We start from the raw sequence: 60948 nt of genomic DNA, 5'->3' as shown, positions 1-60948 counted from the left end.
AAAGTGTTCAAAACCTACATCATAATGAGTGACCCAGCTAAAAAAGAAAAGACAGCTTTATTCAGATTATTTGAGTGTGGCGCCCTCTAGTGCTTCAATTAAGTAATGACATCTAGAGGAACTAGAAATAAAAGGATAGACTGTCAAATGAAAACTATATTCATAAGTCACAATAAAACCCGCAAACATGACTTTTAGAGGTCAAGAAAGATCAACACAGTCAAGTGTAATTTATATGTCTTTAAATAGAGAGGCTCCACTGTTTCCTGACATTTTAAGGTACTTGCTTAGTGCAGCTTTAACCTGTGGGCTATGAGCCATAATGGGTCTCAAGCCTACTTCTAGCTGTTCCCTGGATGCTGACATGCCGCAATAGGGTCATGGAGCAAGAGACTTCCTGTCTAATTTAGATCCTGCACTGAAAAGGTTTCCAGCTCCCAATGAAAGACGTCATTATATCACAGATGGACTGTGTAAAAACATGCATTAAATAATATAGTATATACACCAAAAAATATATTAATAGTAGAGTGAGGATTACGGGGTTTTTTTCTACTTTGAGATCAAAACATTGCTGTAAGGCAAAAAAGATATACTGCAGATATCCAGAAATTCTGTTAAAAAATTGTTAATGTAGTTTTTGGATATTTTCCAAATAGCAGAAAGAACTCCCTAGAAGAAAGAGATCCATGGACGGCAGCCATCTGTCTCAAACAGTTACTCTGAGTGAGTGGAGGGAGCATTGAGGGAAACCACAAGGAAAAGCACTGGATATGTTGGTGAGGCCAGCAACTGCAGACCAAAAATGTGTGGTTACAAAGATACCTGTAGAAAGGTAGCAGGGAGACGTTTGGTTCAAAGCACAGCTGTTCATCCTCATAGTGCAGCTAACATCATTGTATTCTTTGTCTCGTTTCACTATTACATCTTCATTTTATATGTGAGCCTCATTAGACTCCCTGCTTCACCTTTATGAAACCAGACCTTCACAGCTGCTTCAGGCACATATTCTGCCTCTAATCTCCATGTTGAATTACCACTGTGCCTCCCTTTCATCTATTCCAATTTATTGCTATAACGTTCAGCAGGAGGCAATCACCAAATATCTTCTGGCTGAATAATTGGATTCTATCAAAACTTTTTTTTCCTCCATCATCCTCCCCTCTGATCAAGAATGGGAGCAAATCAGCACAGCAGAATGTAAAGTTAATAAAAAACCTGGATGCTTTAGTGATGCAGCATCTGTGACACATCTTGCGGTGTTGCTCTAATTGTGGGTAATGCGCCGAGCACTGCCCGGTCACTGCTACAGGATGTCAAGGGTAACGCCAAAGGCAATGAAATGGTGCGTCGCTCTTGAAGGGTAGCCTGACTGCCATTTGCTGCAGAGTTTTGGCAATGGTCCCAGAAGGTTTAATAAGCGTAATGGTGAAACTGGCCGTCACAACAGTGTCCTGTCGTTGCTTTTCATTAACAAATGTTGTACCAGTAAATCAGCTGGATAGACTGTCTGAGCACACTTTTCATTTGCCAAAGATTTAGGCTGTTAAGGAGGAATGAGAAGTGGATACTGTTATGCGCAAACAAACACATTCCTCCTCATTTCTTTTAAACATTTACAGGTACTGTTTGGGGAAATTGGTGCCTCTGGAAATTTTGTATTTTTATGCTTCTCCCCGACCACACAGTACATGGATTTTTCTGGAGGAAACTGCAGAGGAAGGCTGTCCAGCTACCATATTTCAAATTTAGATGGCAGAATGAGATTTCATTCAGTCAGTTTCATTCTTTTAAAAGCAAGATACTAAATAGATATGTGAAAAGTAAACAAAACAAAACAAAAACAGCCGTTTTAAAGCTTATGTTATAGCACAAAACCTTAAAGAGATGGGCAGTAGACAAGTATACAGTAATATGCTGTCAAACCAAACTAGACATTTCTCTGCTGGCATCCTGCTGCATTAAAGCTCTACATATATCACCTTGACTCACTGACCTTTGCACTTTTTGTTGTTGAATACTATCTCCCATGTGAATGACACAGTTATGTGTCTCATCCTACTTTCTAAATTATTTACCAGTTACATGTTGGATGCTTCTGTAGAGTGGATGAACTACTTTGTCATTTCTGCTTCACATTAACTGCTTCAGAAAAAAACAACAAACTTCCCATCTGTGTTCTGCTTGCCTCTATACTGCAGCAAAAACAGCCCAAGTCACTCCCCCTCTCCCATCCTCTCTCTCCTTTTCACCTCCTCCCCCTTTTCCTCTATCCTCTCTGCTCACACCTCACTGCACTCAGGTCCCCATACAGTTCCTGCAGCAGGGAGGTACAACACCTTAAATCGAGCTCTGTTTTGAGAGGCACTGCAGACTGCTGGTTTCCACGATCACCCTTCTTTTCATCACTCATCAATCCCCCTGTTTTTATACTCCCTCCTGCTCCTCTCTTTGTCCCCCCCCTTCCTGGTTTTCCTCCTGCGTCTAATTCTCAAAGCTCAGCAGTCCCTGTCTGCTTGTACTGAGGGAAAAAGTGATAGAGTGAGGAAGAAAAGAGGAGGAGCACAGCTATTAGTGTGCCAAAGAAAATCTAGACCCCTCCCTATCCAACTGATGACGAGGAGAGGTTTTATTGAGTTGCTCCTTAGCCAATGAGCATGCAGTGCCGGGAAATACAGCAGTGGACCTGCACCGGCTCTGATGCTTGTGCTTATTTCAGTGTGTTAGAACAATGTTAATGAGTGTATCCTCTCCTCCCTGCCCGATCTGAGCACGCATTAGCAACAAACTGAGTCTCGTTTATGTGTGTCTTCTAGGACAGAAACCTCCCCCAGGTGACACTGGGACCTGCTACTACTTTTTTTTTTTTTTTTTTGCAATGTATTTCAAGGGTGGGATGAGTCAAAGGGCAGACTATTAAGACTTCTCTCATCTCTTTAAGAACATATCTGACCCTGTTTTCCGCTCTCCTTGGTTAGGAGGAAGCACATCTCTCTGCAAGGTAAGCTGCATTTTCCCTCTATGTCCAAGCATTCTGTTACTGGTTCTTTTGCTGTGTGGCAAGTTGTCACAGAGGCACCTAGCCTCATTACACACATCCTGGATGAATGTAGAAAAAAAAGCCCTGCACAGAGAAAAAGAGAGAATAAATGGCTCAGGGGTAATTAGAGCAGACAGTCTTAGCACTTCTCCTTTTAATGCAGGGTCTCGTATTAGAAAATCTGCTATAGTGGAACTTTTAAAGCATGCCAGTAAGTCCCTTAATGACTGGTGCGTAGCATCATGTAGCGCTGCAGTATAATGTTACATAATAAACAAAGCACGTATGAGTGAGATAGAACTTGAGAACTGAATTTTATTTCACTGTTAAACAAATATTATTTGACTTTCATTAGCTGATTATGACAAAGATGATTATAAACTGATTAACAGTGAGCGATGATTGATTTTTAGTGCGCAAACATTAAATTGTTATATGTAACAGATTTTCATTTGTTTCATTTTTTTCATTTTCTCACTGTTTTGTTTTTGTTTCTGTTATTTTATTGGTTTGTTTTGGTGTGCGAATGCTCTATAGGGATGATGGTACTCAGTTTAATGTTATACAGTAAACATACACTGGGAGTGTGTGCAAAGTCAAATTTGCTGAGCCAGCAAGAGTGAAGGGCCCACATAGAGTCTGCAGAGCTCAGTGTTTCAAATGAATCTGAGTCATCTTATTAGTACTTAGATTGGTGAATTTAAGTACTCCATTGCAGCCTTTTCTTTAAAAAAGATTAGATTTGCTTGGCTGAAGGTGATTGAAGGTAAAGCTCTCTGCATTACAGCCTCTGATGGATACTGAGTTAGGAGGCACATTCTTCATGTTAAGCCCCATATCTCATCTCCAATATCTGTTTTTTCTGTTTTCTTTTTTAGTTTCTAATAAATTAAAAGTGACTCACGTTTTGCTGCAGAAGAGGGGGAATACTCTCTTTTGCATCGTTTGTTCCTGGGCTGATTATGATGCAAAGGTGTGAACAGGTCAGGTGATGCTGTAGTCTCTTTACTCCCCAGGGATATTATGAGTACATGACAGGAACACTCCTCAGAGTGTGTGCCAAATGAGGATTTTCTTTATGCATTAGCAGAGATGAATCAGTGCATGTGCAGGTGCAATATGTTAGCAGCTGCATACATATGGCGCATTTTGTGCTGCAATAGATGCTTAACAGAGTAACATCTTGTTTTTTGGTTTTTTGTGTGGTGATTTTTTTTAAAACATGTAAACAGTATACCGAAAGCTGCATGAAACAAAATCAAGCAAAATATCACATTAACATTTGCTGATTAACTGTACATATCTTAAAAGCAGTGGAAGGCATGTACTCTTGTTTAATCCTAAGCATTCTCAATAAAATATGCATTACTTTTTATCCAGTTTCCTTAATGAAACCTCAATAACAACACTAAATATATTTCTGATTACACAGAATTTATACACCATGTAAAATAAAAAATATAATCACATATAGTTTTGGAAACTTTATGACTTTACAGCCACACATCAATGCTGATTGCAAAATCTGAATAAACCTGGAAAACTAAATCTTGTAACTTTTATTATCCCAAGAAGTCTGTTTTTAATTTACTCTTTCAATATCAACTCCATTGATTTAAATCTGCACATGCATATTTCTGCTTTCATAATCATAATAATATTATTTTAGTTTTATTCAAATTGCATGATGCTTTTAAGGTGTATTTTGTAGACCCTTTGTTATCCATGGACATTACATTTATATGCACCACTGACATCACATGTCATTTTTTTTCTATTCTCATCTTATTTCCACCCAGCTCTGTCAGTCCATTGTTTTAAAAGCATTTAGACATTTATCTCTTACACACCTGCATTGTTTTTTTTTTCTGTTCAGTTTATTAATTGTACAGTTCTTATCATAAACTATAAAAACTGGAAGATGGTCAATGATTTCATTTACCAGTTATGAAATATCAGCTATGCCAGTTAGAAGCTCTATCTTCATATATCATGGATGCATATATATATCAGTACTGTGGCCTAACAGAGTCTAGAGTTCTTCTTCTTCTTCTTTTAAATAAACACAAATGACTAAATGTTGATTTGTTTGCTTTCTCATATATTTTATACATCTCATCTGTAGGACTTTTAAGATGGTCCAGATCAAGTTGCTAAGGTGACTAATCAAAAAAGAGTGACAGATTTTGAGATTAACAACAAGACTCCAAAGTTGTACGAGACATTAAAAAATGGTTCAACTACATCAGTTGAGTCATTTCTAAAATGTCTAAAGAATCTTTGGACTATGAGAAGAAGAAGATAACATCAGTTTGTATTGTTTTGCACTGCATAGTTTTTGTTGCTGAAGTAGCAAAGAAGCTGCATACAAAGAGGACACACAAGGACTTGGTGTGTTGTGATGAAATCAGTATGGCATTTCACTGGGGGGGGGGGGGGGGGGGGGGGGCTGTAATTTGACGGACGTAACATATCTGTTAAATGGTTAAGTGTTCAGTGTGATTTCATAGTGACAGTGTTTTGATCTTTTTTTTGTTTGAATATCAAATCAGTCTTACAGAATTTATCATAATTTCACACAAAATGAGGTAGCCCACTGGCATTTGTTGTTCCCAATAACATGTATCACAACAATGCAAGTAATTTTTTTAATTTTTCCCAGAGTATCACATGGGCTCCAACTTTGCAGATTAGTATGAAATGTTTGTCCTCAGTTATTGGATTACTATGGCATTCAAGTTGGCACCATCATGAGGAAAAGATCTACACTGTCCAAAATTTACTTTGTGACTAATTACTACAAATCCACCAAATATTAGAACGCAACTATCCTACTGATGGTTTCCTTTGAGGCCTTGTCTCACTTTTTAATGCTGATAGCAAATGGGATGCTAACCATGTAATTATGAACATTTCTGATAAATTTTGTCTTTGCAGTTCGTAGACTAAGTGATTTGCAATAAATAAATGTATGATAGCTAAAAGTAATGCCATGACTTTTTCATGTCAGTATGCTGATGTTAGCATTAAGTTCCCAGCTGCTGTTAACATAGGTTTATTGGCCCATTTCCACTCTTACCCGTACACACTCTTCCTCCACCATATTAAGTGCTTTTCAGGCCAAATAGCCTCAAATCAAAGTGTGATATGAAGCTCTCCAAGAGCAGGCCTGCACCAATGGAAACTTATCAACCACACTCAGTTAAGGAGTAGCATTAATTGTCAAAATAAAATAGAAAGTTTTGACAGGTTGGTAAATGGTTTTGAAAATTGCTTCGTGCTTTATTCATTTTTAAATGTTTTTATTATATATGTTAATAATAAAGAACATGAAAGAAAAAAATAATTAAAAAGCTGCAGCATTAAAAAAATATTGCCTGTCTGAATATAACTGGAACAGAAAAAAATATTTTAGAATAGTTTAACATGATCTTAATTTTGCTGTATCCTAACTGGAGCTCCATTAGAGAAAGGTTGTGGGATCTTAAAACATGCTTCTATATTTCTGCCTTATCTCTTAATTCAGAGAACTCTTTAAAAGACGCAACTCCACATGGAATTACAATTATCATACAGTGGGAGGTTGTAGGGGAATTAAAATATCCTTAATTAAATATATTAAAATATTAAAATAATATGGTTTTAAATTTGCACGTTTTTTAATTAATTTTTTTTATTCGAATGACCCTACTGGTCTATAACCAAATAAACCAAACAAACCATATTTTGCTGCATGCCATAGCAACCTAATGACTGAGTAAAAGTGAAATTACCTAAACCAGAATATCACTAATGTTGTATTCCTGATTATAGACAGTTGTTTGTAGTCAGCTCCTGATACTCTGAGTTTCCACATTACATTTCCAGGTTTGCATGCCTGGGGCACTTCTGCTGCTTGATGGTTCATGAAATGGGAGGCTGTTCTGCAGTCTATAATCCCCCTCCTGTCAACCTATATCCTCATTCACAGCCTGTCAGGTGCATCAGTGTACATGAAGCACACTCAGAATGATGTTTTTCATTTACAGATAGCAACATTTGTGTGTGTGTGTGCACATGGACCATTTAGTGGTACAGTGAATATAAAGAGTGCCATGTCACAGCATGACATTTGATGATTTTTTTCATGTTGATAGGCAGCATTTTCACAGCATTTAAGTTAAGAGGAATGTTTTCCAGATATTGCTGTAGTTTTGCTGTGAAAGCTGCTGAATCAGTGTCTTTGCTGGTGCTGCAGTATATTTCCAGTTGAATTCCATCAGTTTAACAGATAACTGCTCAGGGATAATAGGCGAATGACTGGTCTGTAAGGATCTGTTCTGTGTGTCAATACACAGCGCCAATACTGAATCTGACTTCTTTTGCTTGAACTGCTTTCAGTCCGCTGGCAACACAGTCAAGAATACATCAGCTTCTTGTGGTCAGTTTAGGCGCTCAAATCAAGCTAAGCCAATCGATGCAGACAAGTGCAGATTGCAGTAACAATGTAGAATACTGCAAGGAATGCAAAAAAGTAGCTCACAGCAGGGCATCCTTTTGTCAAACAAGATATTTATTATTTTTACTGCATTTACTATGGTCTGCTGGTCATTCAGTCTTACACTGGCCAGATGCAAAAGTCTGCAGCATTGCTGGAGCATTACCTCTACTACATCTATTACACTAAATATCTGATCATGCGAAACAACAGAACAATAAAAATGATCCTCATGTCTTTTCACATATTGAGGCAGAGTGCAGACCTGTTTGTGAGGATTTGCTGATGAGAATTTTTTTTAATGATGCCAGTTTGTCTTATCCTCTCTCAGCATCAAACCCTTGACAGATCTGGAAATTTGGTGGAGCAGAAAATGGGGGATGTTAAGATTGATATATGATGGTCTTTAAAGATTTTCAGATCTTTTAGATTTTACCAGACTTATATATCCTGTAAATATCGTCCTGCAAAGATGGAAGCTCTGTTATGTATGTTTTTGAGGAAGAATAAGTGGGGAAATTATTGCTCTTTGTTTAATTAGCGAGAGTCTACAATGAAATCTGATGTAAAATGGTTTTGAGGCTAGAGGAAATGTATAGAAGTCAGATGGATCATATAATTAGCTGCTTACTGAACTAGTGCTCCTCCTGGCTTCTCTTTACTCAGCACTGATTTGTCTTGTTGTCCCAGATCTACACATTTGGACAACTCATCCTTCACAGGTGGTGTGGTGTATTCTCTCTCTTTTTTCTTCCTTCTTAGTCTCTAAATGGCGCGCCCCTCCTCCCTTCTACTCACAGCCTATATGTACTAGTGTAAAGTGCAGCATTTGATCCAGCTTAACAATCTTAAATCTCAAAGAGGAGCTAGAGATTGTGTGCTTGTTAGTTGTGATGTTGGTCTCAGTTTTCCTTATGTACACACTGAATCTTTGTGCATTCATGGCACTTAAGCAATGAGAACTTACAGATCCAGTCTTAGATGAGCCAGACTTCCATCTAAAACACACGAGTCCTGTCTTGTATTCAACCATGTTCATGGACTTTTATTTTTGACTTTCTGTTTCCACTCAATATTTGTTCTAGTTAAAGACACCAAAATGACCCAGTTGAGTTTAGAAAATGTTTACAATGTAGATGCTAATACAAACTTTTTTTGTAACAGTCTCCTTCATTGTTTTCTTTAACACAATGAAAAGTTTACATAAGGGCGACCACACCAACGGAAAACATTCAACTATGATTTTAATTTCTCCACAAGATTACACGCAGGCCCTCTATGGTTGGTTTCACACTAGACCAGCTGGAGGGCGGCTCAGCTGTGATCTGGTACTATGTTGTTAGCTGTACCTGACTTAAAATTCCCCAAAAAGCAGATAAAGACAGATGTGTTGAAAAGGATCTAAAACACAGACCAGAGAATATGGCCAGCAAGGCTACAGATTATGACCACTTTGTCAATATTTGTACTATACTTGATTAATACCAGTTTTTTATTGGCTTGCACAAAGAAGAGTGTTGGGATGTTGTCACTTTTAGGTGTGAGACTATTTTTTGAATTAAAAAACAAACAAGCAATTGAGTGCAAAACTTGCTGCTATGAGCTTTATAAAATTTCCAGAATATCATCAAAGACAAAAATAACTATAACAGTAGAAATACTATCCATCTGACTTATCTGATATATAAAAACTAACTTCTATATAAACCTATCAACTGAGTTGAAATATGTTCCTGAAACCCATTAAACTCTACTCTGCAATCTGTATCATGTAGCTTCCTTGTTTTCTAATTTCTTTAAAGAAAATAATCTATATTTTCTTTAAATGGCTTAAATTTACAAATGATTACATTTTATTATAACCAGGACATTAAGTGTAGATACAGCAATACTCTGTACTTTAAGTCTTCTATTTATTGTCCCCCACTGGGTATAATGGAGAGATGTTAAATTTAGATCATTTAATTTGGATCTTTACTGGGGCATTCTTTATCATTTGCCACTTAGCATTTGTCACCACCAGTTTTTCCATTATTTATTTATATTCTTACTTTTGAACTGAAAACAGCTTCCTGTTGCAGCTGTAACAATGCTGTAAAAGTGGTGAAAGAAGAGAAAAAGTTGCAGAAAGTTAAGAAAAGAAATGCTGCAGACTCTGGTGATAATTTTCAAAGTCTGTGAAATGTGAAAAGGCTTTTCAGTGACCCCTTTTATATTGTCACAGAGTTATTTTTTTAATTTAATTTAATTTTATTCATATTTACAGTTCAATATATGCTTAAAGTTCAGGTAAAACATGTCTTTATTTTTCTATGAAAAAAATGGAGATATTGGGTTTATTGACACCTTTACTGACCTTAACCATATTACTGTCTGTAAAAGTATTGTCAGTCAGAATTTCAATCATAATGCATTATCTACTCACAGTGGACACCATCAAAACAAAAGAAAGGAACTCAAAAGAACTAAAAAAAAAGTATATTACTTAAATGTTTAATAGACAAACTTCCATAACAAGGCTTTACAAATTGCCCCCCAACTGAAGATCTGCAATCCTTTTTTTGTCTATCATTTTTCTTTTATCCCCCAATAACTTCCCATCACAGAGAAATAGTCTGTGGGCGTGATAGTTGCAGTAGTTTGCCTGTAAGCTAATATACATGGATGCACACAGGGGAAATTTAGTGGAAAGATGCTTTGTGGTTAATAGCTTCTGTTAGCTTTGCCCATGTGAATAGAATTATTTTCCACTAGTAAGTGGATGGTAATATACTGCATTATAAAATGTGCCTTCTATTTATTCCGGACAGCCAAACTTGAAGTTTGATTTTGTTTGGCTGTTGCTGTTTAATCATTCAAAGGACACGTATGTCTGTGAAGGTTCTCAGTCATCCAGGTCATTGTAGTCTAAAGAGCGTGGAAAGAGAAAAGCGTCTGGACTTCTTTAACCTCCTAAGACTCTTTCATGGCATGCATTTTAATTTTTCTTTGCTATTTTGGTTGATTGAGACCTGATGAATTTAAAAACAAAGAATTACCAGATTTTATTTTTTTTTACCAAATTTTTGTTTCTGAGAAAAATGAGATCCATATATGAGGACATTCATTTAAAATTTTGATAGAACAGTGGCAGTATAATGTCCTCGTAAGCGGATATCAGGCCCTTGTAGAGGAAAAAATAAGTGTTTTGGTCCAGACATCCCAAAATGTGATGTCCACATATGTGGATGCCAGGTCCTAGGAGGTTAAACTTTAAACTTAAAGAAGTCCAGACGCTTTTCTTTTTCCAAGCTCCTTAGACTATGATGACCTGGATGACTGAGAACCTTCACAGACATATTGCCGTGCACTTTGGGAAGAATTCAAAGGACACACACATTTTTCCCAGAGATCAACTAGCTGTCCTCTCATTCAGCACCTTTATACCACACATATCCAACATTATTTGTTTTAATTGCTCCCATGCTGAGTTTACTGTGCAGACATTTCTTTCATTAGAGCAAAAATAAACATGTGGACATTTATTAATCGCTGCTGAACAAGTTGTTATCCAGTGGGTGACCAGAAAGACTCCCAAGACATTTTTAAAAGCCCCAATAGAAAAGAGATCATAATAAAATAAAATAAAAATAATAAAATGAGTCATGACTGAATTTTTCTCAGCTATATCTGTGTCCTGTTAAAGTGTATACTCACTTTATCATGAAAATTTCACTATCACAGTTTGAACATTTGAAGAAAGCGGTTATTATTAATCTTGATAGTTATGAGAACTGAAAATGCCTGCTGTGAAAATGTGCTGTTCTGATAACTTTGTACATAGATAAAAACAAAACACAGCCATTCTAGAAATTGGTACAGTCTTTGTGTTGTTTTCAGTCCTCCATTGTCAGTGTCCCCAAATCCACAAGAAACGTGTGGATCTGCCTTTGTTTGTGCCACATTTTATCGTACTGCTAGAAAATGCCAAGTACTTAGATCCTCCACAAATGTCAAATATGTATATGAAGCACAGGTGTAATTTATAATGTTTATGATGGCTGCTTTCCAGCAAATTGTGTTTGCAATCTATTGACTGCAAATAAATACTATGACTTGAACGTTCAAGCCAAAAAGGGGAAAACATGTTAAAGTATTTTGCAGACGGTCTTCTACTTGTTCTCTCTATCTGCAAAGTTTGTAAAATCAGCTCAAGTGATTTCACTGGAGTGATGGAATACACACTGATATACTCTGTGCCATCTTTGCTTGATTATCATGACCTGCATTGCCATATGTAAGAAAATCAGTAAGTAAAGTCTAGAGACTCACAGTCCACTCATTTTCTCTTACACTTCCTAATCTATTCTCACTTCTGCATTGGCATGGACAAACAGGGCTTAATCTTTATCACATTATAGTCAGGTTTTCCACATCTCTCTGTGTGTGTATCTCAAACTTTTATTATTCTTGTTAGAACATGGTGTTAGCTGGACCTGCTGCCTATATGTGAAGCAGAGGAAAAATCAGCATGAATGAATCAAGGGGACCTTAAAATGTATATGAGTTATTGTTAGACCTAGTCTTGTTCTCATGCTATATGTCAAAGTCAAAATGTCTGTCATAAACAGGGTCTGTACGAGTTGTGACGGCTGTGTTGACAGTCTAAATATATGGTGCATACCCTAATAGCAACATTCCCGTTTCAAGTCCAGCTTCTGGCCTGCTTAATTATTTGGCTTTAAGACTTTGCCCAGCAGCCCTTTTGTTTTATTAATAAAGTGACTTTTTGTAACAAATTCATTAAAGTGCCCCAGTTTTCATCATCTTTTTTCACTTGCTCATGTTGACATTGATGGAGTTGTCAAGGCTTGCCCATCTTTCACTTAGATGAATGACATCATTCCAGCTACTCGGTGTAAAGTGTACACACACACGTACACACACACACACACACACACACACACACACACACACACACACGCTGACCAACTGCTACTTCTGAGACACCCAAACACTGCAAGTGATGTACAGAGCCAACTACAAGCATATGGTCTTTTCTGTTTATTGTTGCCTGTGCTGCAGTAATGACTGGCCAGAAGATGATGAGTGTGTGTGTGTGTGTGTGTGTGTGTGTGTGTGAGTGATAGAGAGAGAGAGAGAGAGAGAGAGAGAGAGAGAGAGAGGGAGAGAGAGAGCAGGATACAGTGTATGCATGTGTGTATGAGTGGTACACAGAGACATGGCTGGAAGGAAAAATGCTACGACGACAGGCATAAAAGATGAAAGAAATTAGGAAACAAGAAACAAGGGATGGCAGGAAGTGGAGGAAGAGAGTTGCTAGCTGACTATTGGACAATCTGCCTTCTAGCTTCGTATTTCTCCATTACACCCCTGCATTGCAGCACTCCCTGCAGGAGCTGGAGAGGTGCAGTTTTTTCCACATCGTCTCTGCTGCCTCAGAGGAGATAAGTCATCTCAACAAAAATGTCCCAGCACAACTCAGCACGGGGAACACGTTGTCAGCAGCTGCCCTCTGCATATGTTTACTATGTGAGGCTTTGATAGTAGCTGTGTTGCTCTTATTGACCTCCTAATGTTGCACAGTGCTCAGGCCTGACTCATCCACTAGAGAGCAGGGATGGAGAGGGAGGGAAAAGTTTATTCATTCACAGGTGCTCATAAAAGAATGCAAGAACCAGGGAGAAGCTGAGTATCCCACAATGCAGTGAGAATTTCAGTAAACCATACTGTAAAAGCACAGTTTTTTGGGGAGGGGTTAAGGGCAGAATGAGAATTTTGCAACAATCTAGTCACACTAACTGAAAAATATACTGTAACAATTTTAATAAATCTTTAACACCTATTTTAACATATAGCTTTAAAAAAATCCATCCATGATCTTTTAATCTGACTGGTATTATTTTATTGATTGAGCATTTTGTTTTTGTTTCATTGTTTGTTTGTTTTGGTTATTTTGCGGCCATCCTGCGATTTCTATTTCTTCATATCTATGGGAACTCTAATGCTAATATGCTGCTAATATCAAAAATAAATAATTTATTAAAAATAAATTTCATAAGAATAAAAAAGCAAAACAGTCACTGACTTCTCAGAAGAGGTTTTTACAGCTTACTCATATTTTTCCTGGTTTTGTTAAATTGCTCTGCCACGAGGTGTCAGGCCATATCGGGTCACTCCAGGGAACAACCAGAAATCAAGTAAGAAAAAAAAAGAAGGACAATAGGCATATCAGTTTCATGAAGGAGCCCCATGCAATCTAGGGCAAGGCAAAAGAGTGTCTTAAATAAATAATTAAAGATGAGATAATAACACAAGATATACTTTATCATAAAGAAAAAATAGATTGTATAATATCTAACAGTCTGTTCATTTACTACAATCTCCTTTATTACAATGGCTTAACTTAATAACCTTAAAAGGTGCAGACACCACTACTTAAGCAGTAGTAACTTAAATGCCCTATATCTTAAAATATCTTACACAAATCCATGAATTGGCCATATAAACAACCTAACCTCACCCTAGCTGCTTATTTTCTTCAAAGCCAGATCATTTCTGCTCCCATGGCACAGCCATTTCACTCTACCAATCCATTAACTTCTAATTAAAGCATTAAGCTTTTAAGATGAATGCAGCATTTTTTAATTCACTCCTAGAGCGAAAATGTTAAAATAGTCTTTTGAAGGATAAGTCTTTTGATATTACGAGAAAATCACAAAAAAAAGCAGGAGAAAACATTAAGGCCTATTCAAGCATAATACTGTGGTGACGTATCCACAGTTTAATATTCTATTTAAAAAGAGGAACACTGTGTCATTTTTTTCCATAGCTATATGCATTTAGCAGATCAAAACTGACCCTGCAAAACAGAGAAGACAAATGTCTCTGGGCATAACTTTGCAGTTCTCAGAAAGAAAAAAAAATAATATGCTCTGTGATGCAGCAGTTTTATATGAGATTCCTGCCCTCCTCTGGTAGAAGCAGCTAAATGCACTGCAACCTAACATACTGCAAGAGTAGCCACATCAAGCCAGGCATCTAACAGATGACAGCTGAACTTAAGCATTTAGAAAGGCATTTCCCCAAGGAGAGCACTGAAAGAAAAAGGTTTTCAGGCAAAAGCAAGAAAAAAAAAAGGTTAAATGCCAGAATTGCAAAGAGTTCAAACATGTACAAACATAACTGCTTTAGGGATGTTGAACATTTGAAACACATTTATCACGCAAGGTCGAGCTACAGACACCTAAAGTTTAATTTTTAAACCTCATATGTTTAGTTCTGCATCTGTGTAGGTCTCTGGCTCAAACAGCACGTTTCATTATGTAATAGTTTTTGCTTAATACTGTTGGATACGTTTTGTTTGTATTGTAACTCGAGAAAATGCTTTTGTTATCTCCTCACTTCTGTTCATCACTGACAAGTCTCCTGAGGGATCAGTGAACACCGGACAAATAGGAGTAATCACTCTTTGTTTCAATTGTTCACTCTGAATGACTTAACAGAGATGGTCTATTCAGAGGGTTAAATCATACTTCTGAGATCAGTTGTTAGCAACAATTTAATTGCATGGAGTAGATCTGATTTAAAAAACAACAACAAGCAAACAAAAAAACTGCACCGCCTTAAGACTTTTTCAGCTGTCCTAGTGCATACTTTTGCTTTTTATTCCTGACATGTGCAGGCTGTGGCTTTATTAACATGAACCTCACCCTAGAGTCTGTGCATATTGATCTTTTACAACTGCCCTCCAATACTAGACCGTAGAGTGGCATGCTGCAATCAGCTGTGTGAGCAGCATCACAAATGAGGCTGGGGGAATGAGAAAGATGGAGAGAAAGAGGTAAAGAGGTTGCGTACATAAGTACATTGAACAGAGAGACAGAGAGGGTGTAGGGAAATATGTGATGGGAGGGTGGAAAATGGGGGCGATGGTGTGCATTGGACAGAGGAGGAGGAGGAGAAAGAGGAGGGGGAGGAGGAGGGGTGTAGTGCTGCAGTGGAGAGAAGTGAGAGGAGACTGCAGTCTCTGCTTATGGGAGAGATCAGACTATGTTACCACAGCTCTGAGGAACTGTAACCCAAACACTTATTGATTGGATGGGCCACCCCACGAGGGGAATACCACATTTGACTGGTGAGTTTTGTCTTGAAGATCTTTGTAGATTAAAAATGAGTTAAGATGCACAACTGGACCACAGTTATCTTAGAGGAATCTTCTCTGCATTTTAAACTGGGTAAACCATATCAAACTGCTATGGTTGCACTGTATTCTCCGGACCTGATTCTACTTATGAATGAGGATGTGTCAGAGCCTGTTTTTTGTGACTGAATGATATCGGCCAGTGGTGAGCTGCCGAAATCCTAGGGAGATAAGAACTGAGTGCTAATGGCACAGAGGTAGAAGGTAGGCTAAAATAAGAGGGGATGGTATGGGCATATTGTATTCTATTTCCATTCAGTCACTTCTCTCATCACTGCCTTTCTCAGAGGAGACAGAATTAACTTAGGGAAGTTCGGGTAGTGGAGAAAATCATATCTGACTTAATGTTAGGATTTTTTTTTAACATTGCAGTCTCAGATGTGCTTCATTTTAGGGGTGAGGATGGGTTTAGAGACAAATGAAAGATACGGGCAGGCGATGAATATAATGTTTTTGAAGAACCTTTGCTGGAGCAAAAACTTTATTCATAACCATTATACATTTCAGCTCAGTGGGAGCAGTCTGCATTCGTATCATGTCATGCCCACCACTTGGGCAGTGACTTGACACTGGCCTTGAGCCAACTGGTTATTTGATTGGTTGGTCACTTCAGCTATAGACGTTATCAGTATTGCTTAGCAACAATGATGTGCTTGCCCACAGCACATAGACCACCACTGTATGTGAACAGTGCACAGTCTACCTTACAGCAATAGAAAGTCTGTGCTAAAGTGCACATGTTGAAATGCAATACTTATCGATCTGTGGGCTTCAAATCAATTAAGATTGGGTTTTATCATCATTATGTTTGCCATATTCTGACAGTTCACTTTTACTTTGAGGTACTGATATCCTTAGCTGCGGACCACTTCCTTCGATAATGACACATAAACTCGCTGTAGCAAATCTCTGTATGACCAGAGGAACTTTTGTGGATACAGTTGAATACTGTAAATGGTGATATCTATAGAAAAAAACATTAACATCTAGCTACTGTGCATTTATTTTGTGTTTTTAGACTATGATAGATCTGTATGTGCATCTACTATTTACATAGCTGAGAACAGCTAGCAATGAGCCACAATGGCTGAGACTCCTGAAGCAATTAATCACAGTTTGACCAGACCTCTTCTTTGTGCAACCATTTCTCTAACCAGGTGTTGCAAAGAATTGTGGGGAGCTACCGTATAGTTCAAGAAAGACAATAAACTGGATTCATGTTATATGAGGAGGACATGTATGTACATTTTACAGTAATAAAAGTTTGATGATAATTACAGTAGAAACACTGTAAAATAACAGTGTTATAACAAGCAAACAGCTGATAAAAAGCTGATAGTATCGTACTTTAAAGCTTACACAATAAAAAGTACAATTTTTTTTAGTTATTACATCTTTTATAGTAAGAAACTCGTGCAGATCACAGTAGATCAACTGAAAAAAACGTGTAACGCTAGCAAACTTAGTTGCCAGTACTAATTCTATACTTGTCTTACATCCAAAGCATGGATATAAAACATTATACCTAATGTGCTTAGCAATTAAAAAAATGTGTAATGTCATGTTACATTTTCCTTAGTTGCTTGAACACATCTTAATTCCATGACCTTTTCTCTTAAATTGCTTTATTTCTTTGAATTCTTTACCCTGGAGTGAAAAACAAATAAACATGGAAACATTAGCAGAGTGACAAAACGAATAAAAGGATGTCAAGCTGCCAGTTATTCTTAAGCACGATGCTGAGTTTGTGGGGCTCATGAAAGAGTAAAGGCAGCATCAAAATCATATTATTTAGTTTTAAAAAAACATATCAGTCAGAGCAGCAGCTCCTAGAAATATATCACACTGTGGTAAATAAGTAGTCTTACTGACACAATTTAAACCATTATGCTCATGAGATATACGTAGCAATCAAATAAATGACTAAATGCAGTAGGAAACAATCCTGTCCCAGCACTATAATACAGTTATTCATAGTTAATTAAAACTAAGCAGGTGTTTTCAAATTCATCTAGCGATCTGCAGCAGTTTGACAAACAGCAAGCTTCAATTAGACCAGAGCATTGACATTTGTGCTCAGCAGTAAATGTTAGTGTTGTTGCTGCCACCAGCAGTCATGCAAAGAGCAAACAGAGAATACATAACATAATGCTCACTTGGGGCTGAGAATTAAATTGGAGTTGTCATCTGTTAAAAGAGGGCCCTTCTGAGAAGACACTCATTTTATTAGAGTATGTTGGGAGGTGAAACTGATTTAGATGACTGCCTTCTTATGTTATTTAAAGTCACAGCTTAGATCTCCAGCTACCTCTACCCTGTTAAACTTCAGTCTATAAAATTTCAGAATCTATTTTAAGATTGATCTTAAAACATTTGAACAATTAAGGTGGAACCTTCAACTATTTATTGGTCTGATCACTTCAAAACATTGATTAGTCGGTTATAAATAATAAAAATAAATACAGATTAGTTGGTTGGTAGAAGAAAACCCGTATTACCAAAACTATTCAGTCATTTACCTTCAAATGACTGAACTTGAGTGACATACATTCTTCATCCATAGGGTTGTGTGGCCCAACATTTGCAGCTAGAACAGCTTAAACTCTTCTGAGAAGGCTTTACACAAGTTTTACGAGTCTGATTTTTGTAGGAATTTTTGCCCATTATTCCAGAAGTGTATTTGTGAGATCAGACACTGACATTGGACAAGAAGGCCTGGCTCGAAATGTGAACTCTAATTCATCTCAGTGGTATTTTATTGGGTTGAGATCAAGGCTCTGTGCAGGCCAGTAAAGTTCTTCATCCATAATTCCCTTTCCACCAAACTTTATACTTGACACAATGCAGTTGGACAAGTATCGTTCTCCTGCCAACCATCAAACCCAGACTCACCCATCGGGTTGCCAGACAGAGAAGCGTGATTCATCATGTCAGGGAAGGTGTTTCTGGTATTTTTCCAGAAAAATAGAAGCTTAGATATGGTTCTGTCACATATAATAAGGTCTATCTTAAGGACCTGTAAAGCTCACTCATCATATATATTTTTAAGTAACAATACTCTGCGGTTTGGCAAGCAACTGACATTTGCTAATTTTGAGTTAGCAGCTGTATTCTTCTGGTTCAAGTCATTAAGATGAGCTAATTATTCATCTTTAATGTCTCTCTTTATACTTACCTGACAAAATGATGCTGTTTATGTATTGATTATTCTATAAAATCATTTAACAATTGTGCCATCATGTACATGTACAGATACTCACATATATTGAGGACTCCTTTAATTTTGGATAACTTTTTAGACTCTCCTTTAGGTCTGGAAGATCATTGTGTTTGAAGGTGGAGGTGTAATCACCTCAGGTCACAGTTTCACACACACACACTAAATTCTCATATCATCAGCAACATCAAGGGCTTTCAACTTCTGTGACTTGTGTAATGAGTATGATGAGTCCCAGATGAAGCATTGTTTTCATACTCCCCATCTTTCACAGAGTTGAGAAAGCTTATTGCAGCTCTCAAGGTCATCATCACTCAAACATAAAATTAAAAATTATAATGGAAAGCTGAGGCAAGCCAGAATAAAATCAATTTAGCAGCTTTCTGGAGTTTTAGATTACTAACTAGTAGGGGTGCAACAATACTCGTATCGATATTGAACCGTTGGATACAGCGCTCAATGGATCTGCGTTCGACTACTCCGCCTAGGCTGCACTGTCGAGTGCAGATCCACTGAGCGCAGCGCAAGCTAGCAAGACAGAAGCTAAGCTCGTTGCAACATGGCAACTGCCTCAACGCTACCCGATATTGAACCTCCCCCACCCTCATTAAGATCTGGCGTTTGGAACTATCTTGGTCTTCATGTGAAGCATGACCCTGATGGTAAGTGCCTCATGGACAAAAGTAAAACAGTATGTCGGATGTGCCACGCAATGCTCAATTGGTGGGAACTAGTGCGTTAGCGCAGTTAGCTTGTTGACACAGTCCAGCCCCACGCATAGGGCGATCCGCGGTAACTCATTAACGGAGATTTGCCGCGTTATGGCGTTAATGTCATTTTAACGAGATTAACGCTGACAGCACTAGTGGGAACACAACGAATATGACTGCACATTTACTCCGACATCATCCTAGTGTAAAGACAAGTGGAAGCAGACATAAACAACAAGCACACATGCTAAAAACTTTACCCAATATACTGCTGAGAATATACCCCAGAAGAAGCGTATAGTATAGCTTTTATTTTGGAAAGAGCCATTTCTCTGTAATAAATTCTCTTTTCCAAAGATGAGTATATTCCTCGATCAGATAGATTTATTTTTTTTTATTATTTTGTTGTTTTAGCAACATTAAATTTAAAAACTACTTTTGAGTTAAATATATATTTATAATTTTAATAAATGACAAATTAAAAAGGCATGGACATTTTTTGTATCGAAAAAATATCGTTCGGTGACACCAAAGTATGAACAAACCGTGAATTTTGTGTATCGTTGCACCCCTACTAACTAGGTTAATAGTTAGCAGAGAGAACCAAAAATCATGCCACCAACTCACTGATATGTGGAAAATTAATTTATCTTTTTTAAGTGAAACTGCAGTCTTTCTAACTGTCTGATCTGCTAATCTAATAGATACTCTACCACACCTGGAGTGATTATTCGGCTATAAGTTGTACACAAAAATGCATTTCAACAATAATAACCTTTAAGCCTAGTCCATATATGAAGTTAATCACTGTTGCATTTCTCCTCGAAGGTGAGGGTTCACTCCTAGTGGACATTTTTGATTGCTGGTGAATAGGTAACCTAATGTATTTACCACCCCTCTTAAGAAGTTACTTCAATCTTTTGCCTCTGTTGTTGGTGCAGATGGCTAAATTTGATTGATGTTCCATTATGACTTCCTGAGTCATAATGAGTTTATTCTAATTCAGCATTCAATATTTTTCACTTTCTTTGACAAATCTTCCATGGTACCACTAAAGCAATTTTTGTTGCTTCATATCTGATCTCTTTGTGTTTCAGGGACTCTGTGCCTAGTCTTTGACAATGAAGTTCAACTTGTTCAGACGGCCACAGGCCATGGCAGCGGCCGAGCCCACCAGTGCCCCCACCATGACCATGGCTCCCACCTCAGCTGCCATGTCCACCTCAGCACCAGAAACTTCTGGCTCGAACAATACAGAGATCAGCAAGAATGACATGTTTGAGGAGATCAAGAGCAAATTCTTGAATGAAATTGATAAAATCCCATGTAAGTAATGCTGCAGAGCTTTTTACATCATTCCAAGCATTACAAAACATTAACATTTGGCAAACACCAAAGTTCCATTCAAACTCAACTTTTCCTCGTTTATTTTGAAATCCACAGTGCCTCCGTGGGCTTTGATTGCCATTGCTGTAGTTGCAGCATTGCTAATCCTCACCTGCTGTTTCTGCATAATCAAAAAATGTTGCTGCAAGAAGAAGAAGAACAAGAAAGGAAAGAAGGGAAAGGATGGCTTCAACATGAAGAACATGCAGGGTGGTGAGGTATGATGCCTCGCGCTTCCTACATGCAAAAGAGTCAAGGTTACAAGATGCATTGGTGAAGTTTTGCCGCTTCTTGTCAACAATAATTTATTATTCAAGTTGTTATTATTTATTATGATAGTTATTGCCCAGATTTTAACAATGTTGCTAACTAAATCTGATCTTTTACCAGCAGCTTTTTTAGCCCAAGCTGTAGAGGACACAAGGAGAGCTCTCTTCCCCTCAATTTGTGTTGTTGTTGTTGTTGTGGTTGTTTAAACGTGTGACGTATTCCATTGTGCTCCATGGTGAAAAACGGCACACTTTATTGCAATGTGGCAAATAATGAGCAGAGAATGTTTTGTCAACTTACAAAACAAAGCTTATCATATTAAAAGGTAATGAATGAAAGGATGAGGCCTGCAGAATGATCAGGAAGTTGTGAATCAAAGTGCAATAAAGTTAAGGATAAATTCTTAATTCGATGGGCTAAACAGCTTATATTAACATAGACTGCCCCTGTGCTCCACTGACAGTTAATTAAAGCAATCAACTGCTTGTGTCCACAATGTGAAATTATCGCCCTGAGCCTAAAACAAGCGTGTCATTTCTCATCATGATTGTGGTGGTGTTGGTGTTGATTGCCTCTCTTTTTGAAGTGTGTTTGGTGTCTTGTGAGTTGAATCTCTTCCTCTCTCTGCTCTCCTCCTTTTCCGCTTTGTGTCTGTCTTGTGTGTGCCTCGTGTTTCTTGACTGTGGTGGACTCCTGCTCTACGGTAGGTGGATAGCTCATGTCGATGCTCTCTGGCCCCCAGGGCGGAGGGGGGTTTCATGGAATGAAAGTTGTAGCTTCCTTTGCTATTTTTTCTTTCTTTCTTTTTTTAATTTCCTCCCCATTATTTTGTAGTTTTTTGGTATGATAGCTTGAGAATGTAACAATGGAAAGCTATGATGTGCTCCATAAACCCCAGAGAGGACAGTCTAACCATCTAACACATTGTTCTTGGGACAATGTTACTGTAAATCACACCAATATGGAAAGTATTGGATTAAAATATGATATGCAAGACTGTTAACACTATTAATCTGTGCATGTGATAAAGGGCATGGCTGGTTGTTTGGGAGACATGGAAACGGTGATGATAAAACTGCATGGTGAGCCAAATATTTGCAAATCTCTTCGTTTTATGGTAGTACTCAAGGAGGAGGTAGGATGTGACGACACTGGATGACCCAAAGAAAAGATTACTTAAGTTACTCAATAAGAAAAATCATATTGAAGCAGTAAGGCTCTAAAAAAAATTCAAATAGCTGGCTGTGCCCTTTAATCCTGATTTAGTTTTGTAATAATGGTGAGGTGAAAGGAGAAACATTTATTTTGCCACATTAATTTAAAGAGATGCAGGTTAACAAATTTGAAGTCTTAAAAATAAATCCTACAAAATAAGATACATCCCCTGAATATTATGTCATATTTTTTATTGATTAATATGCATTTGTTCCTGCTGTTGTGAGCTAGTTCCTTAGGGGTCTATCCAAACCTATATCTCCTCGCTCATTTGTTAAGATCTAATGCCTTTAACAACAAGAAATTATTCTTATTTTCAGTTTCACTATTACGATGTGGCATTTATTACCCTTCTTAGTGGAACTAGCATGCAATGCCTCCACTGACTCTGGCTGTCACTGTACTGCTGAAGCATGTCAGATTTAAGGACTTGCCCACTGATCCACAAACACTGAGACAATCATTGCTACAGTTTCTTAAAAACAAAAGTAGGGATACCGATTACAGGCAGCTATGTCCTTGCAAATGATAAATTCCTGGTTTTTATCATCAGGTGCTGTGCAGGTAAGCAGTAACCAAAACATGTATCTCCTACATAAAAACTCCTGGAGCTCCAGTGTCTGTGGCATGCTGGCTGTTATGGGGAACCCTGTATCATGACTTTTTGTACTCTTACCTTTAACATAGTTTTTTGTTTTGTTACCTTTACACTGCAGAAACATCAGGATGACGATGATGATGAGGGAGAGACTGGACTGACAGAGGAAGAGAAAGAGGAAGAGGAGAAAGAGCAGGAGAAACTGGGGAAGCTGCAATACTCTATAGATTATGACTTTGAGAATACAAAGGTCTGTGGTTATCACATTTTGTGAACTACAAAAAAAGCTCTAGAAATAATTAACAATTTTGGAGGGAGTGTTTCATGTGTTCTGCTATATTTAAATTACCCATTTGAAATGTTTTAGTGTTTAAAGACATGTTTAAATTAAAGAGTTAGATGACCCAATTCATGTCATCTTCAGTATGGAACTCGCTGTAGCAGCTTGGTTCTGTGCAAAGATAATAAAAAAATGTAAAGTTATAGTAATTAAATGAATGCTTTTTCTTGTTTATTTAACCCAAAGTGCAAAGAAAAAACAAGCTTTTTCTTTCATGGGTTCATGAATGAAACATTTTCTTTACCTGGGAGATGCATAGTAGCAATAATACCACATAATGCCACTGTGCTGAGTAATCAGCTCATAATAGGGGACTCTAAAGGTGCCAAAACACTAAAGCAAACATTTTAATTGAAAGATAATACCTTAAGATTTCTCTAGTTCATTACTTGCATTAATCCAATTCCCAGAAAGCTGAAACTGTTCGTCTGGACAGTGTTTTTAGTGGGAGAAACATTTTTTCACTCATCCAGGTCACTTCTTCAGTCTCATTCCTCCCACCGCCACCCATGAGCGGTATCAACTTTCTGGGATTTCCTTACCTGGATCCATCAAGACATTAATCAAATATTTGTATTTATTTATTTTTTGTAAAGTATTCTGAAATTTCACATTCAATTATGCAAATTAGGCATCATTGCCAATTTTGAAAACTTTTCTGGAACAGATATCTGAACATTGGTAAGAGTGAGATCAATGAGACTCGGAATTCTTCTTTCATTCTTTTGACGTATTAAAGTTTTTACAAAGGGGATATTGGATAGCTGTTTTTTTTTATTACTCCATAAATCAGAAATTACTGTCAGCAGCCAGAACAAGAGTAATTTTCCATGACATTTTGAGGAATAGAGAGTTCCCTAATTCAGGCTTTGAATGTGAACAAACACCAAATATAAACTTCACAATTTTAATAGCAACAAAACAGGACAGTTAATTACTATACAAAACCTGAACAGGAGTATGCAGAAGATGAACATTGTCAGTAAGACCACAGTTATTTTTAGGGCTGAAAAGACAAAAAAGGCTAAATCTTAAAAGGGTAACTTGTTATTGTGGCTTGAGGTAAATAAAAAGACATTTATCTAACCGTGGCACTTCCAGCAGCTTAACTGATTACTCGACAGCATATGAGCAAACCTTCATGTGCTCAATTAAAATGCCAATAATTCACTAGATATGAAACACAGTAGAGGGTGAAATGGCTGTACTTTTAATGTATCTGTAAAGTATAGACAGCTAAAATCTGTATTTTCTAGCACACAGTGTAATAAATTTTTTAGAAGTTACCACACTGTGACAATTGGATGACACTGAGGAAAAGCTTCTGACATTCACTATGTCTCCAGTCAGCTGAGACGCTTGTGGTGATGGATTGCGAGGCTTATATAACCAGTCTGAGGCAGTGACCCTCAAAGAAAAGTTGCATTTTTGCCTGATAAAATTCTGTTTTCACTGCTCCTATTGCTTACATACACCCTCATTTTCTCCACACAGCTGACAATTGGTATCCTTCAAGCTGCAGATCTCATGTCCATGGACTCAGGTGGAACCTCAGACCCTTATGTTAAAGTCCTGCTCTTCCCTGACAAGAAGAAGAAGTTTGACACCAAAGTGCACAAAAAAACACTGAACCCTGTCTTCAATGAGACATTTGTTTTCAAGGTGAGTCTTGTTCTTGCATGCAGCTGTAAAAAAAAGAAACATAAATCTTATTTGAGTAAGTTTTTTTTTTTTTAAATAACACAAATCATTATCGCAGCCTTTTGTGTATGAAACTGACAGTATGTCAGGTTTGTCTGGCTCTGTGTGTGTACCCACTGGCCTATGCAGCCGACATGCTGCTCTTAGCTGCTCCTAGCTAATAAGCCCCGCTGGGACTTTGCAAGTCTCTCTGGGTCAAGCTGCAGGCGATACCAGTCTGCAAAATGTTAAAACTGCAGCAGAAAAATATCTTATTGTACAGGCTGCCCTTTATTGCCATCTCCAGATGCCTCCCATGAGAATTTCACTGTCAGATTTATTGTTTCTCCATCAAAATTTATTCCACATATTTTCTTTCTTTTTAAAACAGAAGATGCTTGTTTGTTTTTTATTTCATGTATGCCTATGCAGGTTGTAGTAGAGGTGTCCTCATCTTCATTTTCACATAGATTTCTGTGGATTGGAGTGTAATAACTTATTTTTCCTAATATGTTTGTTGTTTGCATTTGAGAAAATCATTTCATTTAGTGCTTTTAGGGCGTATTATTTGTCTGGTTTCTCAGATTATTTTCTCTGATAATTTATAATTTAACATTTTTAGTTCACTTAGTTTTTTCCATTTAGTTTTGATTATTGACTGTTTTCTGTATAGCAGCTGCTAAACATTTAATGAGGGTTAAGTGGGACTAACTCGCCCTTTTCAAGATCTCCAGAGGCAATTTATGTGAAGTTTAATGACATTAAAAATAAACCTATTTATCCTGTGACACAGATAAATACAATCTATAAGTGACATTGTGTTTCTTGGTCAGGTACCCTATGAGGAGCTTGGTGGAAAGACCTTGGTGATGTCTGTTTATGACTATGACCGATTTTCAAAACATGATGTTATTGGAGAGGTAAAGCTGCCCATGAACACCATTGACCTTGGACGGCCTATTGAGGAGTGGCGGGATCTCGAGAGTGCTGATCAAGAGGAGGTGCTTATTGAAATGATTCATTCTGTGCTTTTTAAATAATAGACCATTGATATTCTAAACTTTCTGGGTGTCAACCAACACTAAGAAAAAGCCCAAAACCAATTATGAATTGATGCTACTATCAAGTATTGTCTGTCTAGACAGAGATCAATTCTATCTTATTTTTCTGAGCCACAATGCTCCATTGTTGACCAAAAATCAATTAAGAACACATTCAGCTGCACCATTGCACCGGCTTACATGTTCCTTCATTATGATAAATGGTTCCACTATAGTTTGTTTCTCGTTAGTCTTTCATGCTGCTGCCATGAATACTTATTTGAGCACTAACTATGTATCAATTCAGGTTTAAACACAGTTAAATGTAGTTCACCAAAAATTCTCCCTCTTTATTTATTTGCATTTAATTTTACTTGGAAACTACAGTTTGCATTATTCCTCAGCAGGGCTGAGGGGCTTGATGTTGACTTGGTTGGAGAAGTCAGCAAGATTTTTATGGCACTGGTTGATTATCCTATCTTTAATATTCAGAAATAATTCAGCTCATTGATTAGTTCGCATTTCTTAAAAGATGGAATTTCATAACAGTGCACAAACATTCAGACACATATAGAAATCAAAAATTTTATTTATGTCAGTGGAGCAACAAATTTCTCTCCTTGCATTTCTACACATATGAACAATGATGCTGAGATAGTTTGCTTGAATAATTAAGGAAACTATCTCACTATTTTAAATTTATCAGAACTGATTACACACATAACCTGCTAGTATCTCTAGTCTTTTCCAGTGTCTTTTTCGAGGTTATCCCTGCCCCCAGTCATCAATGTAGATTTTCAAAGTCTAAAAGCTCAGAGCGATCATAAATCCAGATAGAGGGGTTTTATTCCAAATAATGTCACTGTTGCAGCAACAAAAAACCCTCAGTTTCAGTCTAAGAGTATAAATCTTGATAAATAAAAGCGATGTTTTGCACCCACCCATCACAGAAAATGCAATTTATGAACATCTGATGAGTATGTGTGCTTGTCATTTCTGTGTCTCTTACTGCTCAGCCTGAGAAACTTGGAGATATCTGCATCTCCCTTCGTTATGTCCCCACTGCTGGAAAACTCACTGTCTGCATCCTGGAGGCAAAGAATCTGAAGAAGATGGATGCCTGCGGTTTATCTGGTAGAAAAAACCCCCACATAATACTCTCTTCCTTTGTGAATTTTCTAGGCACATGCAAGAAAATTCAATTTGAAGAGAAAATTCAAAGAAAAACCATTTAAAATACAAACAAACAAACAAATTAAGAAACACTAAAGGTTGTGTCATTGACAGAATAAGTTTTTCTCTTTTGTTCATCGTATTCATGTTTTTTCCAGATCCTTATGTAAAGATCCAGCTGCTCCAGGGTGGTAAGCGTCTGAAGAAAAAGAAGACTACAGTGAAGAAGAACACCCTAAACCCATATTACAATGAATCCTTCAGCTTTGAAATCCCCCTGGAACAGATGCAGGTACAGTACAAGTCATACAACACCTTTTGGACTTCACTGATATGTTATAATAGCTCATGAATGAATCTCCACTACAGTTTGAATGATGAAATGCCCAGAAAACAGATAATTGATTAAATTTTCTCTTGCTGCCTTCTCAGAAAATCTTGGTGGCAGTCACAGTGTTTGATTATGACAAGATAGGTAAGAATGATGCCATTGGAAAAATCTTCGTGGGCAGTAAGGCTACTGGCTTAGGTCTGAAGCACTGGTCTGACATGCTGGCTAATCCACGCCGTCCCATTGCCCAGTGGCACCCATTGCAGCCAGAGGAGGAAATTGATGGCCAGCTGGCATCCTTGAATGCAAAGAAGTAACACATCTCACCAACCAGCTAATGCACTAACTCAGAAATCCAATCTTCATCCCTACTTTGCATGAATTTCATGACTTCACACATGACTATTTGTCAAAAGTCCTGCTCAAAAAAAATATATTAAAAAAAAAAGACATTGTAGAATATCTGAAACTCTTTTTGAGCATCACATTTCCCACATTAATGTATGCTGAGAAGAATGGTGTTGAGTTACCGGGTGACTGGTTAATGAATGATCGACTTTTAGTCTTTCCTTCATTTGAAGAATCTCATTCTTAGGGTGCTGACACTGAATGGAAGTATTGGTGAAGACAATGCTGGATATATATAAAAAAAAGGCTTTAGTTTAGTTTATAGAGCATGCTTTACTTACCTCCCCACTGCTCTGCGTGCATCACGTCCAGTATTGTGTCTTGCTAATAACTGTGCTTTAACTTGCAATAGAAAGTACTGTAATTTGGGGTTATTTCCTGCATAAAGTTTGTCTTAAGTCTATCAATGCGAAGAGATTCAAGTGCAGATGAATCAGGTTGAGATCAATGAATGCAACAATCAATTCTGGAATATGTATGACATTTTTCTTGATTTTATCAGCTCACATATGAGATGGTGCAAACAGTGCAGCAGAACCATATAGCAGGGATGATGCAGTTGTCTGACTTAAGTTGCTTGTTTTGTGTTGCCACGAAGGCCCATCTATGCATTTAGCTTCAACCCACATTTCTGTGTCTTCAGACAGGTGTAATGTAAGACAGGAATACAAGGGTGCCTTCCTGATATGACACTTTGAGAAGTAGTGCGGGTTTTATTGTTTATTTTAAAGTGGTTGAATATTGTTCAAAATGTGTCAGGGACACTGTGAATGTGCCATTTGAAATCTGGCTATGTTGACCACTTGGATGTAAAACCTTACTTATCCATTGTAGAAGTAAGGCACTAAAAAGGATTACCAATGATGCTGAAAACAGTACTGACTATGCTTCTTTGATTTCTGTTGTTTAGTAAAAGACAGTGCCATTTTGGTTATTATGTTTTGACATTCATTAAAACGATTCCACGTCATTGGCTGATGTTGTAGTTCTACTGTAATTCACTTCAATATTTCTGTAGTTTCTGCTGAAACAACATGAGGATTTCTGTCAAAGACGAAATGTTTTTATAGATTATTGAATTTGAAATGTAAGATGTAGCTTTGATTTTTAAAAGGAAGTATTAATGAGGTTTGTAGAATCTAAACATAGCAACTGTATCATCAAACATATACAATACACACATCCTGGACCATCTGCTTGAACCAAATAGAGCTGCAGAATAGAGCATGTATCATGCCTCGCAGTATTTTGTCTTGTTTGAATCACTCGGTCGGGACACAAGCTTTTTGATCCTGGAGACAAAGTGCTGCAATATGGTGATGTTGAAACTTGTAGGCAAATTATTAGTGTAATGTCGAGTGGCTTGGAAGCAAAAAAGGACACAAAGAATTGATTATTATAAGGGGATGACTGAGGATAGAACATTTAAAATGTTGACATTTAAATTCCACTGAATTTACCAATGACCTGATCTCTTTCCTGTAGCAGCTCCTCTTAACTAAAGAATCATGACTGTCCCCATATTGGTTTCTTTGAGTTAAATGTAGACACATGTAGGATTAAAATTGTCATTTATTGCAGGAACCAAAAAACCCCCAAAAATAGCTTTAGAAAATGGATGACACTTTCTCTAATCACACGTGGTGACAACCTGAACCTGAAAAATCTTCCTAATTTACCGGGAGGGAAAAGAGTCAGTATCACTTTCTACAATTCATTGTAACTGAAATCATTATTAATGACAATTAATTTCTGGCTTCAAACACTGTCTACAGCCTCTCTGTTGTTGAGTTTCACTGCTTACGTAGGTAATTTTGGATTCTGAACTGGCCATGAATTGATGGAACTGGACACATGTCCAGGGTTTTACCCCATCCCTTGTGGATTATCTCCAGGGATTGGCTCCAGCCCACTCATCCACTCAACCGGAGTTGATACATTGATGTTATCAGTGAATTCTAAGTGAGACAAAATCAGGGAATCTGTGTTTTCTCAATTACTTTCTTTAAATCAAAAAATCCAAAATCAGATCTTGGGAGGCCAACACATTAAAATATTTTCTCAGAATTTCAGAAACTGGAAAAAATTAACTCATAGAAATTTGTGTCTACATTGAGTGCTTTTAAATGTCAACATAGATTTTTCAGGACATTTTTATAAGTGGGCAGTTTGTTTAAAAAAAAAAATAAAAATTTTAAGGCAGTCGTTCGTTTGCATCCACGTCGCCAGCAGAAGTATCTAATGGTGAGCAGCGGCACATTGACAGGTTCATCCACAGTACTTCTTTACAATTGTTAACATATGCATCCCGCAAAATTTGTTAATAGGCTACAGCATGTATTTACAAGATGATGTAAATAGCGGCATGTTTTAAAGAGGAACCATAATTATATTGTGTATGTGTGTTTGTGTTCTGTGTCATTTTTATAATAAAACAGAGTATAAAAAAAGGATGCACTGACTGCAAAGTGTATGAATTTCTGCTGAATGTATGTCTGAACAATCCATGTTTGGCTTACCAGACTCCATGAATGCCTCAGTTAAAAACACAGCTGATTTTAGTGTCACATGGAAATCCATTGTGTTTTCATCAAACTGCATGATCGTCTGATTTTCCGTCATTGTTTTTATGTGTCTCTATGCTAGTGTGTTTTTTTCCTCAGGCTACAAGTCATGTAATAATTGTTCGTTTCTGAGTGTATTAATACATAATCAGTTAATTGTATATATTTGAAAACAGGAGAATACTTGTTGTCTCCTTAATTTTCTATCTCAGTGTACCTAAGTGTTTCCTTCATGTACTCCTGCCAGACGGGTGTCAAGTCTTAGTTAATCAAATGTCAGTGCCGTACATTAGCTAACTGACTTGTAGCCCCTTTTTCGTCACACTTCATTAAATTGTACCTCCTCATCTTGTTGCTTTTCAAGCAAATTAGCTTTTATTTAAATTGGAGGATAAACTAAACTGAATTCAGTTGTTAATTCATTATTCAGTAGTGTTTTCTTTGCTTCATAAGTAATTAAATATTATTACAGCATACCAGATTATTGATGCTGTTCTTTTAAGTAGCTACCATCTAATAATCAAGCAATCAATATTTTTTTTCATTACAAATGCCACTGTATGAACTGATATACTTTAACTAAGGGATTACAATAGGATGAGCTGGTGTTGTGTCGCTTGTGCATGCTCTGAGATACTGACGCTGTCTACCACATCATTTACAATGTGGGCCTTCATTTTTCTGCTTTTTGAGTCATTATCATTTACGTTTAGATAAAGCCTTATTTATAAGATGGAGTGCATGGAGATGAACGCGCCTAATCCTCTCTGCAATCTATCTTTCACTTTAAGACTGTGTTTCTGGTTTCGAGGAGATGAGCTGAAGACAGAGGATTAATGTCTAATTCCAATATCTTTTTTGTGGAGAAGCACCTCATTACATCCTTTAGTACACTGTGTGTCAGCACATCCTCTACTCTTTGATATAGAACTTATATTTTACATGTGCTAGTTTATGTATTTTCAACAGGAGTGTAGAGCCGGCATTCGTTAAATGGTCTTCTGTTAAGGTATGTTAGCACTTCTCTGCGATGCAGGCAACAAAATCCCTGTCTTCCTGGGTCTCACAAGCTGTCTTGGGCACAGAGCAGACCCAAACAGTGCAGATTCAACATTCGACATGCAATACTGCCAATGCCAACCTGCTGCTTCGGTAATGGTTCCTTTACAGTCATGATCCTGTTAAGTCAACATAGCCATATAACAGAACATCCAAAGACAGTCCAGCTCGCTTATATATTCACTTACCCAGCAACATAGACAAGGGAAATGCTTGAATGTCGTTCGTCATTCTTGTTTTGTCTTGTTGTAGAGGTGTGTCAATAGTTGTGCCTTTTTGTGAACTGCATGATTTAATTCTGTACAGAATCCATGTTTTTCCAGCAGAAAAGCAAACAAAAAAGACCAAAAAAGTTGTACTCATACATCATTCTGTGTAGAACTGAAGTACTCAAGGGAACCAAAATATGAGGATGTGATCAGAGCATATCTCTGTGTTGTTCATATGTAATAATAGGAAATAAAGGCATTTTAAGTAGCTTTGTCCCATGTGTTGTGTAAATGTATGTAGAGGATGCATTTCCACTTATGGTCAGCGGGTGGCGTTGCATGCATAAAATAAATGCCAAGAAACAGCTTAGTAGCTGAGTGTGACACATAGACGACAGCCCAGCGTTAAAAAAATGTAAAAAGACACAGTTTTATGCCTTTAAATAAAGGATATCATATTCACCATTTACTGATAAAGTCCATGTGATTTGATCAAAATCACCACAACTCCTACTTAATTGACGCTAATATGACAGATTAAGCCGATATTTTACAAGAAAGCTAAATTTGTTTTGACACTTTTATAGGGAAAAAATAGATAAATACATAATTTTTTTAAACGTTTTTTCTATTTAAACTTGTAAGCCAAAGAGCGTGTTACTTGCAATATCATCAGTCAAGGTAAAGCTCTTAAATCAGAGATGACACTCCTACGTTCCTAAAAAATGTTTCTCATCCATCACCCACTGTCCCTGATAGTTCAGAGCCCATTTTCATGATGTGCATATGGAATAGGCCAAATATTGCTGTTTCCATGGCAATGCTTCTTTGGAAATACCTGCAATATTTTGTCCATTTTTGTGAAAGTGTCTACTCAGTAACAAAATGTCATATACTGTTTACTTGAGGACAATTTACTCACGTAAAGACAGTAATAAGAAACACATAAACTGGCATTTGCCTTTATTTAGAAATATTTAGTGAGTTTACATTTTAAATTTTAAATTGATGTATTGTGCGTTTACAGTTGGACAAATGTGTCTTCTTACAGGTGAACAGGAGGATGGAAAATCAGTATTAAATCAACATCTCTTTCATCTTTCTAAACAATCAGTAGAAAGGGCTCAGTTTAATACATTCTGCTGACCAATGTACATATCTTTTCAGAGGATGGACTTATGCTTTCAGAAATTTAAAGGATACAGATTAAAATATGACTTCTTGAATCCTTTCTTCTTCTTCCCTCCTGTCTGCTTCCCTTCTCACTTGGAGAGTTTGGTGATGACACGGATTAAAGCCCCATTCTCATCCTTTAGTCTCTGGTTTTCCATCTTAAGCTCTGCTTTAATCTGAGGGAAAAGAGAGTATAAAAACATAAGGGTGGACAGAGTATCTAAAAAGTCCTACAACTCGTCCCAGGTAGAGCATTTCTGCTTACAGTGGCTAGTATAAGGATTTGCTTGTTCTTAATTTGTAGTTTAAAAGTAAGTTCATATTTTGGTAGTGTCTTCATGGGCTACACACCAAGGACTGTTTTTTATTTCTGGTCATGTCAGCAATCTTTTCAGCCTTGGTCACATCAAATGGGAGGTAGCAGATTCAGAGAACAACAGACCACCCGCAGAACACATGCTAATCTACCTCTTAAAACAAAGGCATAACCTTGGATTCTTGCAAAACCACAAGTAAACATTTTTTTGCTATAAACAATATTTACTTTGAGTACAAAATTTGTTTCACTAGATTTGATCGACAGTGACCACAACACCCCGTAACTGTCATAACATTTACATACAATATTAATAAATACACTGAATCTTGATCTGTGCAGAGACCACTTTTTAAAAGTTGTGCATAACACAGGAGAGAGAAACACGGGGATACAGAAAGGTGTCTTCTAAGAGAAAAAAAATTCTTGCTCACAAAGTGGACAGTAACAAGGTCCTGCTTAAAGTGAAACTCAATACAAGTTTGCTGGTGTTTATAAATGATGGACGTAGCTTCAGGGTCTGAAAAGTGAAAGCAATGTAAAAGTGCCTTAAACCTACAGTCTGTCTTATCACCAGCATGAGATGGTTCCTGCATGTCCAGCTGTATAATAATCTATGGGGAAAAAAAATGCTTTTTGTCTCCTTTGATCTATGGCCAGGGTAAACACTCTCCTGTGGTCTTAGTCGCTACTTTTAAGTTCTCTTTTTAGATTCTGGACCCCATTCAAGTCAAATAGGATGGAAAAAAGGTATGCTGCAGAGAGGACCTACCTTGTGACTCATAGTTTGCTACTGTATAAGTGTTCAGTGCTTCTTGGTTTCTCAATCTGATCCATGGCCTGAGGCTTCTAAACCTATTTCTAACCAAACCTGATATCATACTGACTACGGTATGTCCATCTTTTATCTACATTCTATGAAGGTTTCTGGTTTCTACTCTTATTAGTAACTGGTACAGAAAGAAAACTGGCCTAAAGAATAAAGGACAGACTGATCTTTATTAAACAAATACAATAATGTGTTCATAAACACTGACAGACAGATACTTTTAGACCAGTTTTGAATAATTTCTCTGTTGTAAAGGTATATTTTTAGACCAGCATCTTTGTTTAGGTCTCTCATTCACAGACAACAAGAGGTTTTTGTTTGCATTCACGTGTGCAGAACACAGCAGACATTTGTGGGCTTTACGCTGCAGATGAATACTGATTGCTCAGTCGCTGCAGTGCTCACACATTCCACAGCCAGCAGAGCATAATGGTGACAAATGATGTCAGCTAAAGCCACTGAAGACAAAACAGCTGAGACCACAGCACCAAGTTACAACCAAACACTTACTGTATATTCTCAAAAGAGACTTAATGTTCAAATTCAGTTTTAAGGCATTTATAAAACATTTACCTTCAGTTGTTCTTCCATATCTGATATCCTCTTTTTAAGGCTCCAGCTTTCCTTTAAGTATAATCATTAAAGGTAATTAAAATAAATGAGTAAAAATGCTTAAAAAACACTTCTCCTCTTGAGTCCATACCTTTTTTTCTGCTTCTAGCACATTGGCCCCACAGTCATCCTGTCTCCCCTTCTGCAGCAAAGAGAGATTACTATGAGAAAAGATTGCAATTTATGGAAAGAGCTTGATTCTGCAGTCTCTGTTACCAATGTCTCATATTTATGTTAAAAAAAAAAAGGACTGTTGCCCTTTTTAAACAAATGGTTAATTTGTTTCTCAGTAGTGTTTCTGGATCATTACTTCAGCCTTGCTTAGAGTACCTGTGCTCTCTCCAGCTGGTCTTGCATCATGGTGAGTTCCTGTTTACTTGTTTCCAGTCGGGACTTGAGCCTTTGATTTGTTGCCAGTGCCTTTTCATACATCTACAAAATACCCACATGTTAGGATTTCCACCACCAAACACTGCCACCAGGACTCATTTTTGTGGTAGTTTCAGTTTTCATCATTTGCCATCAGGGTCAGATTTCTTCCTTAAAATATCTTGACAGACATTAGATTGCCATTAGGTTTAGTATATGTGTTACATGTATAATGAATCATATTGACTTTGGAGACTTTTTTCCTCCCATGATGTTCACATTAGTGGCTGTGAGGGAAATGCTTCAACAAGTTTTGGATGAATCACTCATGTCACTTGTGTTTGTCAAGATAAGCTGTGCTATCTTTGGTGATCATATTACTTTCATAAAGCGACATAGAACCCATTAGCATCTTAGTATCTGTCCCCCTGAATATGTGATTCTGATTCATTTTCATATAATTTCATATGAATAAACTATTTTTCTCATCTGACAACATTAAAAAAATGCAGTGGTATTAAATTTACATACTTAATTTCTATTTGAAATTAGATTTGATTATTATCAGCAGTAGCTCCCATTCTATTCATCATTTTCATTAAATCCAAATGTTACGAATTATTGATCCCACAGAATCTCTGTGTGTTCTTTTTATTTTTGTTCTTTTATTACAGTACATAAGCATCTACAGTACTGTCAAAAAGTAGCACTCAGAATCTACATATCACAAATCTATAACAGTCGTGTATATTTGTATTTAAGGTGTATCGCATACCTTTTTATAATCATTATTTGCTGTCTCTTCTTGTGCCTTTTTCCTTGCAGATAGTCTGTTCTCTCTTTGTAAAAAGTAGGACTCAGCATGGTTTGTTGATGTGTCATTGGAGACATCAGATGATCCAGATGATCCCAATCTGAAGACACAGGAGATGTATTAACTATTAATTCAGATTTAGCACACTCTTTGCCCAATTGAATGGATATACTTCTGTCAGTAATGGATAGATTCCTGTTTTTGCTGTCATTCTGGTAATACGTGGTAATGCCTTTCTTACTGATGGTGTAAATCAAATTAGAAGAACCTTACCTAGACAGCCTCTCATGCTGAAATGAGAAGAAAATGTTTTAGAAAGGGGTGCAATCTGACCAAAGTTTTTTTTTTTTTTTTTTTTAAAAATACAGTATGACAACCACACTAAGCACTTTTAAAAACATTCCTGACTATCTTAACCAAGATATCAGCTGTGCTTAACCCCAACTTAAACCTTACATTGCATAAGGAACCATTTCAACCCCAATTTCCAGCAAATGCACAAACATTTTCTTCTGCATAAGACTGTTACACTAAAATAAAGGTAATTTGGACTCAGAGCATGTTTTATTACATGCGCAATGTCAGCAAATATACATACAGACTATATTATCAATATTCATGCAATTGCATGTCTGGGTTTCTGGAAAATTACTTGTTCAAGAATTATCTTGAAAGGGACTTTTAGTGGGGAAAAAAAGGTTTATGGCAGTCTGAAATTCTCAGCCAAGTTAAAGGGGGGAGAGGAAATGATTCCTTAAATAAACTGACAAGCACAGATAGCTAAAACACATCCAAAAAAGGTAATAACTACTGCACCGACTACTGCTTACCTCTAACTTAGGAAATAATTTCCTTAGGAGATGACAAAATATAGGATAATACATCAACTTATAAGGTTAGTAAATATAATAAAGTATGAAATATAAGGACTATATATATGGTACAAAGTCTTCCACACCAGTTCTGCTGAGTTGACAGTTGAGATCCAGTGACTGGGAAGGCCATAGCATATTTTTTTAAAGTTTGTTTCCTTTTGTGATTTGAAATTTTAAAGTTAAGACCACTAGCAACAATAAGAAGAAAAAAGTGGATGTAAAATGTACACTTGTGCTGCCACATTCAACTGTAGTGAAACTATAGACTGTATCTAAACAATGGACTTAGCTTTCTGTTCTGAAGACTATAGCCATTGTAAAAGTCCCTTGAGCCTCTATTCTTCCGTGGCCAGCAACTGGCAGTGCCTATGATGCAAATAGAAGTCAGACTCTATAGAAAACATCCACTGGCTCCTCTGATCCATGAGCTCAACAAACACTCTTCTGCCCCCTGAATAGTCTCTAGCACTTGCTTGAAATATGTTTACCATTACTGCAAAAATTGAGGCTCAAATAGAGAATTGTTTAGAATAGGCATATCTTGTCTGATAAGGTAGGTCTTTCTCTGGGGAGCATGTTGTTATGTTGTCCCCATGCCTGCATGTGTTTTTGTACTGACACTTAGGCTTTCTCTCAAGATATGTATTTGTGGTTTATCTGTTCATTTTAAATTGGCCATAAACATGAGGTAGATAAAGTACTTAGATTATATTTGCTTGTATCTCGTAGCTTGTAGTCCAAAGTACTTTGAGTGGTCAGTAAGACTATAAAACACCACATGAGTTCCACTCCATTTCCATTTCCTACAAGCGCCTTCAGTTTAATGTCACTCATGAAATTTGGTTTCAAAACAGCTAGCAGTGGCAAACATGCTCAGCTAGAAGTTTCACTGCAGGACCAGTTATAGATGATGTCACAGTGGCTATATCCAGCTTTATCTACAATCTGTGAGTGTAACTCAGCACCATAGAGTATAGGAAATAAAGCTGTTTTTTAACATGTGTTTACTGCTTTTTTGTGTATTTTAACTCAGATTGCTCTTGTTATCTAATGCTAACCAACTAGTTTCTGTGTCTGAATTCAACCAAATAGCAAGAGGAAATGAAAAATAAACAGAGAGCCAAGGCAAAACTAAACAGTCATTTTAGAAAAAGGTCAGACTGGAGTCTTCGTTTCAACAGTTGGATGTGTTTGCAAATGCTGTTTCTTTTGCTCTCCATGCTGACTGCTTACTTGCATGCACCCAAACCTGCTAAATCATCGGTCAATAGCACTCAGACTACAAGCAGCCTATAAACAGAAACATTTTCACTACCAAACATTATGTCCCTTGCCTACAGATTATGGATATCCATATAAAGAATTTCTTTATTAAAATTAGTAGGAACAAATTAGCAACACTATTATGTGCTTGGAGGACTTCTTGGATACTTGTTATTGTTATACTTCAAAAAATTGTCTGCAATAGGTATAATCTGGTAAGATTTTATCATTTGATTAGCAAACGTTATGGCACAAACATCCTAACCTTAGAGAGCAAAAGAAAATATATGCCCAAGTCGTGTGGTGACATTAGCATTTAGCTGAAAGCACTGCTGTTCCTAAATACAGCCTTGTAAAGATACTCGCATGGCTGCCCACTTTTGTGTGATGTGAGAGATTAAAAGGGAAGAAAGCAAAATACAGCCTCCAGTAGACAAAAATAGCTTTGCCACGTTTCAAGTGTGCTTTCTGTTTATTCATCATAAGAAAAGCTCTTACTGTAACTCTTTTAGTGCAAACAATACGTTTGTTTAAAGCTTGTAAAAGTAATGATCTTGCTTTTTGCCTGTACTTCTGCATTTTGTCTTTTAGAAAATTCAAACAGAGAATTGACTTGTTAACATAAGACAGTCCACACAGTTACAGTTTACACTGCATCTTTATTCTTTCAGAGACCTTTGGTAGAGACTGTAGTATAAACTTAAGCCAAAAAGCCGATATGTAACCTATGCCTGAGGGCTACATGTCACGTGAAACTGATAAAGTAAGCTAAATTCTCTAAAGAAGAGACAGGGTTTTAAGTTGAAGGCACATTGTGTAAACACAGTGATACGCTTCACTTCAGACATTTATGGGACCTTTAAAGAGATGACATCCAGTCATGTCTGCATACCCTGCCATGCTAGGTAAATGACAATGAACAATATACTGTATTCAGACCTGGAAAAAGCTCTGATTTATATTAAGCAGTATCGCACAGAAACAGATGCTGATCAAAAAGTTTTTGTGTCTTTGTCTCATGAAGGACTGACTCCATCTGAAATCTGTCCTCCAGCCTTCCCAGATTCTGTGAGGGACTTTTTGTCTAATGACCAGCTATTCCCAAATGGAAAATATGAGCTTCCCTTAGGACTAGCAGAGAGATAAACATCCATAAATACTGGGTTCCCACAAGTCAGTCCTCCAAGCACTCTGTTCCTCTTTCCTTCTGTTCCTCTTCATCCTGTCTTTCATCCCCCCTGCTCTGTCTCTCTTTCTCTCTATTTTTCTCTTGCCTCCTCCTCCTCCTTTCTTCCTGTTGCCCTTTCTCTCACAAACTTTTCTCTGCGTCACACCATATATTTTTCTCAAGAGGTTCTTGGTTTGCATAAACAGATAAGACTAACTGCTTATTACAACATTTCCTTCAAGTTTTCTGCTCCCTTGCTCACGAACATCAATGTGTAGCTTTATTTATCAGTTTATGTGTTACTATGGTCATTTGAACTATCCCCATATACAGTAATAAACCATATAAAACATGGTTTATTACAAGTATCTAATAATCTAACTGCACAGACCCTAGAGTGCAATAAAATAAGTAATCCAAAAGATAAGCTATTCGAACTTAAAGGAAAACACATGATTTATTTAGAATGTAAAAATAGCACATTATTGGGTAAATATTACACTTTGGGCTGTATTGGACTAAATTACCACAAAATCACCTCTGCAGTGATAGAATGTCAAACTGGACTACCAAAATAAAACATTGTAATCATGTTGCAGAAACAGTTGAAGACACATGAAGTCTAGCATATTTTGAGAAATTCTACTTCCCTAATTTTTCCTAATTGTACTGCATAAATCATGCAAAAATGATTAGCCAATGCCACACAATTATGTCCAAAAAACAAAACAGACCAAAAAAATACAATTGGATTGAAGGCAGTGATGCGTTATGTGTGTTCTAATGCTCAGAAATACCTCTGTGGCTTGTTTTCAACACATTTCTTCGACAATGACCGAACCTCAAAGTTAATGTTTTCCTTTTATGGCATTTCCTGCCACTAAACAAACACTTAAAAGATTAAAGACAATCAGGCCTTACCCGCAGGCTCTTAGTAGTGGCAACAGAAGAAACTGGACAAGAGTCAGAGAGCTGCTTTCTGATGCGTGACGGATCTTTGTTGTGAGAGGGTAGAGATGACATCGCTCCTGGGCAGCTGGAACCACTGCATGCAGCAGTATTGTCGTCAGAAGTATGTCCAGTTTTTTTTTTATGTTCTTCTTAAACGAAAGAGAAGTAGAGAGATATGTATTTTTTATCCAGTAAGATTAAAATCAGATTTGTTTTTTCTTTGGTTAAAGGACAATCCAAGCGTCTTCTTCACGTGATAGTGAGACATTGCATATCAGAAGAGAGTGAAACAATTGCACAAGTGTGAGATCTGTGGGGGGAAGTGGTGGGAGAGGGGAGTAGGCGGGCTGCAATGCGTGTGCGTGTGCATGCGTGTGTGTGTGTGTGTGTACCAAAGGATTTATAGCAGCATTGTGTAAAGGAATTAACAAACCAGAGTAAAAATTACAAATACAATAAAAAGTCAAATTAATAGTATTTTAAAGTGAATATACATTACATTTTCTTTTTTAAGAAAAGCCTGTTTTGTATATTATGGTGTAACTTTGATGCAATGTAAATTCTGTAAATGTGATGCTGTATGTAATGCAAAGGGAAGTAAACTTATTTCAAGGCAAAGAAGTATTTTTTTCCTTGTGAATTAAAATGTGATTTACTATAGAGTCATTTAAGCAAAATGGAACCAAGGCTTTTACATTAAAATAAATAAATAAATGAAAACCTACCAGTTTAAATAACTAGCGGAAGACACATCTGAATGTACAGTAGTAAAGGAAGGAAAAGTAATAATAAAAACATATAGGGTGCTTGGCCATGGAGACATGTGTATACTATGTCTTACAGTATATTCTGTCGTTAAAGGTTAATCTTTTGACGGAGCTCCAAGTTGCATGTGTCTGTGGTTACATTAGTTGCAATGCAGTGTAACCAGCTCAAAGGCAGTTTTGGCATTCATTTATCTAAAAAGGGTACATTTTCTGTGAGTTATTCACAAATAATGCACTGCTGTAAATGTGTGCCAGTGGTAAAGACACACTTTTTTAGCAAAAATATCTGATTCTGAGTAGTTTCTCAGCATTATGAGAGGTGAAAGTTTTAGGAATCTTAGTCATACCAAACTAGGGCTTGGTTTTATTTCTTGTTTCAGCCTCAATCAGTGTACACATCATCTCCATGTACTCTAATCACATTAAAAATCTAATAATTCTACAAATTTAAATTTTTACAGGAATGCTGATGGGAGCACATCGTACATGATGTAACTGCAACTACAGAAGAATTCTGGATTATTCTATTTATTTCAGGCTGGACAACAGCGAGACAGTACAGTTTACATAAAGTGCAACATCCTAACAATGCAGGAGTCAGTCACTCACTTAAAAAGGGCTTGCTGTGGCAAAATTGTTCCGTGATCATTTTGCTTGATCTTAGCACTGCCTTTGACACCATCGACCACAAAATCCTACTCAACAGGCTGAAGGTTCTGGCTGGTGTATCTGGAACTGCCTTAGACTGGTTTTCTTCCTACTTATCAGACAGGACTTTTTCTGTTAGGACTGATAGGTTCTCCTCTAACACTGCTGCCCTAACCTGCGGGGTTCCACAGGGTTCAGTATTGGGTCCATTATTATTTTCTTTTTATATGCTTCCTCTAGCTGGCATTATTCAGTCTTTTAGTGACCTGTCTTATCATTTCTATGCCGATGACATTCAGCTGTATATGTTCTTTAAGCCTCATCAGCTGGATAGGCTTTCCACCCTAGTCCAGTGCTTAACTCGGGTTTCTGACTGGCTTTCTAACAATTACCTTGTTTTAAACATGAACAAGACAGAGACCATGATCATAGCTCCTCCTGATCTATATTCTAAAATCAGTCAGGTTCTTGTCCCTTTCTGTTCTTCTGCTAAGCCAAATATTCGAAATCTTGGAGTAATACTTGACTCTTCTCTGGGCCTTGACTCACACGTAAAATCTCTGTCTCGTTCCTGTTTCTTTCATTTAAGGAATATTTCTAAATTGCGACATATGGTCTCCTTAGCTGAACTGGAAAAAATTGTCCATGCATTTGTGTCATCGCGTTTAGATTATTGTAATTCCCTGTTTACCAGCTTGGATAAATCATCTCTTTCTCGCCTCCAAGCTATACAAAACGCAGCAGCCAGACTACTAACTCGCTCTAGCAAGCGAGCTCACATCACTCCTATTTTATGTTCTTTACATTGGCTCCCAATAGATTTTAGAATTCGTTTTAAAATTATTGTTTTAACGTACAGAGCACTAAATGGCCAAGCCCCAGATTATTTATCCAAGCTTCTCACAAAATACACTACTGCTCGCTGTCTCCGCTCACAGACTCAGAGTTTGTTGGTTGCTCCCAGAACACGTCTGAAGACGAAAGGGGACAGAGCCTTTCAGTCTGTGGCACCAAGGCTGTGGAACAGTCTACCTCTACAACTACGTTTGGTTGACTCTGTGGAATCCTTTAAAAAACAGTTAAAAACTTTACTGTTTAAACAAGCTTTCTGTTGACCAATGCTTTTTACATTTTTAATTTACATTTAAACTCTATATTGTGTATATTGTGCATTTTGCTATTTATCGTACTGTTTATTTTAATCTCTGTGTGCAGCGCTTTGTGACTACCTGTCTATGAAAAGCGCTTAATAAATAAACTTACTTACTTACTTACTTACTTACTTTTAATCAGTTTCAGTTCAAAGACCGAGGAAGGATGACAGTAGTCCACTTAACATGAGAAATCTGAGGTATTGATACATTTAACAGTAACTTGTAAATTGGCTACAAAAATAAAAGAATAAATAACGATTAACGGCACATATCCTCTAGTTACAAAGGTTTTGTTTTCTCTATATCCCCTTTATTCAGTATGCTTCATCATCATATGGTAGTAACCAGGCACCACCTGCTGGCAGAAAACAGTACCTTTCACAAAAGAACTTCACACTGAGAGAACTGTGTACAGTGATTTCCCGTTTTTAAATTGCTATAACTGACTTGTTGGCCTATAATATGTGAAACATATGTCAAATGCATCCCTCACGAATGATATCAAGTCATCTTGAGCCACAAACATGACATTCTTGTCATAAGGTAGAACCCACAATATGGGAACCTGACATTTATGTATCCTTTATTTATCCAGTTAAAAAGTCTAACTGACATTAAAAATGTATTTTTTTAAAGAGAAATCGGACCAAGAGGATAGCAGAAATATAACCCCTTTGTAAATCCTGTTCACTAAAGTCTATTTAGTAATATAAGTAAAGACATTATAAAAAGCACATGAAAACATCAAGATTGGACACATTCACAGGGCTTCATCAAACCGTCATTAGGTATCAACAAACTAAAATGTGCTGAAAAGAACGGACACTGCAAAGCAAAGAAAAACACTGCTCCTGTAAACAGGCACTAGCTACCGTCTAGTAGCTTGAAGACCCAAATACTGTCAAGACACACCTCAGCTTAGGCCTCTACAGGCTTGGCGTTCAGACTCAGACGCCCAAGCTCACCACAGCACTGAAGCTGCTCAGTGAGCAGCTCTTCAACAACTTTTACTGTTGGGTGGCTAATTGCTGAGTGAACCCAGCTGTGCACTGGCTACTCGGGGGAACTGGATGGCGGCCAAAGTCAGGTGAGAAGGAAAACGGGACACACTAAAACACATAACAAGTTTGCTAGGGCCGTAACAGTTACACGTTTATCTATGAAGTGAAACTGCAATGCTTCCATTATTTTATTTATATCTTGGTGCCTTGTTTTTAAACTCGTGTATATATGACGTGCGTGCGTGTGTGTTTTAATGCAAATTCCGAAGGATAGCGCTAAATGAAATAAGTAACTATATAAGTACTTAATATTAATTAAGAGTCCGGTTGATTAGAGCCGATAAAGTTAGATAATTTGTGCTTCTGTGATCTCCATCACCTGCTGGAAGTATTGCTGTTGTAAAGACAGTTTCTTAAGATTGTGCTGATGTTACACATACATCCCTCTTCTCAGAGGCCTGACTGTAAAGGTACAAAGGAGCAACGCTAGCATTCACCACACTAGTTTCTCCAACAGGTGGAAGCTGCTTCTTGTTGCGGCCAGTATGATTTTTACTTCACAGTAGAAACAGCAAAGGGAATTAACCAGAGTTGGGTGTCTTCTGTGAACTAAATTCACTTCCTATCACTTTTTTACTCTACTGGAGCACTCGAAGTGCATTATACAACTTGCCTCATTCACACAGACACTTTTTTCCTATGCTTTTTCTACTTGAGTGCTTTCTTTCTAACCTTCACACACATTCATACTCCAATGGAAACATCAGAGATCAACTTGGGATTAGGATCTTGCTCAAGGATATTTGGCATGCCACCAACCTTCCAATTAGTAGATGACCTGCTCTACCTCCTGAGCTACAGCAACATATGTTTTCCCTGATATCTTTTCTATTTGTAAACATAGATCTACCTATAAGTCATAAGCCTAAATAGCTTAATTACCACTAAATTACTACAAAATATGATTTTGAGGAATGTTTGAAACTACACATTACATGGTCAATAAAAGAGGAAAGAGCTTGACTTGTAACATTTTGCTGCAGTTCAAACACTAATATATTAATACTAAAGCCTTTTGATTTTAAACATATGAAGTAAGATGGAAATGCAGTCTTTTATGTTTTCTGTACCTGGAAATTTTCCATCTCTCTGCCATCTGATGTGACTGTCTTTAACTCTGTTATTGTAGCATTCAGGTGTCACACTGCACATTCACCTCAAGAGAGAGCTGTTTCATCATAATTCATACTAGTTGCAGTACACAGTTAACCTGGATATTTTGTGATTTGCCATAGCAAACCTTAACATGGAAAATAAATAAATGTAATCTTAAGATACTAGCAATGGCACTTCACATTTGTGTTGAAATGTTCAAACTGTCTTTTTTTCAAAATGCTTTGGATCCCTTTCCAGAATTTTAAAAAAAGAGCAATTTTTAAACTATTTTTGCAGCATCTACCATTTAAACAAAAATGACCACATTTTCCATTACATTTTATTTATTGGTTATAGTATTTCCACATAGGTGTTTATTCAGCTGTGGCTTGTCTTCACTCTGCAAAAAAAAAGCAATATTGCTCTAAGGTTATTTAATCTACATACTGCAAACTCAAATGTTACAACAGACAATCAAATTAGTAAAAACTTTATGATTGTTAAACCTTGTGAATACCTCTGACATTCAGCGTCATTGATGATTCCGCAGTCCCCAGTTTGTTCTGTATGGCAACTTTGTATTCCCCGTTGTCTTTGGGTCCCACTCTCAATATAAGCAAGGAGCAGACTCCACATACATTTGTGATGTGGTAGTTGGTGTTTGTGTTGAGGCTGATATTGTTCCAGTACCACGTAACACGTGGAGCTGGATCACCCTTAATGGCACAGCTCATGTAGCATTCATAACCTTGTGGGGCTGTACGCCTCTTCAGGGGAACAATAAATGAGGGAGGAGAATCGAAGATCCGGTGTTTTATCTCCGGCCTGTTTACTTGGAACTTTTCTGAAACAAAGAATTACAAAAAGTAATTATATTTTAACAAAAATAATAATTAAGTAGGGGAGACTGGGACACTTATGATAAGGGATGGTTAGTGTTAATTAGTGAAATTTAAACATTATGTTGATTTCAAATCTGATTTCTTAGATTGAAGTAAAGGTTGTGATAAAAGTGTGTTATGCATCTTTTAATAACCATGGGTAATGAGCAGACACATTTAAGCTCACAGATGAGTCCATATTTAGAGCTATCATGCACTTTCTTACTGTCAGTTTTGCCGTCTGTTATTGGCTGCCTGTGCATATTTTATTCTCGCTCACTCAGAGACCCCTGTTTCTTTCTTTGCTATTTTGTATTGAATACAGAAAAGGGCTTATTTAGTTTCTTAATTGACAATCTGATTAATATTTTTTATACATTTGTGGCTCAAACCCCAGTCTAACAATGAATGAACGTCAGGGAAATCTAATAGTTTACTGTTTAAAGAAATCTTCACTTTCTTGAGAACCTAGCTTAGCTTAGGAACAGTGATTTAGTTTGACAGTTTGCAAAATGATTGCGAGTTTTGTATTGTTTTCATGATTAAACTTGAAACAAACCTTTTTCCTTTTTGGTTTCAAACGCAGGGGACTCGGAAGGTGGAGAAAGGCCCATGTCATTTTTAGCAAACACCCTGAAGTGATACTGCCGTCCAGGTAAAATGTTGACAACTGTGAATTTGTTGTTAAAGAGGTTGTCTGCCACTGTTCTCCAAGTCCGTTTGAAGGAGTCCCTCTTTGATACCATGTAGTGCAGCCTGTCATCCCTTTTTTCATCTGGAGAGGGAGTCCAGGACAGTGTCACTGTTCCTGGGATATTCTGTTCCAGCTCCACTGGACCTGGAGGTTTAGGATCATCTGGAGAAAAATTTAGAGATTTAAAAATACTGTTTACTGATATAGCAGGGCTAGGTTACTGATTTTCAGTCTAAATTGTACCCTTGATGGTTTGGACAGGAAATAGATTTTTGTACAGCTTCTGCCGGATAGGCTTTGAATTAGAACGATTTTCATTCAAGTAAAACTCCTAACACAGGTACAGCTAGCTGCAGCAATAAGCGTAGCTTGGGGAAAAAGGGATTTCTTGAAATAGGCAAAGTAAAAGGCAGAGGGAAAATTGGACTGGAGTATTTTGTTACAGTCACAGGATTATGGCTTTAAGCATTCCCTTATCTACAGTGTTTCATGCCTTTAATGTGATCTTAAAGTAGTACAACCTATGTGGTACATTAAGTTATAAATACATGTATTCTGTTCCTACTTTAATCACATTGTATTTGCTAAAACATATGTTTCCATGGTAGTATGAATACAAATAGAATCCAAGTCACCAAATTAAGTTATTATTCTGTACTGCAGTTACCATGCAACTGTATCCAGCCAACTTACAGGATAAGTAGATTTCATAGTTTTACTCTAATTTGGCTACAATATATGGTCTTTTTTAGCCTAACAATGACAAACCATTGCTATGGCTCTTGGACAGTTACCTGTAACTCTGATTTCAACATTGAAGCTTTCCTGGCCAACCATGTTCTTGACAGTAATGGTATAGATGCCAGTGTCCGTCCTCTCAGATGTAGGAATTAAGAGTTGAGATCCTTTATCAGAGTTGGTAATGGTTACATGCTTTGGTACTGGAATACCATCCTTTAACCAAAATATTTCAGGCATGGGAGACGCCTGTAGATGACAGCATAGGAGTCAAATTAATATATTGCTATATTAACTAACAGCATTGATTAGATTCTCACGCAGTGAACAGAGTAAAAGCCTGTGGAATAATACCTCAAAGTTGATGTTGAGGCGAACAGTGTTTCCAGATTTCACCACCACAAAGGTCTTCATGTTGCGGTCTTTAAACTTTGGTTTGACTGTGAGGGATAGATTTAGAATACAATACAATTAAATTTGTAATTCATAAAGCTGCTGAGGGAGTTCTATATTTTGAATCTCTCTACTGTATTATGAGGACATGCTCTGTATATAGTTGTCACAAAGGGTATAATTAACCTTAATTCCATTGTTAGACCTCCCTTTTTTTTAGTCATAATTCAACTACGCAGAAAACCTGTACTAGTAGTGGGAATAAAACTAACAATTAATAAGATGTTAAATGCACTCATTAGTTTTTCTTTTACAATTCTTCTTTGAGTTTGAACTACAGATTTAAATTGCTATGCTTGGTGATATGATGCATTTGAAGTGCAGTTTTTTTGTCCATGCTGGGCTTTATAATCCTATCAGATGTGTTTTCAGTCATAACCTGTCTTGTCACAACAATTCTCACCTGCCGTCTCGTATATCTACAGATATTAAATGGGTGTATGGCACACAAACATTATTTTTTGACAACTGTAAGCTTTTTCGAGACAGTTGTTCCTCTCTGTAGATGTGTTGTATTAGAAGAAAAACTGCATATTTTCTTTGGCATTTTGTGAAAAATAAATATGAATATATCTCATTTTAGAAATAACCAATAACCAAACTATAAAAACTGCATTTCTTACCAGGAGGAGGCATAGCAATGATATAATTATCAAAGCTCTGAGGTTCTCCATCACCTCCATAATTGGTGGCAATTACTCTCACCCAGTATGTGGCCATTGCCTTAAGGCCAAGCACAGTGTAGGATGTTAGAGTAATTGGGGTGGTATTACAGCGGGTCCATTCAAGGCTCTCTATTGGTCTGATCTCCACATAATACCCTTGGGCTTCATCTTCTACCCCTTGCACTTCCTTAGGTTTAGTCCAAGCCAGCAAAAATGTCGTGTAATTGGAAGATGTTAATTTAAGGTCTGTGACTTTGCCGGGGGGTTCTGCAATAACAGTAAGGTGAGAGTGAAGCTTTTATATTACACAACAGAGAGAACTATATTTACTTTAAAGAATGACTTTCATGACTGAAAAATCCCCCCAAATACAGTAAAACATAAGTCTGTGTGATTAACTTACTCATTGGATCTCTTGCAATAACTGTGTCACATGGAATGCTGGGATCTCCAGCACCAGACAGGTTGACAGCTGACACTCGAAATTCATATGCTGCTCCTTCAAATACGTCTTTAACTGCATACTTTGTATCTATAGACAACGGAAGGAGCAATTATATCAATACAAATCTGCACTGATGTGTGCAGGTACATCACAAGCATTTATTTTTACTCTTGAGCTAAATGTCCTGCGCCTCAGCATTTAAGTTGTATACCTGTAATTGGCCCCTTTTGATTTACAAGGCTCCAGTAATTAGTGCCTTTCTTGTTCTTTTCCAAATTGTATCCCACTATTTTGGTTCCTCCAGTGTCACATGGAGGACTCCATGCCAGATTAATGCAGTCTTTAAAGGCACTGACCACTTTGGGTACAGCTGGTGGTCCAGGATAACCTGCAGGGGATATATGACACAGAAAAATGAAAGTGAAAGTGAGTTAATTAATCAATGTTTCTCAACATTACTTTTATTATTTCCGTCATCCATAATTAGCAGGTGGCTGAAAACTAAAGAATGTGTAAATGGAAGGGTATTTATTAGACACATAAATTCAGAGACAGTGTTTTAATATATTTAACATAGCTTTGTATATATTCTTTATGGATTTCTTTTAACTTCTCCCAAAACATTTTATTAGCGGCTAGTCAGGGTTTTACTGCAATAAACAAAGTCTTTCCACCTTGATACTAAAAAGACATGCCTTGTAATACTTCCTTCTAAAGTGAACAAAGAAAAAGTAATGAAGAAGAAGGCATTAACTGAAAACTTACGTAATACACCAGCTGGTATGTCCTCTGTCTGCAGGTAGTCACTGATACCTTCTGCAGTCTTTGCTCTGATCCGGTAGCAGTATCTCCTTCCAGGGTCCACATCTGAATCTTTGAAACTTGGGCTGTTGCCGGGCATCTCACCAAGACTTGTCCATTTATTTCGCCCTACTTGTTGTCGCTCTATGATGTAGTTTGCGATCGGACATCCACCATTGTCTTTTGGTGGTTTCCATTTGAATTCAACAGATGTCACAGCACTTTCCATAATGTCCACAGGCCCTTGTGGAGGTGTTGGTTTGTCTGTTGACAACATGACAAGAAATGCGTCAGAGGCATTTATCTTTGCACATTCTACATTTTGCCATACCATTTTTGTTCAAATAGCAACCAGGGCATTTTTTAAATGTACTTAAGTTGCTTAAGGCAACAGGCCTTTATTTGACGCACGGTCATTTTACAAGCAGGGATTTATTTCTATGACTGTCTTTTAAGATAATAAATGGATATTTTCATGTTGAAAGCCTCAATCCAGTACACTTCTGTTGGCCATGCTGGAATTCATGCATTATGGTAATTAGACTGTAGTGAATAATTGCTCAGGTTTCTCTGTAGATAGGCTCTGCTCTTAAAGCAATATCTCCATTCTTGCATGGGGATGGGCCTCAAACCAGCTACCAACTAAATTATTCACTGTTCACACCACTATGAACAATATAATTTGTGCTTTATTTACTTAATTTATAAAGTGAATAAAGCACAACATAAGCAAACAAACTGTAAATATAATAGAGAACCAACTTAGAACAGGTCATTATGCCAGATAATATGTAACAATTAAGCTAATGTCTGTAATTTTTGCTATTACAAAGTCATAATTTCCTAAACATACTCCTCTAATTGCTGTATCCATCTCCGGAAAATTAAAAGCATTATCATTTCAGTGGCGATAAAAGCCTTTATTTATTTATTCATAGGGCTTTTTTGTGAAGCATTTGCCAGTATACCACTTGCACGCTCAAGTAGAAAACGTTATTTTTCCACAGCCTGTTTATGTCTAACATGTCCTCGGCTGTTATCACAGAAACTGCCAGATTATATCTGAGGAAAACTCACCCAGTACAATAAGTTTGGATATTGCCTCTGTTGTACCAAATTCATTTTTTATTTTGATTTTCACCTCTCCACTGTCTTTTCTTTGACACTTAATAAGGCGTAGTTGACTCTCAGAATCAGACGTTTCAATCTTCACATTGAGGGCTGGCAGCAGCTCATCGTCATTCTTGTACCACTGTATTGTCATTGGTGCTTGGCCTGAGAATGGCAGCTTCCATTCAGCATTTTCGCCTGCCTTTATAATGACTGGCTTTGTGAAATTTCCTAGTGCATCAGGGTCCATTTTTGGTGGATCTTTAGTATAGAAGAGATGGGAAAAAGTTTTATTTAAACAATGAGAACCTTTTTAAAAGTGTTATTATATTATTTGTAGTGCTGTCAGTGTTAATCTCGTTAAAATGTCGTCAACAGCAAAACCATGTTAACGCGTTGACACTGTGCAGCCCCACACACGGGGCGATCCGCGGTAACTCGCTAACAGAGATTTGCCGTGTTAATGTGGTTATGGCGTTAACGTCATTTTAACGAGATTAACACTGACAGCACTAATTATTTGATGTGTTTTGCTGTGCTACAGCCATGTTACTCATTTTATTCTGACCTTGAATACTAAGTGTTGCTTCTGATTTACGTCCTTCAGCTTCAAAGCGGTACACAGCTGCATCATCTTTTTTACAGCAATCAACTATCAGCCTGTGAAAGGCTCCATCTTTGATAATTGTTACCCCATCTTCATTTGTTAGCTAGACAAATAAGTAAATAAACAGTAAAAAAGTGATTAACTATATAAAATGTTAGTTATTTGTAGAAAAAGAACAAAGTCGTAGTTATAGTAATTTCATATACAGTGAATTGTGGCAATTTGTTACACTCCTGTTTTACTCCTTTGACTTACCAGTTTCCCATTTTTGTACCAGCGCCCCTCTGACGTCTCACTGCTTAGTTTGCAAGACATCTCCACCCGTTCTCCAATATTGGCATTCGTATCTGATAGCCCACTGACAAATTGAACACCTCGATCTACATGTGAAAATGTAAAAAATAATCACGTTATATAACAAATTATGTTTTGATTATTTTTAAAATGACACATCAGTAGCAAATTACAATAGAGATAAAACTGAAAGCACATAAGCGCACACTTTAATTTAAAAATCCTATTTTATACCTTTGCTTTCTTCATTACAGTATGCCCTTTCTTGTGAACAGCAGATGGGATTGGGAAATATGTATATTGTATGATTATCTTTCACTAAAAATTGAACCACATTCACTTTTGTCCATTTTTTCCCTCTGGAATAGAAATTATACTTAAGCCTCAAACATTATATCTGATCGAACCTTTAGTGGAGTCATCCTGAAGCACTGATTGAAAATGGGCTGATATTGCCGAGTTAAAAGTATTTGCAGACGCTAACCCTTGAGAACAGCTGAGCTAAAGCCTTGACATTATAATAATCTGTAATCTGAGCATACATTATTCAGTCTTTAAACCATGTTGTAAGGAGTTTTACCTAAGACAGTGTCAGGAACCAAAGGCCCAGTTCGTGATTGCTTCTTCTTACTCGCATCATCTTTTGTATCTTTATCATCTTCTTCGCTTCTTAAGTGGTTCTTATCATCTCCATCAGTTCCATCACCATCCCTGTCACCAGAACCATCGCCAATTTTACCACTGAAACCATCCCCAGCCCCTAAACCATCTCTTCCATCACCCCCATCTTTCGCATCTCCGAGTGTGTCTGCAGCTTTCTTTTCAGCAAGTGCTCGATTGACTGCCTCCAAGTCATCTTTCTCTTTTGAAATCTTTGCCTTGTCCAAGCCTTGGTTAGACAGGTTATCATGTCCAATGGTTTTGGTTCCCTTGCGACCTTTCCGACCATGTGGATCCTCTGAGTTACAGTTGACACACATAGAGAGAACAAATCAGTTATTTCAGTCAAAAGGTTTGACTAAAATGTAAATGATGAGCAAAACAGGTTCAATAATATCATGACTATCAAACAGTCAAGACTATTTTTCTTAGTATTACACCATTTGCATTTTTATTTATTCTTGTGCTTTGTGAGTACAAAAAAGAAAAAATGTCCCACCTTCCACCATGAGAGAGGCTCTGCTGGAAGCAATACCAGCAATGGCATAATATGCCCCCTTATCTGCAATTTCACAATCTTTTACTCTTAATGTGTGAGTTAGTTTGTCCTCTGAGACGGTGATCTCATATTTGTCCCCATGTTCAAGTGAGGAGTCTTCTCTTGACCAAGTAATTCTGTTGAGTGGTGTTGACAAAACGCACTGAAATACAGCGTCCTCACTTTCAACAGCCTTAGCATCCTTAATCTTGTCTACAAACTCCACTGCAGGCACTAAGAGAGGAAAAAAGGTAGATTTTGAAACCCAGGATGATCTCATTTCCAAAATATAAATGTACTTGATTTGTTTTATAAACTTTAAGAGTAGTTTCACTTGCCTCTGAAGTCAGTTGTAAGAACATTTGCCTCTTCGACATCAACCTGGTAAAATCCAGCATCTTCTGGCTGAGGGTCTTTAATGCTAAATATATAATTTGTTCCTTTTTTCCTAAGGCTATGTTTTGAATTTTCATCATCTGCATAAGGAACCATTACGCCATCCTTTTGAGACAGAAGTAGTAACATTATTATTTATGTATTTATTTTCATTATTAAATTATTATTTAGCAAGTTTAATTAAAAATTAAATTATTTTTTGCTGTTTTAGAATGCTTTTAAATTCACCTTGTATAAATTAACTGCGCTATTGGGATCCCATAGCTGCATGTCAAATCCAAATTCAGCTTTTCCGTTTGGTTTCACTTCAATTTGTTTCACATTTTCCAGCTGCTCTACAACCTACAAAGGAAAGATAACAAGTTTTATCTAATGTATGTGTCTGCAAGTGTTGTTTTAAACTTTACTGCTTAAGTAATCACGTTTTGAAAAAATGGAAGGAAGGAATTAAATCAGAAACATTTAAAATAACCAAGCAGACTTTAGCAGGATGAACTACCAGGTTTTAAAGTAAAGCTCAAGATGCAAGTCAACCTTCTTCCTTGTTTAAACTCAGCAACGTTGGTTCAGGATACAAAATCCAGAATTCATGTGCAACTGTTAATTTATAGAGTACCTTTGCCTGTTCGTCTGCCCTTTCCTTCTTCATCTGGTTCAATCTCTTCAACATCCACCGAAAGTCAGTAACCCCAAATTCCAAGCAGATTTTTTCATAATCTTTCTTTGGTGCACTTATAAGCAGTTCCCAGAGTTTAGGATCAATTTCTCCCTCTTTCTGTGGTGGGAGTTGCTTTTTCCTAGTGACAACAACACTAAAAAAAGGCATTGGAGGCCATTACAACACGCAGAACACATTTTGAATAATTTGACTTTGATGTGAACTTACGTTTTCTTGAGCATTGATCTAAAATCATGTGGTTCCTGCCGACTTCCTGAAAGAAATTTTAACTTAAATTTAAAATAAAATTCTGCCATCTGGACACTTTTTTCACTTTGTGGTATTTTTTTCCAAATCTAATTGTGAAGGATTCTTATAAGGCTCTGTCAATTTTTTGTTTAAATTTTACTATTTTGCAATAAAAAAGAAACAAATTTTGCTACTGAAGTAAAATTTTGCAAAGAATAAATATGCTAAAAGTCTGTAATTCTAAAAAGAAACTCGTGGATTGGACGCTATTAGAAAGAGTAAACCAGTTCATGTTAAAGTATGCTTTCTTACCTCCCTGGCTCTTCTTCCTGAAGCCAGCTTCATACATGCATGAAAACAACAATAGAACAAGAAGTCATTAATTACCAGACATGGTATATTGTAAAGTTGTTTAACTCAGTTTTTATTGTTAACTATAAAGCTCACCTGCAATGACATTGAGAGTGGTGGTGCAGACAGCTTTTCCGTATTCATTGGTGGCAAAGCACTTGTAAGTGTCTGCTTGGTCTGGATTGATGTTGATTATCTGACAAAAAATGATTCTCACGTGAAATATGTAAATATTTGACAACAGTGGAATCAATATCTGAGTCTATCTCCCAAAAAAAGTTAAACTTGGTTATGGAGCTTTAGCACCATATGTCATGGTTTGGGGTGTGTGACCATCGCATTATGAAGATGTTTTAAGTTCGAGTTTATTATCAGTCTGTCATGTCTTCTGTGTATGTTTCCCCAGTCGTGTCTGTGTTTGGTCTCGCTCCCCTCCATGTTTCCCTCTTGTTGTCTCCTCCCTTCATCTTCCCAGTCCGTCTTGTTCCTATGTGCGTTCTTTCCTCCTGTGTCAAGTGCGTGTCTCAGTCTGCATCCTAGTGTGTTTCCTATTTTATTTTGGCAGTCTCTCGTCCCGTGTTCAGGGTGTTTAGTGTTGCTTCCCCTGTGTGGTTATGTCTATTTTTCCCAGCCATGTTTCTGTTTCCACTCTCCTTAATCACCCTCTGTTTTTTCTTTGTACCTTGTCAGGTTACCTGCATTTCACGCTCCATGTTCCAGGTTTCCATGTCCAGGTCTCATTTTCCGTAATCCCTGTGTTTAGTGTTTAGCTTTAGTTCGCTCAGTTTAGTTAAGTCTTCATTAAATTTTCATTTGACTTCTATTTGTATTTTCATTAAATAAAAGGCTCCCCTTTTGTTTAAACCCACTCATGTTTTCAAGTGTCCGCGTTTGGGTCCTTATCCTCTCGCCACACAGTCTGCAGCTGCAGGCCCGTGACACCTACAATTACTACAAGTTTACCTCAATCTAAAAATAAATGCATATTGTACACTTAGAGTTACAACTGTTGTTTTAATTGTTAATGAATATTCAAAAAATTATTTCTTGACTTTAACCCTGGAGAACCCATGGGGTCAGATCCGACCCCATTGGTTTACTAGGGAAATCATGGGGTCAAATTTGACCCCATGGGTTCTCCAGGGTTAAAAATGTTTAGCTTGAAAAATTGAAGTTGGCAAATTATCATTAGCCCAATCCTTTTATTTTGTTCTTACCTCAAGAATGTGTTCTCGAGCTCTTTCATCATATCTAGTCTTGTACTTTTCTGGGTCATCTATTTCACCTTTATTACGCCCCCATGTCACAGTTGGTGCTGGCTCTCCGCTAACCATAGCTTTGAAAAAGGCTTTTTTACCTGAAATAATGAAATCATGACAGTGATGCAGGTGTTAATAATTATGCTCTATTGTTATTGTCAGTTTCACTGGCTATGGTTGTTTTTCTACCTTCTTGGACAGTCACAGCAATTGGTTTGCGGGTAAAGTCGGGGGTCGATTTCCCTGGTGGCAGTTGCTCCACATTCTGAGTGATCATAACCCCAGGAACCCTGGATCTTTTCTTGATAGCCACTGTCAAGGGAAGGTTTAGTGTTTAACAGCATAGCTGGTTGATGCTATGAATGTAAACATGAACAGGAAGCCCGCTACCAACAGAAAAACATAGATGTTACAAATGCATGTGTCTGCAGAGTATATATTATTTAGAACAGTTGCAGTTTCACACTGGAATTTCACAAGAGGTCACCATTTCCTTACTTTTCTTATTGTTACAGCTAGGTCATGGCAGGATCTTGAAACATGTTAAACTCTATTGACTAAGCTGAAGTTTGGATTAAATTCTACACATTTTTTTGTTGTTTAATTAATTTAATGTATTAATTTAATGTAATTTTTTTGGTTAAATGCTTAATTTATGTATAGATTTTTGGAGGACTTTTATTTTAAAATCAGACAGTTTTAACCTGTCAGCATGATACTTTTTCATTTATTTTTATTTCTTTTTATTTTAACCAAAAAGTGACATAAACCAGCAGGAATGCATGGAAAAACATAAATGCTGGGAAATTGTTATTGTAAAAAATTGCAATAAAAATTGTGTCTTGGACAAGTTGTAAGTGTGTCTATTTAAGAAGTCATTATAGAGTTGTAAAGTCAGTAGATCGAAACTAAGTTTTAGGATCTGTTACTGTATTAAACACTAACTGTGTTCTTTGTGAGAACAAAAAAGACACCTAACATATTATTCAGGGTTTTCTGTTTGTTTTTTTGCTCTTATCCAAAATTCCAATCATATAGACATGTTATAGAGCACTAACTTTATTTAACTTATTGCTGGTTTTAGATAAATGCATGGTGTGCAGCTCAGCTGCATTAAGCACTCTGGGGCTTGTACATTTAGTATGTGTTTACTACTACATTTATATTAACATAATTCAGCATATATAATCCAAACTGTCTGAGCGTCATTGTAGTATATTTTTTAAATATATTATATTAAACCATACTTTTGTTACCAAACTATGCCAGAGTTAAATATGGAGATACCAATCATATTCAGATTTATTCAGTGAGGAGGAAATAAAAAAAAAAAAAAAAAAAAAAAAACAACAACCTAAAAAACAAATCTGATCAGACATGGAGTATCCAGGGATAACTTCTGTGAGTCACTTTGAGATTGTCTACGCTGCATATTTTTTTTCTGTGGCTTTAACATAGTTTGAGGGCATTTATTTAATATTCATCAAACTGTATGTGTAATCTGTCAAGGGGTTGATGCACATGCTTATATCATCTGGACACAAGCAAGATTCTTATGAACTTGTTACTGAAGCATTGATTTAGACATAATCTAGCAGGAGAGCATTTTTGCTTTTTTTCTGCATAGCAATTACTACATGAAGAATTTTTTGGATTTTTGGCAGCAGGAACCTTGGCAGGAACACATTCGGTAAGAATTTGTTGACTGTATAAAGTAGATATTCCTGCTGTAAACCCAGCTAAACCATATGCTTACTTTTTTATAATGTCCATTCATTCATTTTTTTTCATTTTCACCTTTACAAGTAAAATCACAGTGAATGTGTATGTCAGTTTGTTTCAATACTGTAGACTCTGCAGATTATCCTCCTTATGAAGAAGAAAACTAAAATATCTCATTTATGAGGCATCCTTTTTGATTTAATAATCCCTAAAATGTCTTTAGAGCTAGATAGGAGTCCAGCTGTGATATAAATGGATTATTATGAAGCCATAGGCCCTGGGCAGCCCCCCCACACACACACAGACACACAAATTATTCAGTGTGAGAATAGCAGACTGTACGGCAGTGCAGAAAGAATTATTAATCCTAATTGTTATTCATATAATTTTTCCAAAATTAAATATGTGTCATAACCATAGGGAATTCTGCATTAAACAGTGAATGCATAGCAGTGGAGCGAACACAAAAATGGTCAGTTCAGTTCAGATACAGGTGACAATGAAGAATGACACCATGTTAAACATCAAAAGAGATAAATATATGCATAAAATAAAAATCATAAAAGACCTTACGATAGACATCATTTACACGATTCTCCAGTTTTTTTAGTGGATTTGCCTGCAGTTGCCATGAGAGAAAGTGTGCTCTGAGTCTTTTTTTGCAACATTTGTTTTCTCAGTTCATTTTTATCCTGGATAGAAGCAGCAATGCCTGCTCTCTGTTATAGCTACCCACAGGCAGAATCAGCAACGACTGCAGCACAACAGTAATATTTGAAAACATTTATTGCAGTCTGTAGTTTAGAATTATCTTGAGTAATCCAGCTGGGGTTTTATTATCTCCAGGCTTGATGAATGATCTAAACTGAATTAGCTGATCACCCAAGGTATGATGTAGGTCAGATGGATGTGCAGCCTACAAAATGTTGTAAGAACAGTGAGCTTGTCTACTGTGAAACACTGGTATACTACAAAGCTGGACTATTAATGATTTCAGTCTCCTCTGGCTCTGTTTTATTAGGGAATAGCTGTTCATAGTTTGTATTTGCTAATGTTTCACATTAGCAAGTCAATGAGAGTTAAGTAGTCTGATCCTGAATGATAGTTAATACTACTTACGGGTACAAATAAAGGAACCTAAACCTCCATCCCTTTACTTCCCATGGTAGACTTGCTAGACTCAGCAGCTGTCGCTGTTTTTATAGAAGCTAGAAATATATAATATATATAATATAATATATAATATGACATTTTTCATACTTACCGAAGGCTTTTGGGTCCTGGTTTGTTTTTGAACTCATGGCAATGTTTGATTGTTGTTTGATTGTTATCAGATCCGAGGTGCGATCCTTGTGTGGCTAAAGTACAAAGAAAGACTGTCACTGTTAACTAATGCTGTCATTATAATCAAAGCTGATTTCATTAGTATTAAAAAGCCTTACATCTACTCACACCAGCTTAATGGAAGTATCTAATCAACCAATCACATAGCAGGAAGCCAGTGCATTTAGGTATGTTGAAATGGTCAAGACAACCAAGTGAAGTTCAAACTAAGCATCAGATTGGGGAAAAAGGGTGATTGAAGTGACTTTGAATATGGCACGATTGTTGGTACCAGACACGCTGGTCTGAGCATTTCAGAAATTATTTACAGAGAATGGTTCAAAAAAGAGAAAAGTGACCTTCGGTTTTCTAGGTGAAAATGCTTTTTGATGCTAGAGGTCAGAGGAGAATGGCCAGAGTGTTTCAAACAATTGAACATTGTATAAAAACACCCCATCCTAGCTAAGTATTGTCACTGAGCATATCCAGCCATTTATGGCCACTGTGTACACATCTTTTGGAAGCTACTTCTAGCCAGGTGTCGTGTCACAAAGCTTAAATTATTTCAAACTGGTTTCTTAAACATGACAATGAGTTCACTGTACTTAAATAGCTTCCACAGTCACCATATCTCAATCCAGCAGAGCAGGTTTAGGATGTGGTGGAATAGGAGATTTGCATGGATTTGCGCCAACTCTGTGATACTATCGTGTCAACATGAGCCAAATCAGTTCTAGCAAGATGTAACTAATGATGTAGTGGGTGAGTGGATGTTATGTTTTATACATTTTATACAAATTTAGCCTTGAATAATAATGAAAGAAAATTGCTGCATGTTGACATGATAAAAAAGGTACAGTTTTCAGTATTCATACTTCATATTGTCCATATATGACCAAATTCATCCTTTATGTATTTTATGTTTCCCTTATATCTACATAATCAGCAGTTTGCAGGAAACTCGAACAAAGTTTTGTTTATCAGTTATTTGTTTATATATTTATTTTTTGCAGTTAAGTAGTTTCTTTAGCTGAGATTATTAAATACATTTCATAAAGGAAACATCTAGAAGAAAATATATTATTTCTTTACTGCAGCAAAAATTATGAGAAGTCTTAATATTTTTTTTTCTTTTGCAGTCACAGTTATAGTCAGTCTCACTTAACCATTCTTTTCTAGTAGCTGCTAGTGTGGCAAGAATCAAGGGCACCGAGAAACAGAGCCATGGGCAACTAGAGTTTGAGAAATCCTGCCTTCAAGCATCTTCTCATGTATCATTAAACTGGGAATTCCTTGACTTCCTTGATGCGTGACTTGTGCAGACAGTTGGAGACATGCTGGGACACTGTAAATGGGGAATGTGAAATCCCACCTAGTGACTCACTCCACCCAACTGCCCGTGGAGTCAGGTGGCTGTGCCAACAATTTAACTGCTCAGGATCCAAACATAGAAGAGAGCTCAGTGTGTTTATATCAAAGTGATAAGGCGATGAAGTAACCTGTATATCTTTTTTTTTTTTTTTTTATGCCATCAATGCTTAAAACTGCTCTTTAGCTTTATAATACTCCTTAGGGATATCTCTATGTAGGCTCTTAGTCATCCAGGTCATAATAGCTTCAAAAGAAGATGACTGCACTTCTTTAAGTCTAATTTAAAAATAAACTTCAAGTTCAGTACACTGAACTTTTCTTAAGTGAAAAGTGGAACCTTAAATAACAGTGGATAGTAAACCAAAGATATGTTTCGTATAGGTTATTTTTAATCTTTAAGTTAGTTCAGTAATTATTTTAATGGCTATAGAGTTGAGAGGCTTTTAATTAGAACAAAATGGACCTTATATCAAGATTATGGCCATAAGGCTTTTTTATGCAGTGTTTTATTTTTAGGACCATAAAAGAGACACTGAAAATGTGAAAAAGCATATCTGACCTTCATCTACAACCCAGAAAAAAAGCTTAAGCTTTGATGTGTCACAGTGTCTGTAGTTCAGACCTAGTTTATAGGTTCAGTCTTTTGTAAGTCATGGGAAGCCAAATGGGAAAGTCACACAGTTAAATGTCATTCATTGTTGAGATCTTAAATGTTTGG

General features: G+C 36.9%; 3 protein-coding genes across 8 annotated transcripts; 1 reads left to right on the top strand and 2 right to left on the bottom strand.

The window, feature by feature from the left end:
• The first annotated feature begins 2664 nt into the window (after window positions 1-2664).
• Window positions 2665-32188, top strand: syt2b (synaptotagmin IIb). Of its 5 annotated transcripts, none has more exons than XM_084929286.1 (10): window positions 2665-2834; window positions 2979-3001; window positions 20745-20973; window positions 21091-21251; window positions 23235-23366; window positions 24951-25118; window positions 25970-26137; window positions 27193-27310; window positions 27508-27641; window positions 27782-32188. In XM_084929286.1, exons 3-10 carry the CDS (start codon window positions 20769-20771, stop codon window positions 27995-27997), a joined length of 1302 nt encoding a protein of 433 aa, XP_084785412.1. In that variant the 5' UTR covers window positions 2665-2834; window positions 2979-3001; window positions 20745-20768; the 3' UTR covers window positions 27998-32188. The 5 variants fall into 5 exon arrangements, with proteins under 5 accessions (XP_084785412.1, XP_084785411.1, XP_084785413.1 ...); XM_084929285.1 differs by having other exon boundaries at window positions 2942-3001; XM_084929287.1 differs by having other exon boundaries at window positions 2665-3001; window positions 23244-23366.
• Window positions 32189-32855: 667 nt separating this feature from the next.
• LOC146387580 (protein phosphatase 1 regulatory subunit 12B-like) lies at window positions 32856-40613 on the bottom strand. 2 transcript variants are annotated; one of them, XM_084929289.1, is made up of 7 exons: window positions 40261-40613; window positions 36307-36323; window positions 35995-36133; window positions 35181-35282; window positions 34942-34992; window positions 34812-34862; window positions 32856-33269 (listed from the first exon to the last, which is right to left on the bottom strand). In XM_084929289.1, exons 1-7 carry the CDS (start codon window positions 40360-40362, stop codon window positions 33183-33185), a joined length of 549 nt encoding a protein of 182 aa, XP_084785415.1. In that variant the 5' UTR covers window positions 40363-40613; the 3' UTR covers window positions 32856-33182. The 2 variants fall into 2 exon arrangements, with proteins under 2 accessions (XP_084785415.1, XP_084785416.1); XM_084929290.1 differs by lacking the exon at window positions 34812-34862.
• A 4902-nt stretch (window positions 40614-45515) lies between these two features.
• LOC146387579 (immunoglobulin-like and fibronectin type III domain-containing protein 1) lies at window positions 45516-58837 on the bottom strand. Its single transcript, XM_084929729.1, has 22 exons — window positions 58801-58837; window positions 56004-56126; window positions 55773-55912; window positions 54652-54751; window positions 54517-54543; window positions 54184-54229; window positions 53914-54109; window positions 53526-53639; window positions 53240-53402; window positions 52863-53135; window positions 52284-52661; window positions 51665-51789; window positions 51371-51512; window positions 50770-51063; window positions 49657-49956; window positions 49103-49279; window positions 48850-48978; window positions 48405-48713; window positions 47683-47768; window positions 47385-47577; window positions 46456-46752; window positions 45516-45859 (listed from the first exon to the last, which is right to left on the bottom strand). The coding sequence occupies exons 1-22, from the start codon at window positions 58835-58837 to the stop codon at window positions 45516-45518; spliced, it is 3993 nt and encodes a 1330-aa protein (XP_084785855.1).
• Between the last annotated feature and the right edge of the window lie 2111 nt (window positions 58838-60948).

This window comes from Perissodus microlepis, chromosome 5 (genome assembly GCF_051167445.1).
Source record: "Perissodus microlepis isolate ML-2025 ecotype Zambia chromosome 5, ASM5116744v1, whole genome shotgun sequence".
NCBI lineage: Eukaryota > Metazoa > Chordata > Actinopteri > Cichliformes > Cichlidae > Perissodus > Perissodus microlepis.
Note: the sequence above shows the minus strand (reverse complement) of the source record. Positions and strands in the feature narration are given on the sequence as shown.

Bases quoted from the DNA above. Each gene is read 5' to 3' on its own strand.
- LOC146387579 (XM_084929729.1), bottom strand. From the start codon at position 58,837: ATGAGTTCAAAAACAAACCAGGACCCAAAAGCCTTCG. The intron at 51,790-52,283 runs GTAAAACTCCTT...TTTCACATGTAG, and splicing joins GGTTCCTGACACTGTCTTAG to ATCGAGGTGTTCAATTTGTC. The intron at 45,860-46,455 runs GTTTGTTTCAAG...TCTTTGTTTCAG, and splicing joins TGAAACCAAAAAGGAAAAAG to AAAAGTTCCAAGTAAACAGG.
- LOC146387580 (XM_084929289.1), bottom strand. From the start codon at position 40,362: ATGTCATCTCTACCCTCTCACAACAAAGATCCGTCACGCATCAGAAAG. The intron at 34,993-35,180 runs GTACTCTAAGCA...TCTTTGCTGCAG, and splicing joins ACCAGCTGGAGAGAGCACAG to AAGGGGAGACAGGATGACTG. The intron at 33,270-34,811 runs GTAAATGTTTTA...CTTTTCCCTCAG, and splicing joins ATATGGAAGAACAACTGAAG to ATTAAAGCAGAGCTTAAGAT.
- syt2b (XM_084929286.1), top strand. From the start codon at position 20,769: ATGAAGTTCAACTTGTTCAGACGGCCACAGGCCATGGCAGCGGCCGAG. The intron at 25,119-25,969 runs GTGAGTCTTGTT...TTTCTTGGTCAG, and splicing joins ATGAGACATTTGTTTTCAAG to GTACCCTATGAGGAGCTTGG. The intron at 27,642-27,781 runs GTACAGTACAAG...CTGCCTTCTCAG, and splicing joins TCCCCCTGGAACAGATGCAG to AAAATCTTGGTGGCAGTCAC.